This window comes from Vombatus ursinus, unplaced genomic scaffold (assembly GCF_900497805.2).
Source record: "Vombatus ursinus unplaced genomic scaffold, bare-nosed wombat genome assembly UNPS02014821.1, whole genome shotgun sequence".
NCBI lineage: Eukaryota > Metazoa > Chordata > Mammalia > Diprotodontia > Vombatidae > Vombatus > Vombatus ursinus.
In genome coordinates this window covers 15,905,755-15,977,544 of record NW_020954599.1, presented here as the reverse complement: position 1 = coordinate 15,977,544, position 71,790 = coordinate 15,905,755, and the positions used below count along the sequence as shown (strand labels likewise).

General features: G+C 39.8%; 3 protein-coding genes and 1 long non-coding RNA gene across 8 annotated transcripts in view; 1 reads left to right on the top strand and 3 right to left on the bottom strand.

The window, feature by feature from the left end:
* RRH (retinal pigment epithelium-derived rhodopsin homolog) overlaps nt 1-416 on the bottom strand; it is an 18,001-nt gene extending 17,585 nt beyond the window's left edge. Inside the window, exon 1 of the mRNA XM_027837351.1 lies at nt 1-416. This exon is cut by the window's left edge and continues 25 nt beyond it. Within this exon, the coding sequence (XP_027693152.1) occupies nt 1-72 (72 nt within the window). The 5' untranslated portion in view covers nt 73-416.
* Nucleotides 417-6,344: 5,928 nt separating this feature from the next.
* LOC114024414 lies at nt 6,345-7,536 on the bottom strand. The gene is made up of 2 exons (XR_003566898.1): nt 7,307-7,536; nt 6,345-6,927 (listed from the first exon to the last, which is right to left on the bottom strand). It is a non-coding gene; the product is annotated as an uncharacterized LOC114024414 (long non-coding RNA).
* A 4,063-nt stretch (nt 7,537-11,599) lies between these two features.
* GAR1 (GAR1 ribonucleoprotein) lies at nt 11,600-15,704 on the bottom strand. Its single transcript, XM_027837408.1, has 5 exons — nt 15,588-15,704; nt 15,232-15,506; nt 13,401-13,555; nt 12,792-12,851; nt 11,600-11,818 (listed from the first exon to the last, which is right to left on the bottom strand). Exons 2-5 carry the CDS (start codon nt 15,491-15,493, stop codon nt 11,600-11,602), a joined length of 696 nt encoding a protein of 231 aa, XP_027693209.1. The 5' UTR covers nt 15,494-15,506; nt 15,588-15,704.
* A 741-nt stretch (nt 15,705-16,445) lies between these two features.
* Nucleotides 16,446-65,267, top strand: CFI (complement factor I). 5 transcript variants are annotated; one of them, XM_027837405.1, is made up of 17 exons: nt 16,446-16,462; nt 25,463-25,596; nt 25,726-25,755; nt 28,287-28,557; nt 34,078-34,225; nt 41,470-41,648; nt 43,061-43,174; nt 44,517-44,627; nt 47,105-47,128; nt 48,445-48,468; nt 49,011-49,040; nt 51,230-51,265; nt 54,563-54,672; nt 55,821-55,924; nt 57,524-57,801; nt 60,422-60,526; nt 65,042-65,267. In XM_027837405.1, the coding sequence occupies exons 2-17, from the start codon at nt 25,540-25,542 to the stop codon at nt 65,257-65,259; spliced, it is 1,839 nt and encodes a 612-aa protein (XP_027693206.1). In that variant the 5' UTR covers nt 16,446-16,462; nt 25,463-25,539; the 3' UTR covers nt 65,260-65,267. The 5 variants fall into 5 exon arrangements, with proteins under 5 accessions (XP_027693206.1, XP_027693203.1, XP_027693207.1 ...); XM_027837402.1 differs by lacking the exon at nt 16,446-16,462 and adding an exon at nt 24,842-24,912; XM_027837404.1 differs by lacking the exon at nt 16,446-16,462 and adding an exon at nt 24,945-25,012.
* The last annotated feature ends 6,523 nt before the right edge of the window (nt 65,268-71,790 follow it).

Sequence of the window (71,790 nt, the reverse complement as noted above, 5' to 3'; positions counted from 1 at the left end):
GATATTGTGCTCTGCTGGTGAAAAGACTGAGTGACCTTCCTTCTCAGGTTCCAATGAATCATTCTGAAACATTTTGTAGAATAGATGCTGGGGAACAGCTTCCCAGACAAGTCTTCAGAAGCCATGAAATGTTTTCAGGGAAAGATTTTCAGGACAAATCAGCTCCACTGAGAGACTGAAAAGAGAAGCCCTTTCACTGGAGGGCATCCCCCACTGGACTTAATTGGACTCAACTGCAAATGGGTTACGTTCCCAGAACAAGAGATAAGCTTGTTAGCAGAACAAAGAGCAACCAACACTAAGAATTTTGGCCAAGAGGCTTGGGCATCAATCAGCCTTAAGTCTAAAGAGATTATTAAGTATTGGGGCCAGGCCCTACCCCAAAAGGCTGAGAAAATCCTTCTAGATCTTGTGAATTTGGGTTGTCAGTTGAAAATGTTCTCTAATTGTACTGAACCTAGAAAACAGTTCTGGGATATGTGTGTGTGTGTGTGTGTGTGTGTGCGTGTGTGCGTGTGTGTGTGTGTGTGTATAAGACTGCACGGAGAAAACAGTTCTGTCAGTAGGTACATGTGGGGGTGGGAGATAGGTAGGTGGAATGCAGGATAGGGAGGCAAGATTTGAATTCAGAAGATGGCTTCCTAACTCTAGGTCCAGCACTCTATCCACTGTGCCACCTAGCTGCCCCAGATCAAGAAGCTGAATAGATCTAGCCTCAGACACTTATGAGCTGTGTGACCCTGGGCAAGTCACTTAGCCCCATTTGCCTCAGTTTCCTCATCTGTGAAATGAGCTGGAAAAGGAAATGGCAAACAAGAAAACTCCAAATGAGGTCACGTACATGACTGAACATTAACAAAAACTAAGGTTTACAAAGTGCTTTACATGTGTTAACTCATCAATAATAGCACTTATGAATCTCACGAATAAAACTTTAGATCACAATTTTCTAGATTTGGGCTTTTTATATTTTTCCATACTTGTGTTACTTAAACTGCACCTATTTGTCTTTGCTTGTAATAGTTTCAGCAGCACCAATAGACATCCTCTTCAACCTTGTTACATATAATTTATCCATCATGAAGAGATATTTTTTCACCTCTTTAAAAGTAACACAATTTAAATACTGAAGATATTTAAATTATTACTTATAACATTTTTCAAATTATAGTAATGGAAACAGAAGGGAAGGAGAATCACTATGGAAGAAAAAGGAAAGCAAGATTAGGAAAAATTCTCTCAAAATTAGGAAAAATTGAGGTACACAAGTATAAGTCAATATAAAGCAAGAAGGGGTGGGGGAAATCACTTCACACTTGAATCTCACCCTCATCTGAGCTGGTCAAAGGAGGGAAGCATACTCACATACATGCAGAGATGGTCACAGAAATAAATATTATTCAACAGGGAAATAGGAGGGAAAGGGGAGAAGGAAAAAGGGGGTATTAGAGGATCGATTAATATCCATTTGGTATTTCCTATGTGAACGGACAGGCCAAACTCTTTTGAGTGATTACATATCACTTTCAGGAGGCTCTGCAAAGTCTTGGACCTTGCTGAAATTAATACATCCTCCACCAACAGGAGTATCTGGAGGACTTCACCATCCAGAGAATACTACTTTGACGTGTACTCTGCAGTACATCACCTCCATCATACCACTGCTGATATTATCTCCCTGGTTTTATACTTCACTTGATGTTAACTATCAGAGAGGGTGACTCAACAGTCCTTCCATACACAAAGTAGAATAGAAAAAAAAATGAACTTGAAACTGAACTTACGCATAAAGTTCACATTAAATTCAACATGCAACTAACTCTCCTTATTCTTTTTTCATTGTTAACTCCATTGCTAGTTCTTCCCCCCAAATGAAAGAAAAAGACTTTGTCAGATAGGCCTACTCGAGTAAAACAAATCCTCACATTAACCACGGCTGAAAACCTACCATTCTGAACTGAATCTTGAGTTCACGGCTTCTGTGTCACAAAGTGGGTACTAGGTTTCATCACCTGTCCTCAGGAATCATGGTTGGTCACCGGACTGACCACAGCTCAAAGTGTCAATGTTTTTTTCATTAGGATATTGTTAATGACTGATACACAGATAAGAAAAAAGCTTGTTGAAGAGCTTGTAAGGTGTTGCATTGGATTTTTTTTTTCATAATCAAAAAACAATAAACACAACTGAAACTCCTCTAGAAACGAAGTAATATTCTAGCAGGGTTTCCCGACAGGGTAACCAGACAATGTGAAGTACGCCTGTGTGATAGCACAGCAATGGAAATGGCCTTTCGATAGGAATAGACAACACAGCAGCTTCCTTCAAAGGAACGTTCTGCCCACGTGGATAGATATTTGAAGACAGATTTCTCCCAGGAGGTTACAGGCTGCTCCATAGGACCATCCCAATTTTCCGGAGCTCCTCAGACCTTACGGACCAAACCTAACGTCTTTCCACCAGGGTTGCTCAAAGAAAACTTTTATCATGTAAGAACTGCCAGATCCTAATACTGTGGCCCCAAGGTGTCCATTAGTACCAATCAAGCTCAAACTCAGCCCTAGGTGGACTGCACTCCATGCTGTCCTAAAAAGTGCTGTTCCCAAAGACCCAGGAAGATTAGAGGTCAGAGAGCCACAGTTTCAGAAAAATCAGCATAGCAACTAGCTTTAGTCATCGTGAAGTGACTTCTAAAACTGGGAGTTAATCAATCACTAAAACTGCTTGAATCAAATTCTCAGTTACTGCCTCTGTTGAAATAACAGTAAAACACTGTTCACCTCTTGTCATTTCATTAATTCCATACAGCACTATCCACACATGGTCATTTAATAATTATTCTTTAATAATAAGTATAGCTTACATAAAAGAATTCCTGGATTTGGTTATTGATCTGATAGAGTACAGGATATATAGATTACATTTCTATGCCTTAAAAAACGGGGCAATTACATACAACTTAATGAAGCCATACACAATGTAAAACAGGAGTGACAAATGGTTAAGAATTCTGTTTCTTCCAAAATTTCTCTACAAATCTTTTACTTCTGACCAAGACCACACATTCTTAGTGAAAATAACTAACATTTTAAGAACAGTAATAATGGCAATCAAAGTTTATACTGCAGGAATGTCACACAACCACTAGAGGGCCATATGCATCCATTTATATATCACCATCTCAATTTTGTAAATTAGAATCAGATTTTAGCACTGAGAACCTCAGAGATCACCTCATCCAGCCTTCTCGTTTTACAGATCAAATCAGAGACCATGATCACTGACATTTACATAATACTTCAAGGTTTACAAAGCTCCTTACATACACTACAACTAAGACACAGGTACTACAGGTATTATTTCTATTTTACTGATGAGGAAACTCAAAGAAGCAAAGGCACTTGGCCACCATTAGACAGCTACTAAGTTCTAGAGGCAGAATTCTGAATGAGCATCTCCTGACTCAGACTATTGGTATTCTTTCCACCTCACCATACTGCCCCTTATCTAATCTAGCCCCTGCATTTTTACAAAAGAGGACACTCAGATTTTCCAAACCAAAGATGTTAAGTGATTCACTACCTATTAGAATATTAGTTCTATTAGGGCCAGGACTAGATTTTCTGTAAATTCTTTCCCACACAAATTCTTATGTGGAGTAGAATTAAACTTTTGTAACTGAATTGACACAGCCAGGCCCAGAATTGAAGTTTCCCAATTGCCAAATCTATGCACCTTCCACAACCAGCAGACTCCTGATGTGACCGAATCATTTCGAAAAGAATAAAGATGTAAGGGGCAGCCAGGTGGCACAGTAGATAGAGCTCCAGTCCTGGAGTCAGAAGGACTTGAGTTCAAATCCGACCTCAGACACTTGACACTTAGTAGCTGTGTGACTTTGGGCAAGTCACTTAACCCTGACTGCATCATCAAAAAAAAAAAAAAGCAAAGAAAATATCTTAAACATAGTACACAATGTTTTGCTGAACTTTAATTTTTTACTTTCTCCAAAAAGATTTCCTCAAACTACTGTTATAGGAAATTGAGCATTTCTGTAAACTTAGGATACTTTTTAAAAAAACATTTAAAACCTTTACTAGAAAGCAAATTGGCTAATTTCCTGGAGAGAACACTTGCTTTATTATACGACTTTCATCAAATAGGGAAATCAAGTCCTGAATAAGAATTTTGGATAAGAAGCACATATAAGTCAAAACAGAACTCACCCAAGCTCAGGTGTCTTAAAAACTAGCTATGCTACCATGAACAAGACACTTCACCTCTATTTCCTCACTAGCAAAATGGGAGTAACACTATTTATACTCTGGGGTTGTGGGGAAAGCACTTTGTAAACCATAAAGTGCTTTATAAATGTTAGCTATTAAATTTCTCTTCAACCAAAACTTTTGTCAGAAAAAAATATTGCAGCTCACATCAGATTGCATTTAATCAAATTTTAAAATGTAGGCTGTAAGTTTGTCAGAAAAGCTCAAACTTGCCAGTAAATTTATTTAGACTTAAAAGAATGTAATCTTGCACACATTAAAAAAAAAAGAGGAAAAAGCCCCTCCAACTATGTACTCTGTTGTCCCTAGAGGTATATAGATTGAATATGGAGAGCACACGAGCGCACATAACACATAGTGTTTTTGCAGGTTTCTGCCACCAGTAATATAGAAAAGCTATATTGTGAATAAAGCCTAGCTGGGCCATTAAAAATGTCTATTATAGACATAAAAATACTTAACATACAAGCTTCATGATTTAAAAAAAAAAATCAGGAATCCCACTTTACACACTATTCGTAGCCAGGATACCCACTTGTTTTATCCAAAAGCAACTTAATGGAATACTACCACCAGCGATGTGGTAATTCCCTGAAGGTCTACTCTACATAGACAGAAGGGGAGCCATGGGAACAGTTTAAGTAAGAGAAGATAAAGTTACTCTTCAACTTAAAAGGTTAAAAAAAGTGAACCTCAAAAATATCCTTATCCTGAACTCAAAAACTACATCTCTACAAGTTATGACTTATTTCCGTAAGGAATTCCCAAATAGCTTTTCACACCAACAAATAAGGCAAATATTAAAATAAGACTTGGAATAACAACGTTCAAAGCTAGACAATGATGCTGAGATTTATATTCATATTGAGGACTGAATCCCTGAGTGCTTTTAACTACACCATTCTAATAGGTTACCTCAGATCAGAATATGGATTTAAAAATTCATGCAACAGAAATCAAAGCTGTAAAAATACAACTATAGAAAAAATATACTATTGTTTGCCCTTGGGGCATTGACATCACCCACTAGGGTGCAGTCTGATATTTCTATCATAAGCCAAGAGAAAAAACTTGACCTTAATCCTTGCTGAAATTTGTATTCTAATAGCAAAGTGATAATTAAATCCAGCAGCACCTTTCCTACTCAAACACAAGCTCCAGTTTGCCAAAACCCCAAAGAGTAAAATCACACTTACTTATCCTGACAGCTTGATTAGCCGAGAAAAGACCAAAAATAATTTTTTTCTTCAGAGTACTAATCAATATGGAATTATAACTGAAATTCTTATTTCATTCATAATTCATTCAACAATGAAGTATTAATCAAGAATAGGTTATAAGGGATTACATACTTTGCCCAAGGTATGAAGGGCAAAAGAAAATATTAATAACATCTTTCAAAACTATCATGAGAAAAAAAATTAGCGTAGTGGGACAATGTGAAACTGATAATCTTTCTCGCCAATCTGTGAGCAGTTGGAATAGTTTTATTAGAAGCACTCATGAGAAACCAATGGGGACCACTGATTTAAATGAGCATTATGTGCATATAAATATTCTAAAAATTACACCATGAGAAAGAACACTTTCCTGAAATCAGTATTCCATGCAAGTATTTCTGTATTTTAAATTTGCTTAACACAGTAACATAATTGTCATAAATGATGGATCAGTCTCTGAGCCTATTAATTCAATTTTCTATAGACCGTCAAGCTTACCTTCAACTACTAACAGTGGTCTGGGCAACTCATGGACATTTTAAACCTTTAAATTCTCAACTAGAATTAAATCAGCAGAGTACCCAATAAAAACTCTGAGTATTTCAGTCTTTAAGTTGAAAGCATTACAGCCGCATATTATGGTGTCTAATTTCTAGCCAATACTCAACTGAAGTAACTAACCCAAATTTCTACACTTATTTCTCAAATTTTCTGACTACAGTATCAGTTGGCAAACTTCTTTTTGCCTATCCAATTTATCAAGTTACCTACTGACCAAAGTAGTTAAGGAATCACAATTGTTTTATATAAAGAAGAGAATATAATCATTTAAAAAGGGTTGATGTTCCTATATACAATAGGTATTTATTTGGAAAGAGTTCATTTATCATAGCTCATAAGCACTATAGTACCATATCACTAGCATAGTTCAAACTGGTAAGTTGAGAACTAATTTTAAGCAAATATATTTATGTCTGGGCTACTAAAGCTTTTTAAAATTCATTCAGTGGGCATTTGACCTTCAAAAATGAAGTCAAGCCATAATAACAACAGCTATCAATTTTAAAACTAAGAAAAAAAGATAAATTTTCATATTTAAAAACTCCAAATTACAACAAAAGTATTATTGAACATTTATTAAGCACCCACAGAGTGCTGAGCATTGTACAAAATATATAAAAGATTCAGTCCATGCTCTTTTGGAGCAAAACTGTCTCATCCTTTGCATCCGTTTTGCATGGTGTAGTGACACTGTTGACACACTGTCATAAAGTGACCAGTTCCTTAGAATTGTACTTGCTTTAAAAAAAAACAATCTTCAGATCCACAGCAGAAATAATTCCTTAATTCTTTAGAACGACTCAAAAAGCCAACTGGTGAATGAAGTTTACTTGCCAAAAGTTCCACTTAACGTCCTCTACCTGGAGTAAGAAAAATACAAAGTTAAGAATTTTAGAATTTTTAGTAAATTAATTACAAAATCAAGGTCAAAATCTGCATTAGCACTTATTAATATGTAATTAGTCCATTGATACACAAAGTCGGCTATTATTTTCTAAGGTATCTGTACTCATAAAGATAATCTCTGAATATTACCCACAAACAGCATACTTACAAGCAACAGCTACTCTCTGGATTTATACGATTAAATTTGTCTACTACAGATACTAAGGTACAGATATCCGCACAGATACAGAACCTTTTTAAAACTATATTTAAAACATCCATTTCCAATAAAAATCAAGAAGAATACGGATGTATAATTCAGAACATGCTGTGAAAATTTCTTTTAACTCTCACCTCTGAAGCCTCCGCCTCCTCGTCCTCCTCTGAAGCCTCCACCTCCTCTTCCACCTCTAAAACCACCTGGGGAAAAACACACACAAAAAAAAAACACCTCACAAAATTAGCCTCTTCTGTCATAACCATAAACTCTATTACATTATGAGGGAAATAACTAGTAGGCAGAAGAATGCTACAATCCATTCGCTGGTTATCAAGCAGTATCTTAAAACAAAGTCTTGAACTACAAGTAAAAATTTGTTTTGGTTTCGTTTCTTTTTTAGCGAAGAATTTCATCTGAGGTAAGATATGCACAACAACCAGATATAAATAAAATAATAAAATTATTATGCTGAAGTTTGTGTTTTAAATTATAAAGCCTGGGGACAGCATCAGTGACAAGATCAAAGTAGCCTAGAAAAAATTTTAAATTATTTGCGAAGGTTAATCCTTAAACTACAGTGTAGACTTCAGCACATCATGAACATATTTCCAGAATCATAAGGAGACTATTCTGGCTGAAAGAGAGAATATATATCTAAGAGATCAATGGAACATAGAGTTGTTAAATAGGGTAGGATAAATGAACAAAGGGCCTCGAATGCCAGTCTGGGAAATTTAAACTATCTGGATGGCAATGAGTGGTAATTTGGAGGGAAAGACAACAGAGGGAGGATGAAAACTATGCTTAAAGTTAATCAGAAAGTTGTTTGCAGGGTAGAGTTCAATGGTAACTGGGAGAGAGACAAGAGAGACAGGGATATTAATTAGGAGGCTATTGAAGTATTTCATCTAAGGATGAGGTGATACATTGAATTAGGGTAGTGGTGGTAATGAGATGATAGACACAAAACTTATCTGATTACTGTATTTGAGGGACAAAGAGAGGGGAGAAAAAAGCAAAGACGACGCTCAGTTTCCAATGGAGACTAGTGGTGGCCCTGACAGAAATTGAGAAAGGATACCAACGTGGAGACTGTAAGGGGAGAGGTAAGTTCACTTCCAGGTGTGACACAGGTAACAACAGGACATTCCAGTAGAAGAGAAGATCAACTGATTTTTAGGAGATATGAAACTGAAGACTGGGTAAGAGGTGAGGAACGAAGATTGCAATGTCTTCAGCACAGATAAGAATGAATTAACTTTCCCGTTACAGTGCAAAATATGGCGAGGGACAAATTTTATACATTTAAAAGAGTGGAAAAAAGGACAGAGGAAAAGCATCCGAGATACTTCGAGGGAAGAAGTAGGGGCCGAGCAGCAGCTTAGATGTTAAGTGTGTCAAAAACAGGGCTGGGGAAAAAAAAGCCCCTGTATTTAGCAAGGTGTCAGGCAAAACAGAATGGCGGACTGTCCACACCAGAAAGGGTGAATGCTGCAAAGTATACCTGTATTTAGAGCTCAAAATATGACTGGGGGAGGGGGGAGTTGGGGCCCACACGACACTTGTGATTTTATTGGTGTGGGCAGCTCCCTCATATGGGAACTCTGTGGAGGGATGAAAGTGGTGAAGACGAATGTCAACCAAGTCAGGGAGGAGAGATGAAAAAAGGAGACAGGGTGACGGGATGAAGAATTCATGTACTTTCTAAGGAAAAAACAGTCAGCCAGGGTCTTGCCTCCCCACTACCTCTTGTCAATGTGCTCCATAAGGAAATTTCAGACCTTAACTTAGAACTCAAAAAAAAAAAAAAAAAAAAAAAACCCCAAACCAAAAAAACCCATTTTTCTCTGCTCCCTCCCTACTTTGGCTATTATCACCCCTACTAGTCATCCACAATGTTTTGTTCACAGACCCTATCTGGCAACCACACCATTTTCATTTCTTTCCCCCCTCCCCAGGCTTGACCATCTTGATTACCCTTCTCTCTAGACATCACCTGCTCTGTCAGTTCTCCAGATCATTCATTCAACCATATTTGTTGAAAACCTAAATAAGTGGAGGCAGCTACGTGGCAAAGGGGATAGAGTTCTGGCCTTGGCGTCAGGAGGACCCGAGTTCAAATGGGGCCTCAGACACATGATACTTACTAACTGTGTGATCTTCAGCAAGTCACTTAACCCTGATTGCCTCACCCAAAAAAAAAACAAAAAACAAACAACAAAAACAAAAAAACCACCTGAATAAGTGTAAGGCCTTACACCAAGTAATGGGGGGCCCCCCCACATAAACAGACTACAACTAAAATCTTAACAGTATATACAACTTTTTTAAAAAAACCTAACTTTCATTAAAACTGTTAAATTGCATCAAGAGTCCTAGATTCTACAGGGGCAGGGTGGAACAATGGGGGGGAGGGGACCTAGATATGCTGAAATTAGAAGACAGAAATTCAAATCCTAATTTTACCATTTACTACCATTGTGTGACCTTAGGTAAGTCATTTAAATCCCACAGCCACCCCCACCAGTGACCAAGGTCTTTTCTAGCTACTGACTTATAAGCTCATGTTCTCAAAGAACCATGTTGATCTTGTTTCAATGAACTAATTGAAGATACAGCAAGGCTTTGATAAAAGGTAATCTAAATTAAAATGAGACCCATTAAAAGAGAATCTCATCTGTATTAAGAAATCATATAATAGTAATCCACCCAGTATTTCTTAAATTTAAAATCTGAAAAGCAAAATGAGTGCTACAGAAATAAACTTCACTTCGAAATGTTATTATAGTTTGACAGCAGCAAAAGGAAGGTCAGTCTCCAGGTGGCTACCCCTTCCTTAACACTGCTCTTATCTCCTCACTACATCATTCTGCTCTTTATCACTCCCCACTCCCACTTGGCTGCCTTGCCACAGATCCCTCCTGACAGGGAGTGAAACTGGCCCATGTACACATATAAAGGGGGGGGGGGGGGGGGGGGGGGGAAGGTATAGAAAGAGAGAGAGAAACATATGTACAGAGTTGTATACATAAAACCACGGAGCAGCACCAGGAAGTGAGTCTTCTATATCTCAACTTGACAGGTCTCAGATGCTGCTCTCCTGATAACTACTATAACAGGGGTAATCAATGGCTAGAGTCCAGAATCATTAGCTTCCTACCCCAGGCCCTCAGGTAAACAACTCTACCACTCCCACCACTGGGCTGAAGGGCAGAGGCGTTAACTCACAGCTAAAAGAATTTTATTTGTTAAAGAAAATTTGCTGTTTTCCAAAAACATTGAGAATTTAAGGTAGATTTCAGGTACTACTGAAAATTTCAGGTACTCACTAGTGAAGTTTGACATGTGATTTTACTCTACACACTGAATTTAGAATCACAATGGTTAATCACCTATAACATTGCTTCTGTGGTAAGAGGCTGAGTTTCAAACAATTGCCTTACATTTTGAACAATTCACTCATAAATTGGGTGCAGAAAGGAATAGTTATTTGAACACTCCCTAAGACTTGTGAAAACAAACATGCATTTTAAAGAGCAAAAATCTCAAAGTTCTTTAAAACAAGAAAGAAAAGAGTTCTATAGGCCTCATGCATTTTTTCAAAGCACTGGCAAACTTTCAAAGTCTAGAAAGACATTTTATACAAAGCTGACTAGAACTATGGATCATACAACTTGTATAAAGCATTAAAAATCAGAAACAGTTACATATGTTTCACACATTCAAAAAATCTTTAATGTAATAATTATTCAAGAGCTAGCTACATTGAAAAAAGCGAAATTAATACTCTATGTGACCTTATAACAGTTTCAGGGAAAAAAACAGTGTAAATCAAAACAAAAATTTTTAGGAAAGCAGTAGTGGGCAAAAGGAAAATCTCGTTTACTATTCTCCCTTAAAAGACTAAAATGTCACATCATTACTCAACAAGTTACCAAATTCAGATGGACACTAATCCATTTGAAAATTAATTTATGTAGTTAATGGCAGTTTCAAATTCACAATTTATTAAGTAGTAATAACAAAATTTATTAAAATAAAAAGGTTTTTTTCACCAATTTAACAGATTATGACAAAAGTTTAAGTAGAAATGTTTCTGTCATTATAATTACTCTAGAATTACAGGGGTGGGGAACCTGCGGCCTCAAGGTCCCATGTAGCCCTGTAGGTCCTCCAGTTTGGCCCTTTGACTTAATCCAAAACTTCACAGAACAAATCCCCTTAATAAAAGGATCTGTTCTATAAAATTTGGACTCAGTCAAAAGACCATACCCAAGGACCTAAAAGGACAGAAGTGGCCTCAAAAGGCTGCAGAATTTTGCTCTACAATTTTGCTACATTTTTATTCAAGTAGAGAAGGTGAATACTACGAAAGGTCTTACACCTATTTGTCAATACCTAACTTTCCCTCCATTTCTCAAGGTTTCCTATCCCCCATCAATGACAAGCAGTCCCGCAGGTGCTGTTAGGACAAGTAACTTACCACCTCTGCCTCCTCCTCTTCCTCTGCCGCCTCCTCCTCTGCCACCACCACCTCCTCTACCCCCTCCTCCTCCTCTGCCACCACCTCTAGGAGGTGCTTTTTCACCTGGTGGCCGAGGTAAGAATCTTTGCAGGGGCAGCAGTTTATATGGGTCAATATAAAACTGAGGATACAAGGAAAAAGTATAGTATGAGAACACATACATCAATCATTGCCTAATAACAATTACTTTTGCATTCCCTTATTTGTATTTGCTAAGATATCTAAAAAACCCTTTCAAGATATCACCAGGATGAGAATGTCTGAAAAAAATAATTTTGAAAACTTTAGTTTCAATTTCTACCTTTAAGTGGAGCGAATTCTCCCCAACTCACAAGAGTGCCAGAACAGAGACAAATAGACTGAAACTCAAAACACAAGCATGCTAGCCATTCATAACTGTAACCAAATCAAAAATATTTAGAGTATACAAGACACTGTGTTAAGAGCTAATGGATAACTAGTTATGAAATCTGACCTTGATTATGGATAACAGAAGCTAAAAATTCCAATACAATAAACCTTACTAGGTTACAGTTTTCTTGCAAGAAACGTAAAAATCTTCACAACAAGAAATGTTTTTACTTTAAAGACAATAATAATAGGCTTTTAACTGTAAGTTATGGAAATAAATGTATTCAGAGACAAGCAGCTTCAGCATATGCTCTAAAAAAAAAAATCACCAGAATTCAAAATATTATGTTAACATTAATTTTAGAAGGATAGTATTTTGCTGTTTTACATTACTGAAAGGTAGTTTATTTTCTAAGCAAATCCTGGGCAAAAACATAAAAAATATTGTACTATACATAAAAGGAAAACTACTGACCAATTACTTAATTCCAAATAAACATAAAATTGCATTCAAATTTTGAAAAACTCTGTACCACATATACATCAGAAAAAAGTGCTTTAATGTATCTGAAATACTATGATTCCAAAAACTTTACTTTTAATAAAAAAAAATTATTTCACTAATGAATCTACCAAAGCAGTAATTTGAAAAGATAACTCTTTTCAAGAGAGAATGTAGGTGATTATAAGGAAAAATCTATGTCTGCTTAGCCAGATTTTGAGTTATCATCAATTAGACTTACCTTTTGTAATTTTTTAAAAGAAGAGGCCTTCATGTTTTCTGACAGTTTAACTGAAAAATACTGTTAAGTTTGATTAAGGAATAATAAGAGATTGGAGTACCTAGCCAAGCAAATATTATTCCCCCAGAACTACTGTGCTGTTCCAACAAATGAAAAATTAGGGTACATGGAAAAGGACAGTATATTAAGCAGGTGACAGAAGTCTCCAACTCTCCTAGATTATCCTCTATAGTAAAATTCTACTCCCAGCACCACCTAATAATTCCAAAATCCATAATACTATAACATTATCAGACTTTGTTTTTTAAAGTAAGAAATCTCCATTACCAGGACAACCATATTTCAACCCCCACCTATCTTACAAGTATAGCCCACTTACTGTAAGTTCTTACCAGTAAATTCTAACAATAAATAATAACTCTTACTTTGTTTAAAAAAAAAACAAAACTCTCTTCTCCTCCCTTGAATACTCCCACTTCGGTCCTGGCCTGAAGTTGTTAGATTTTATATTAAACTAGAATGAATTTGAAACATAGTTAATATTGCCAAGTGCTTCTAAGGATGGAAAAATGATGTATCACTGGGTTTAGGGGGAGAAAAAAAGGATACAAAATCTCTAAGCTGTCCAAATATCTCATCTACTTTACCAATCTGTTCTTTGTTTTCTAAATAAACTGGAGCATTGAAATAAGGCACTTTATTTTCATGTGTTATGCATTTGCAAACAATGTCATCTTCACAGGGATGCAAGAACTCTCCTAACACTGAAATAAAAAAAGAAAATGTTAGAATATGAAACATTAGTTCAACCGAATCATCCCTTAAAAATATTCATTTGGCTTTCTGACTTTGTATTACTAAGTCTCCTCATACTCCTATTTCTATGACCATATCTTTTCATTTCTATTTCCTGCCACCTCGACTCCCCCAATTTAATGTGTCCTCCAAAGCCCCCATCTTTCCTATGCTCTCTGTTCTGTCATGTCTTTCTTCCATATTAATAGTCATCACCCTCATATGTTAACATTTAATAAAGAAGCATCTAATAAGTGCCAACTCATCAAAATGTCCATTTGGATAGCACTTCAAACTCATAAAGTTCAAAACTGAACTCATTCAGTCCCCCAAACTGGATATTCTCATTACCCTCCACCTGGAGGCTCAATTTATCTAACTTAACCTTTCTCTTCCATTAATGGAATGTAATCCATCCACTTCTCAGCCAGGTCTTACCAATTTCACATACAACTAACTGTCCCTTCATCTCCATTCCCATTTCTATCATAGTGTTCCAGGTCCTTATCTTTAGCTTGACTACAGCAACATTCTTTAGGTCACTTTTAAAATTCCAACCAATGATCCCTTTAATTCCACCAATCTTTCAAAAGCACAATTTTTATTATCATTCCATAGTGCAGGTAATTCACATTGAACTCAATTCTTCCCACATGAAGCCTAGATTCCAAAACCAACCCTCAAGGATCTCTAAAATTCAGCCTCACCTTACCCATCCCACGAAACTTTCCCACTATTTCCCAGTCTCTCCCCACTTCATTCAGCTAGCAATCATTTTCCTAAAGCTAAGTCTATGTCACCATCATCCTCTTCTCAATTAATAAATCTAGTGGCTTCCTCTCATCTCCAGAATCAAGCATAAAATTCACTTTTTGGCGTTTAATGCCCTTCATAACTTGGACCCTTTCTAGTTTTCAAGTCTTCCCGGATCTTTTTCCTCCCCACACATACCGTGCTCTGGGACGCAGTGACATTAGTCTCTTCGCTGTTCCTTACCTAAGACGCTCCATGTCACACCTGGGCATTTGCACTGGCTGGCTGTCCCTCATTCTCAGCATGCTTACCCTCCTCACCTCAACCTGCTGGCTCCCTCCCTTCAAGTCTCGCTAAAGAAAGAAATCTTTCCCGGTCCCCCTTAATCTCAGAGCCTTCCGTCTTAAGATTCTCCTTATTTGTGAGTTGTCTGAACATAGTGGTTTGCGTGTAGTCTCTCCCATCCGACTGCGGGCAGCAAACTCGCCTTTATATCTCTTACCGTGCAGCTGTGCCTAGCACATACTAGGTGCTTAATAATGTTCGATGACGTGATCACATCCAATCGAGGCAAAATTACTCTTCCCTAGAAACGCTTCTTTCTCCCCCCCCACCCCAAATTAAAAACCTAGCGCCTCACTTCTTCCCCAAAGCGGATTTCGGCTCTGATTTAGGTTCCTGTTCTCCTGGCTCAAGCTCAAAGCCGCAACGGGGTGCAATGGTCCCGCACTTTCTGCTACTCTTTGCTGCAGTTCGAGTCGGTCCCAGCTCCCCCCACTCAGAGTTCGGGGACACGAGGGGGTGCCCTAAGCCTCTCCCGGAGTTGCCACCCCCAAGACATCCCGGCACGTGGGCCAGAGGAGGCCCGCGCACTCCCGTGGGCGTGACCTACCGACCACGTTCTCGGGGGGTCCCTCGTTGTAGCCGCCCTTCTGGAAGCCTCCGCGGCCACCCCCTCCTCGTCCGTAGCCTCCCCGGCCAAAGCCGCCTCGGTCCCCGCCTCGCCCTCCTCGGCCGCCGCGGTCCCCGCCTCGCCCTCCTCCTCCTCCGCCGCCTCGGTAGTTGCCGCCGCCGCCCCGACTGAAGCCCCCGCGGGTGTAGCCGCCTCCGCCCGCCCCGCGGCCTCCTCCGCGGCCTCCGCCTCTAAAGGACATGCTCTCCTCCTACCTGGGGAGGGGGGAAGGGTCAGCACCGCGGAGTCCCTGCGAAGTTGGGGAGCCCGGCCCCCACCCCGCGCCTCGCTCTCACCTCCGCTCCGTCCCCCACATGCGTCCGGAATCCCCGGCTCCTCGAGCGCCCTCACGCTTCACCCACCGGCGCCTCGTGCTCCCCACTCTGGAGGCGCGCACTCACTCCTCCGCGCCTGCGCGGGGACTCCAGCCGCACGCTCGCTCGTCCCCCACCCCACCACCCGGAGCTCGCTCGCGCCCCGCCCTCCGCCCTCTGCCCTCCTCGTCTGCGCCTCAGCAACGATTTCCCTTCCTCGGAGCCCTCCCTCAACCGCCGCCGCCACCGAGACAGAAAAACGCGGAGTGGGGAGAATGGACCAGAGTTTGACCAACTTAGTCACTGAGAAAGAGCCAAGAGGCTCGGAAAAGGGGAAAGCCGCCGGCAGGAGGCAGCCATGATTGCCTTTTCAGCGCGGACTACGTAACAGAGGGAGCCCGCCGACGTCCGCCGGGCGCGACCTTTTTGCGACGCGGAAGTCGGGGATGATAACGGCAGGCGCCGGAAGTGAGGCGCTGGGGGCGGAGCTGGCCCGGCGAGTGCTACGTCACCAGTCCGGCTCTCTGCCGCCCTCGCCGCTTCTCAGACTTGGGAACCAGTCATGGCTTCCTCCGCCCGCCGCGCCTTCGCCGGGCGGCCCCCTGCCCCTCGCCGAAGAGCGTTCGCTGGGCCGGGGTCCGGGAGGCTTGGGCCCGGGGCTCGTCCGAGGGGCCTGTGGTGCCCGCTGCCGTAAAGTGCCGACACGGCGCCCGGTAGGGAGTTGATGTAGGTTAGCTGTTACTGTTACTGAAATAGGGAAGAGGGGTCAGTGCACGAGTGAGGAAGGGATTGCCCCCAGAATCAACCTCCTCCCCCCCAGGACCCTTCCCGTGGTGACGTCCTTGGAGTCGAGCGAGGTAAACTTTAACGGAGACACATGTAGTGTGAATTTCACGTACAGTCCATCAGCTTGCCCGAGTGCTTGTCACGAAGACGTCTGGCTGTGAATTAATTACGGGCCTGTGCGGTTCATGAAAAACCCAAGGTTTTAGGTTTCTGTCGGGTGGGGTGGGAGCTGGAACTCTGCCCACCCGGGGACACCAAAAGCTGCAGTGGCGTCATGGTGTGCCCTGGCACAGAGTTCAGGGTCAGACCCCCTCTGGTCCAAGCACAGGCTTTAGTGACGCCCCTCGGAGTGGGGCTGGGGGCCAAGAGGAGAAAGCAGGATAAAGATGCAATTACACCACACATTATGGATATTAAAAGGGCAGCAGGAGTTAAGAGATCAGGTAATAGGGAGGGGTCCCTTCTGTGGTTCGATGGTCCCACATCCTGGTCCTGCTGCTTTCTAATTGGCCAGCTGTTGTCCTTTCTGGTCAAGATGGATGGTTAGGTATTGTGGTCCTGTCTTGGGCTAAATGGATGTTGTGATTGTGGTTGAGTGTGAGAACATACTGTTCAAATAGGTGAATTGGATCTGGGGGCAGTGGCTATATTGAGTCGGGGGGCCTGAGATGTGGTTGAAGTCAGATCTCGGGGTTAAATCAGGGCATGCCTGCTGTAATAAGGAAGTTAGAATATTGGGGCTGGGAGCAACTTTGTTAGGATGCCATCATTTGTCTCTTACATTTTATCCTACTGTGTTATGAGAATCTCATAGCTGAAAGGGTTGTGGTTGACTTGGGGCATTTAAGGCCCCAAGAAAATTGGAGGAAATCACTGAAACATTCTATTCTTGGAAACTCCTTCAATTCCATTCCAAAATGCAGTTCTTAAAGTTTTGTTCAACCAACAAGCATTTATTAAGTAATGAGAAAGGAATTTATAATTTTCGTATCAATATGATATGTAAAATCAATATACTAATAATTTAGTTTTCTCAAGAGCTGCCTCTCTGAGTCAGAGCTCACAATGCAGCTTGAACTGATTGATCAAAACTGACAATGCTCATAATCACTGGACCTTAATGTGAAGCAAATCAAAGACTGAAGAATCTGTTCTGTTACAGAACTCTAGTTCTATACTTTAAGGGAGGTAGTCACAATGCCCAACCCAAAGACTTGACTCCAGAATTGTATTGTGGGACTTAAACAGGTTTCTCTCGTGGTAAACCGGCTAAATGATTGGTTGTAATCCACCTTCTCTCCCTTTTATAAGTATATGATCTGTGCTTTTCAGCTAAGAGAACATTCCTCACTCTGAAATTGATTAAACTACTTGATTATTGGCACTCCCATCTCTAGGCCTGCTTTGTGTGGCTCTGAGCATTCTCAGGCTAGAGACTGGCTCAGTAAAAATCCTCTTAACAAGTAAGCACCTATTATTTGGTACAAAGGGACACAAAGACAAAATGAAACCATCCCTGTTGTCAAGAAACTTCCATTCTAAATGGGGAGATAACACACAAATAGAAGAATATGCAGAATAAGTTTTTTTTTAAAAAATTAATAGAAGGTAGCTAGGGAGGGAGGATGCCACAGTTGGCATCAGGAAAGGCTTCCTATAGGTGATACAGAAGCTACCTCTTGAAGGAAGTGAGGAATTCTAAAGCAGGGGTAAGAAGGAAGTGTATTCCAGATGTGGTAGATGATGAGTGCAAAGGCAGGAAACATCCAGTTTGGCTGGACCACGAAGTGTGGGAAGGGCAGTAATGTGTAATGAGTCAATATATAAAAGTCAATCAGAGGACTTTCTGTTCTGTCCCATGTCTCCCTTTATGCTCAAAAACCCCTCATTTGATCCTTCTAACCCCTCCCAGCAGTCCTATGTCATTTCTCCTCCCCTTTGTGACTAAACTGGGAGAGTGTCTAGTGATCAGCAGCAGCGGTTTATTGCTTCTCTTAACTCTGCAGTCTGGCTTCTGACCTCAACTGAAACTGCTCTCCCTAACTTTACCAGTAATCTTTTAATTACTACATCTAATGGTCTTTTCTCAATTCTCATTCCTTTTTGACCTTTCTGCAGCATTGCCTCATTGACCTCACTAGGTTTTCCTGACACTGCCCTCCTCTGGCTTCTGTCTAACCTATCCCCAGTCTTCTTGCTGGAATTTTCTACAGGTCACATTCCCTAACCTTAGATGTTGCCCAGGGGTTGGGCCTTCTCCTTCCATCCTATTTTGATTGATGTTCTCATCTGTTCCTGTTCACACAGATTCAGTTATCCCTAGGCTGATGATTTTCAGATCTCTTTTTCTAGCTCTAATCTCTCTTCTGACCTTCAGTCTCAAATCTCTAGCTGCCTGTTGGACATCTTGAACAGGATATCCCATAGACATCTTAAAACTCACCATGTACACAAATGAACTAATCACCAAAGAAAGAACTATGGAGTTTGAATGCAGATCGAAGCATATTATTTGCTTTTTTTTCTTCTATTTTGTTTCCTCTTTCTTGTGGTGTCTTCTATTGGTTCTAATTCTTCCTTACAACATGACTAATGTGAAAATGTTTAATAGGAATGTATATGTATAGCCTGTATCAGATTGCACACTGTCTTGGGGAAGGAGGGGGAGAAAAATTTTTAAAAATATAAGCTTATGGAAGAGATTGTTGATAAATCAAAATAAATTAATAAAAAAATTTTTTTTAAGTGAACTAATTATTTTTACTCCTAAATCCTCATGTCTTCCTCACTTTCCTATTACTATAGGCAGCACCATCCCAGTAACCCAAACTCCCACTCTGTCATCCTTGATTTCTTAATGCTACACACACATGCACACGCGCGCAGCACACACGCGCACACGCGCACACACACTGTGTTAAACACTGGAAATACAAAGAAAGGGAAAAAAAATTCTGCTCTGATAGAGCTCACAGTATAATGTGGGAGACAACATTCAAACTACTACATACAGTTTATACACAGGAAGGATAAATTGTACATAGCGGAAGGAAGGTGTTAGTATTAAAAGAGATAAGGAAAGTGCTTCATAAGTGGATGTAGACTGAAAAAAATATATGCTGGTATTTTTTAGGATTATGTGATTTAGTGAATTGACGGGGGCAGTCCAATGTGTGTTATTTCAGGAAACCCTATTATTTTAAGTAGTGTGGGAGAAGAGAAAACCTGGCACTGGCTAAATTGTCCAGCTTCTCATTTTACAAGGAAAAAAAAATGAGAACCAGGAAGCTAAGTGGCTTGTCCATGGTTAATTGAGTATAGCAAAGACTAGGAACCTGGACCTCCAGCTCTAATTTAAGACTTCCAGAACTAAAGGATCTCAGCTTTGGAAAAGCTGTAACAGGTCATTTTTTTACAACCTGTAGCTTTTACAATGTCTCTGGCAAGTGGACATCCAACCTCCATTGGAACACCTACAGGAACCACCTTACAAGTTGATAGTCGCCACTCTACATTCTCCTGTCCCTACCAAGTCCTCTTCAACAATCTTGGGTCTCAAGTACTATTTGGAGTCTCTTGTGACTACCGCCTTCCAGCTAGTCCTCATGCCTCCCTCCCTGTCCCCTTCCTACCTCTACACTTCTCTTAAGGGCGTCAAACTGGTGGTTCAGTTCAGCAAAAGGTCATTGTCTCTGGTGAGAGCTGGCATGCCCCAAGAGCAACAGATTGGAAGTGGGGAGGAGGGAGAGAGAAGTATTGGTAAAATTCCTCCATTAGTAGCCACCACAAAGGGAAGAACATTTGATTATCCAGTTTTGTCCCTTTCAGGCTCCAGACCCTCCAGGTTAAACCCTTGGCCACTGCCCTGAAATCAGTGTATAGATGAAAATCTTACATGCCTAATCCATCAGGATGCTGTCACATCAGCCATGGGCCATGCTCTAGCACACATGTGCTTGGGTCTTTCGGCAGTCCTGCACCAACCGACAGGAGGACTGGTGAAGATGTTCAGCTTCTTCCAAAGTAGCTATGTGTTCTTAGAATTGATTTCCCACTTTTTCTCCCTCCTGTCCTTGACTTTCCTGTTGTTGATACACTGTAAGCCACCAGGTGCCATTTGTCTTTACCATCTACACCAGGCTTAGCATTGAAGATAGAAAAATGAAAGACTATCTCTGACCTCAAGGGTCTTATAATCTAGTCTATTATAGAAAAGCACGATAACTACCATAATGTAAAGTATAAGTGCACGAGAAGGCAAAAAAGAATGCTGTGAGAACTTCAAGACCTTGAGAAAAGAGGGATTTGTTTATGTGGGGTCCAAACTTATCCTCTCTGCATGAGGTAGAGCTCTGAGCCATTAGCCCTTTATTAAATGGTCCATGTCACCCTCTAATGAAGTAGACCTCACATCTCCCTCATGACCTGAGATGCCCCCTCTCCTTAAATTCTTAGTTTTATAGTGCTTGCTATCCAGGTGATACAGAAGAGGTGAGGTAAAACACGTAGTCTCATTGATTGATAGACCTATATTTTGACCTTCCAGGAGGACCTTCAGTTAGTGCTTGCTATAGATTAGCTGATAGAGGATATCCAAATATGGGCAGAGCTGATGGTCTTTCATGAGCCCCATGTTGGGCAATAGATTGGAGAAGAGATTCAAAGGCAGCTCTTGCAATGTGAAGATTGGTCAAGTACTCCTAGGACCTGTTGGCCAAGTGTCATGGGGCCATTTTCCTAGCAAAGGGATAACAAGGGTGGAGGTACAATCAAAAATAGCTGGGGGCACTTTCCATGCTGTTGAGTCATCTTCCACCATATTGGACTTGGTCATTTACTCATCAGGATTAAGCAAGTGGATTCACTAGATTTACTAATTGTCTATCAGTAGACAAATTCAACAGTGATAATCACGGCCGTTATGGGATCAAACTCAACTGAATGATACTAACCAGGGGTCTAAATTAATCATTTTCTACACGTACAACTAAAAGGTATCAGAGAAGGCTTCAGAGGCATATCGCCTAAGTTGGGCATGGATGGAAAACCAGGATTTTAACAGGCAGAGATGTTTGGGGAAGACCAGTAGGATGCCATCATGAAGAACAGCGTACACGAGGTGAGAAAAGGCAAGACAAGCTAGATTATGTAGAGTAGTTTCTTTTGGCTAGAATCGCTAGACCGTAAACTACATGAGGGGAAATAAAGGCAGATTTTCTCATTGACATAGCACTTGTAGATTTGCAAGTGTTTTCCCCACAACAGCCTTGGGAGGCACGCATGTATTAAGATGAACATTTTACAGATGAGCAAACTCAGGTTAAATGACTCGATAAGTGTCTGTGGTAGGACTTGAGAGTGAAAATCTTGTGATTCCAAGAGGTACATTCTTAAAAATAAGAGTAAGGTACATCTGGAAAAATAGGTTGATGCCAAATTGTGAAAGACCGTGAATGCCAGGCATTATATTTGGTAAAGAGTGAGGAGCCAGTAAAGATTCTTCAGAAAGGCCAGCTAGCATACATTTGACCAACACCACAGCAGCTGATAATTTGTGCTAATCCCTGACCTTGTCTTCAAAATATGTCCTGCTCTGAGTTTTCCTGTCTTCTCAATAAAGGGATTAGGCTTGGTGCTGAGAGAAATGATTATTTTCCTACCATATTAATTACCAATTATTAAATTAGGATTGAGGTTTTCCCTTTTTATTTCCTTCTTCAAGGACCAGCCCTTGTAAGTCATTCAGTCAGTCTCTGAAGGTGATTGGTGATAGATGTGAGCCCAGATCCTCCAGGTATATGCTCCTTGATCTTGGGCAGGACCCCACCTAGAAGATCTTACACACAGAGTCTAATTAGGTGAATTCTTGCCCTTAGGACATAAGCCTCTGTTCTTGGAACCTTTCATTAGAACTTAGGGTGACCCAGTTTATGAAGGAAAAAACCAGAGTGGTCTGGGTAGACATGAATTAATTTGTCCAGATTGCTGGAGGCAGCTGAGTCTCACGATCAAGTTACATTCTTAATGCGGGGAGCAGGGGCAGCTAGGTGGCGCAGTGGATAGAGTACTGGCCCTGGATTCAGGAGGACCTGAGTTCAAAATCTAGCCTCACAAACGTAACACTTATTAACTGTGTGACCCTGGGCAAGTCACTTAGCCCCATTGCCTAGCCCCCCAAAAAAGAATTAATGGGAGAAGTGGACTTCTAGCCCACCTTATTAATATACCTACCCCCTCATTAATTAATTGTTCATCAATTGGAGTTGATTTTCACCTGTCAGGGTACCTCCTTTTCTAAAGATATTTAAGCATTCACAGATCTCCATGCTTTTGTCTTTGGTTACCAAGACCATTGACGATCAATTTATTGATTATTTGTTAGCCTGATTAATTACCCAGAAGCTCAGGCTTTTTATTCGTCACAGTGCTTCATTCCACCACTGCCCCACCCAAGATTTCCTATGGAAGTTGCCACATAAAGTTGCTGATAACAGAGATAGAAACGGATCCAATGTTTAGGGTTTCCCCCTAAAGGTTGGGGGAGGTTAAATTAAAGAGACCCAATGTATAAGCACGAATCAGGTATGGAACGGGGTTTATTCCCACACAAGAAAGGGTGAAGAATCATGGCATGATTATAGCACAGAATCCGATTGGACCATCGGGTAGCAGGCAACTATTCTAATTCCTTTCACCACCACTGAACACAAAGATTGATCAGATCCTAAGCAGGATCTTTCCACTGGCTTCTGTTTCTCTTCACTGACATCCCTTTCCTCACTCGCCACCAGTCTGCTCCCACTGCTGCTGCTGCACCTCGAGAGTGCTTTGGTAGGCACTGTTGCTTCTCCAACACACTTCCAGGATTTTTTGATGCTCACAAGGTTGATCTCAAAGGAAAGAATCCCAAAAAGGAGGCAGAGGCAGCCAGGGGTGCTGGTACAAGCCTGGCTGAGTTTGAATCCACATGGGAACCAACAGCCCCCAATTCCATTTTGACAGGATAGAGAAGGCCCTCCTGCACCCCGGGGCTGAATTCATATCTTGTTGCATAAAGTGTGAGAGCTAGGAATCCTGCTAGTTGGTAACTACTCTTCTTCTGTCTTGTGTGTCATCAGCTTTTTCCCTCAGCAGCCAGTCAGGGGAATTCAACCCAGCCATGAGTCATACATAGCCCAAATCAGGAAAGTTTCTACTCTGTTACCTGAGGACAGGAAGAGAATAGCTGCATCTGCCCTGGGAGGATGGGCCTGATTCCATGCCCTTGACTGGAATGCCCCTGATAAAGAAACCACTAGAGGTCACTAGAGGTATAACATGGTCAAAGCTGTGCATCAGAAGCTCATTCTGGTAGTGGTGTGAAGGATGGATTGGAGAGGGCAGAATCAATAGAAAGCTAATTTTTAGCTTCAGCTTTGAGCAAGAGAAGGTGAAAGCCTGAGTGAGGGTGGTAACTTTGTAAATGGACGGAAAGGTACCAATGGAAGAGGTACTTCAGGGGAAGAATGTACTAAGACTTGTCAACTGATCAGAGGTGGGGAAAGAAGATGGGAGGAAGAGGGGAACGTCCAAATGCCTTTGCTTTTGAAGTTACATAGACAATATTCACTCCTCTGATAGAAAGGAGAGCAAAGAGTACTCAAGAAGCAGAAGATTGATACAAGAGATATTTGAGTTTAAATTACAATGAATACCAGTACCACACCAAGCTGGGATAGTAGAAAATAACCATTTTTTAATTTTCCAGCGATTAATATTGTATCCACACTTCTCTTCTAGTACATGCATTAAAAGTTAGATATAGCTAGGTAGATATATGGATAGATACATGAAATAGAGAAATAAAGCTAGGCAGATAGAGGTGGAAATTAGATAAAAATAGAAATAAAAAATAAATAAAAATAGATTGATAGATGATAGAGGGAGATAGAGATGGATAGATTATAGAGCAAGATGATCAAGAACCAGAGATGAATGATAGGATAGCTAAAGATAGTTGATAGAGATAAAGGGGAATGGATAGATAAGAGACAGGTGATAAATGATCAAGATAGAGATGTAGTAAGATATAGATGTAAATGAGAGATAGATGATCTAGACTAATATGTATCTATATGTATATAATAAAAGTGTACAAAGTTTCATATACTATTATAAATTTAATTTTCAAACTAAAGCAGTGATAGGTTTTCAGAAACTTCCAAATTAATTACCTGAACTGCAGCCTCATTCATCTCCATCCTCACGTGAATTCTTGTCCCTTCTGACTCTAGTATACCAGAATGTTTAAGTTGGAAGGGACTCCCTTCATGAAACATGAAACCTGACATGCTTTGCTTAAATACCTAAGGTGACGTGAAAGTCACTATCTCACAGGATATCCCCTTCCATTTTTGGACAATTCTAATTATCAGGAAGTTCATTTCATTGGTTAGAAGACCTCTCTTCCTGTAACTTCCACCCAGGTTGTTGTGAGGATCAAATGAGATAATGTCTGGAAAGCACTTGTAACTATCAAGAGGTACATTGATGTAAGATATGAAGCAGAGCAGAGATAACCTTGGTTCTCAAAAGCTATGCCAGAGGAGTTCAAATTCTGGCAAGTCTTGCCAAGACTTAAAGTATGCAACCAATGAGAAGGTTTTTACTGGCATCTTATTTTGTATATTCTTTAATTTAATAAGTCTACTTTTCTTCACTTGCTTTTTCTCTGGGTCCTTATGCTCATTAAAACTACTACTAATTTCATATTATCAGGCAAACCATGGAAAGATAAGCATGAAAGCAGGAAATATATCCAGTTGGCTGCATGAAAAAAAAAACCTGGCTTAAACTTAATTTCAACTCTGTCTTCATTATTTGCTGAAATCTTGTACTCTAAGAGGATAGAAAAAAATAAGCTGCTTTTGTTAGGAAATGCAGTTCCTGTTGGTTACCAACCTTACTGTTTACTGGGAAGCCTTTTTTTGGTTTCATTTACGGTAAAGCTTATCAGATGGCAACCAAAGTATTTGAGAGTTCAAAAGTACACACCTCTTACATGTTTTTCTCTTTTTTAAATATTTTTACAGAGGTTAAAGATTAAAAACTCAGAGAAGATTCAAGGTGGAAAAGAATCCTGGACAGAAAGACCATTCTACTCAACAACATGAAACTAGTTCATTGTCTTCTCTTACTTTTGTGTGTTGGCTTATGTTTTTGTAAGGTAAGTACTTTATTCTTTCTGAAAATGTTTTCTTTTAAAATAGATATATAAGCCAAATATTTTGAATACTAGCAATAGGTCTTTGGATTTTAGAATGCTCAACTAACAATACTTTGGTTTAAATATCAGGTGTTTCAAAAGCCTGGAAGCAGATTCTTAGTAAGTATTTTTAAAAATAACCTTGTAAACTGTATTGGCCTATATAAATATAATTAATCATTATTATTCATTCCAATCATCAAATTTTACTGTGCTTTAGGGATATAAGGATCATCAAAATATTTTAAAAGATTCAAATATAAATTACAATTACCATTTTTATAGCTTGTATGTCAAAATTAAGACAAATTACATTGATGAAAACTTATAGACCATAAATATCAATTATTATTAATTTTCATTAATTTTATAATTTATTTAATTCTCAAAGATTAATTATCTATTATGTTTTAGGCATGGCCCTTGCATGTGCAGCTTCCGAATTGATATGCCTGAAGCAGTAGTAGATAGCTGCTCTTGCCACCAGAAAGAACTCGGTTCAGTTCCCACCTTTGATACACAGTGGTTAGGGGCAGCTAGGTGGTGCAGTGGATAGAGCACTGGCCCTGAAATCAGGAGGACCTGAGTTCAAATCCGGCCTCAGACCAAACACTTGACACTTACTAATTGTGTGACCCTGGGCAAGTCACTTAACCCCAATTGCCTAAAAATAAAAGAAAAAAAAAGATTCACAGTGGTTGAGTGACCTTGGAGGAATAAATTAACCTTTCACTATTCCAGGCAACTCTAGGATTATAAATTGCAGAGAAGGTGGTAACCTGCATTGATAGAGTGAGTTTTTTTTCACCTGGACTTCCCTATACCAGTGAAATTACAGTTTCCCTCCTCATCCTTAATCAAAATTCTGACCATGTCACTGCCTCCAGGATAAAACACATATTCCTTCTTTCGGCAGTTGTAAAGCCATTCAAAATCTGATTTCTAGCCTGTTTTGCCAAACTGGTTATATAGCTAGTGCCAGAATTACTCACACAAATAAGGATTTAGTATAGTTTATTATATTTTATTTCAACTTCAGTAGCCATCAGATTTTATAAGAAGGGGCCTATAAAATGACAGTGATGAAAGGCTAATGAACAAGAGCAGGGAACAGTTCATTTGGCTAGGAAGGAGCCATCAATCACAATGCTGGCTAGAGAGGCCAAATCAGCTTCTCCTGAACTCACTCCTCTTCTCAAGGAAGAAGAAATTGTCTTAATTGAGAAACTAATGTTGAGTCAATCCCTCTTTAAAGCAAGTGGGTAGAAATGCCTAGTTCCCAATTGGTGTCCCATAATCTTACCAGCCTGCTAATGACTTAGCTACCAGCTTCTCTCTCCCAAAATTAAACACCGTTTCAAAAAATTCAAATCCAAACAGGTCACCAATTTGTGAAGTCTAGGATGGCATCAACTTGCGTCTCCCATCTCCATAGAGGTATTCTCAAGACAGGTGCTACATATACATCTCTTGCATTTCCTTATGTGTGTCCATGTTATATTCCTTAGTAGAATGTAAACTCTTTGAGGGCTGGAGCCATTCCACTTTTGTCTTTGTATCCTCAGCATCAGCACAATGCCTGGTACATAGTAGGTGCTTAATAATGGTGCAGCATGATCTTACTCCCTTGCGTTTCCCTCCTCCCAGGGTCCTGTCACCATGGCACCCTCCACCAACCACTCAAAAGGTCTGAGTCTCTTGGCAATGAGCCGCCCCCTCTCCTGGTGCAAGTCCATCCAAGATCAAACTGTCTCCTCGATCACTTCCATGACCCCCATCCCCTAAAATTTTTTCTCTAGAATTCCTAGTTATAGCTCTGGAAAGGCACACTATATGGAGAAGTCAGTGTGAAGGCAAGTGGTCAGTAGGGAAACCTAAAGACAACTAAGTCAGTTTAACTGGAAGAGCTGCAATGACTTGTGTAATGAGGACAGGACACAGAAAGAAGAGGTAATGTGTTAATAAGATTAAACAATAGAAAAACATTTTTATTGAATTATTCTTTTTTCTTGTAGGGACATCTTCAAATTTAAGAACTCTAGCAATTTGTTTCTCCCTTAATGTCAGGTTCAAAGATTTCAAGCCAAAGGGACCTAGTTTGTGTTCTAGGAAACAGCATTCATTTCCAGGGAAATCAAGTGTTTGCCAGAAAGGACCCAAATTTTTTTTCCCCTATTTTGGTAGATAGTGAGAGGGGTGTCTAGAGCTGTGATAAGGGACTCCCCATGAAGCAAACTCTTCACGGTTGCAGGTTAGCTGTAATTTTATCGTCTTAGAGAATTGCCTCGGGCCACTGAGAAGCCAAATGACTTTTCCCTGATCACATAACCAGTATGTGTCTGAGGCAGGACCTTCAATCCAGGTTTTCATGGAAGAAGGCCAGCTCTCTTTTCACTTCACTACAGGATCATTGAAAGCATTGTACAAATTAGCCAAGACATTTATGTTAAAAAATACTTACAATGATTTAAATTGATTGCTTTCCATTTTTTTAAGTATCAAATATTGCCTTACTGGTATTGCATAGCAGCAAAGGCCTCCAGATTCCAATGAAAAGAATTTTATGTTGGTTTTAGAATCACAGATCACATCTATACTATACTATACTTCTTCTTTCTGACATTAACTTAATACTTATCTGTGTTTTATAGAGTTTATCACTAGTTCAAGAGGATCTTCTGGACAAAAAATGCTTAAAAGAAAAATACACACGTCAGTCTTGTGAAAAAGTCTTCTGCCACCCATGGGAAAAATGTATTGAAGGAAAGTGTCATTGCAAACTTCCTTACCAATGTCCAAAGGCTGTTAGGCCTGTGTGTTCGAATACTGGAAAAACCTATAATAATTACTGTCAACTAAAGAGTCATGAATGCCTTTATCCGAAAACAAAGTTTTTCCTTAATGGAACTTGCCATAGTCAAGGTAGGAAAGCTCCAGTATTCAAAAGAAAAATGGTCTGCTGGCACTCCTTCTCTCTCTCCTCTGGGATAAGGGAATGGGTACCTAGGCATGCTAATGATTAAGGACAATCAACAGACCTAGGGTAAGAAACGTAAGTGGAGGGAAAGGGGAATGCTCATAAAGACTAATAAAATGTGCTGAAGTCAAAGCTGTGAATTCAGGGAGGACCAGCAGGCTAAACAGAAAGTTGGTGATCATAGTCCAAGGTAGCAAATCCAAAGCCAGGATTAGAAAATGTTTGCACAGAGTAAAAGTAGCAAAGTACCAAAAGAAGAAATACCGAGCTTCCACGAGTGGCATTTTGGTCACATGGAACCTCCACTGTCTCGGGTGTTGTCTCAATCCCCTTTGCTGAGGGATGCCCAGGACATTGTGGGCCCAAATACCAACCCTTTCCCTAGAATATCTACCTAGAACCCAAGAACATGGCTTTTGGGATACCCAGTAGAAAGTTTCCATCAGTTCCAGGATATGCAAATTGCACTGTGGACCATAGCCCTTCAGCCTCTAATTTATTTATATCATGAACTTTTATATCTTGTGTCTATTTGGAGCTTATCATAGTGTATGGCTGTGGCATCCAAAATTGTCCAGTCTGCGAGAAAAACCACTGAGGCAGAGCTCCAAGCCAATAACACTTTATTAAAGGGTCCATGGCCCCCTCTCATGAAGTTGACCTCGGATCTTTCTCATGATCTGAGATGCCCCCTGACTCCAGGGACTTAGTTTTTAGTGCTTGATAATGAGACACAGAAGGGCCAAATAAAATACAGAGTCTTATTGGTTGTGATAGAACTTGATTTTGACCTTCCAATAGGGCCAGAAATGATGCATCAACATGGGTAGTAGCAGGACGGGCAAGTCAAGGGTCATCTCTGCTAAGTGGTCATAAGTTGGGCCCCTCCTCATGTCAGGCAAGAGAGGGTGGTCTGGAGGTACAAAAATAAGTTGGGGGAATTTCCATATCACATCAAGACATCCCACCCACACTGGGCTGGTCATGCACTCATCACTCAAGAGAGTGGAAGTCCCCTAGTCAGCATTCTCGTGGTTAGGCAAGTGACCTTATAGCTTGTAATTTAAAGTTTGGGGCCTATTATAAAAAAGAATCTATCTTGTCTAATTATCCCTAAATATAATGTATGTGAAATATGTATTAATATATATAATTCCCCTATTAATATTCGGTATCTAGCCTGACTAAATGCATATTACTGTTACTAGCTAAGTATAACACTAATAATCATTTACCCCTATGGAGTCACACTAAACTTATTATTACTGATTGGAGCAAAATAGGGGTCTAATTAAAATTATCTTTGTCATGTTTGTTTAAGTTTTTTCCAGCCTAATTTCCAGCTCTCCTAGCAGACTTTGTCAGAGTCAGCCATTATTCCAGTAGTTGGAATTCTTGGCCTTAATGGGCACTGTGGTGCTGTGTTCATTTGCTTCTGGATATTATAAACCAAATGTGTACCACTGATCAACTTTTCTACTTTTAAGCCCATATGAAAAAATTTTGATACATTCTGTTTTGTAGTATGCTGTCATTTTGAGGGTGTTTAAATTTCATTATTGAAATGATCTGTTGTTTCTATGATTCGTTCTTTACCATACCAATTCTTTAGGATTAAATTCTTTAGTCTTTATTTAAGTTTGAATCCTTTCTTCAGAGACCCTTTTGTTGATTATAATTTTTATTGCATTTTGGTCAGAAAAGGCTATTTTTAATATTTTTGCTTTTTTGCGTTTGTTTGTGTCTTTTATGCCTTAGTGCTTGGTCTAGAATTAGTTTTCTCTTGGGAATATCAGTTCACTTCAATTCAGCAATTTTTAAGCACCTAGTGTTCTTTAAGTGCTGAAGATACAAAGACAGAAACAGTCTCCGCTCTAAAGGATCACAGAATCAGAAATCTAAAGAGGAAAAGACCTCGGGGCCATCTAATCCAAGCCCCTCATTTTACAGATGAGGAAGCAAAAGCCTAGGGATGTCAGGGGACTTGTCCCAAGTCACAGAGGTAGAAGCTTACATTTTTAAAAAGATTTTATTATGAACTAGAAAATCATAAACAAACATGAAGATTTCCTTAAAAGGAGAAGGGTGAAGGATTTGTACATGAAAACATGGGGCCTCCACATACATCTTTTTCATCTGACATACATTAAATTTATCAAGGTAGTACCAACATTGTTCTGCTTGTCTAGGTGCCCACTTTGAACCCCTCTCTGATCTCCTCTGTAATTTTAAAAAAATGTTTCATTAACTTTTATTTCCTCTTCCTATTTTTTCCATTAATATGACTATACCTCTACTCTCCTCCCTCCGGTTACTGCCCCCTATAAAAGCAATGCCTTGTAACAAAAATATAGTCAAGCAAAATAAATGTGTCATAATCATCATGTCTGAAAACATGTCTCATTTGTCACCCACAGTCCATTACCTCTTCAATAAGAAATGGGAGGCATGCTTTATCATCAGTCTTCCAAAGCTGTGATTGTTCATTACATTGGTCAGAGTTCTTGTTTTCCTTAACAATGTTGCAGCCATTAGAAAAGTGATCTTAGTCTGCTCACTTTATTTTGCATCAGTTCATACAAATCTTCCCAGGTCTCTCTCAATCTTTTTATCATTCCTTAGAGTACAATAATATTCCATTGCATTTGTATATGCCATAATTCATTCAGTCATTCCCTAAATGATGGGAACAGCTTATATTTTACTAGGTAATTTAGATACTATTTGAGAATCTAACCCTTGACTTTTCAAAATTATGTCACTTGGACTCTATATGTTTTATCTGCCCCAGCTGTTTTTCTCATCTTTATTCTCTTAAGAACCAGGCGTCAATTACAGTCTAAGTGTGGTGACTTTGCTGTCATCAATAGTGCAAATAGTTGTAATAGAGAAACTGGTGTCTCTGTTCCATTTTTCATCTGTTTGTTGCCCCCTTTCCAGTTTCTCCTATAAATGCCCTTGGTATTTGATAATCTAGGTTAGTTAAATCTCATGCCAAGCTTTCTGCAGACTCATTTTCCCTTCCATTACTCTGCTGTGTTTTTTTAAGTGTATGTTAAATTTAACATGATAGTACCAACACTTCCTTGCTTCTCTATGTTACCTTCTGAACTTCTGTGTGTTTTTAAATGTTTCAGTAATGTGCTTTTCTTTTTTTCTTATTGTTTCTTACATCACTATCACTATTTACCCTCTCCACCACCACATACAATCTTGCAACAAATATGTGTAGTCAAGCAGTATAAATTTACACATAAAAAATATATGTCTCATTCTTTCCTTTACTTCTCTGCCATGAAGTAGGAGGCATGATTCATTATCATTCTTCTGAAATCATGATCAGTCATTGTATTGATCAGAATCCTTAAATCTTGTAATGTTGTTTTCTTTTATGTCATTGTATATGTGTGTATGTATATATATATATATATATGTTGTATTCCTGCTTTTTTCTTCACTCTATATGAGCTTATACAAGTCTTCCTGTTCTTCTGAATTCTTCATAATTGTCTTAATAATATTCTATGGCATGCAATTATTTTCCATTACAATCATATTACATTATTTTTTTCAGTCATTTCACGATCAGTGGTTTCATTTTGTTTGTTTTTTTTTAACTAGCATTAAAATTGCTTCCATGGATATTTTGGTCTATGTTTGACATTTCTTTCTGTAGTTGACCTCCTTTAGGTATATGCGCAATGGTTGGGTTTCTGGATCAAGGAGTATGAAAGATTTAGGAACTTTAATTGTATTATTCTAAGTTATTTTGCAGAATGGTTAAACTCTTTCACAATACCCCCGACAGTGTATTGGTTTACCTGTGTGCTATCAGCTTCGCCTCTTTGAGGTGAAAGGTAATACCTCAAGGTTATTTTAATTTGTTATTAGTGATTTGGAGCGTTTTTATATGTATGTTGACAGGTTACATTCCTTCTGTAAAAAAAAACTATTTGTTTACATCTTTTAATCACTTTTCCTTTGGGGAATGCTTCTTATTATAAATTTGTGTTGATTCTCTATGCATCTTAGATGTGAGATTTTTTTCAGAGATACTTGATACAATGATTTCCCCTCCCAACTATTAGCTTGTCTTCTTACTCCAGAAGCATTGATTTTGTTCATGCAAACTTTCTTATTTTATATGAATGAAATTGTCAGTTTTGTATTTGTTATTTCCTCTATTCCATGTCTGATTATGAGTTCTCTTGGTAAACATAATAGTGAAAGGTATCCCCTTCTATTCTCCTCTAATTTTTTGTGTGGTGTATACCAATGCAGTATATAGTATATGGAAAATAGATATAAACTTATTTTCTGCCAAACTGTTTTTCAGTATTCCCAGTAGTTCTTGTAAAATAGAATGTCATTCTCATAGTAGTTGGTCTTCCAGTGCTTATCAAATAGTGATCCATTGTGGCTATTTGCTTCTAGTTTTGTCCCAATTATCTGCTTTTCAATTTTTAAAAACAATACTAAGCATTTCTCATGGTTACTATTTGATCGTATTATAGTCTGAAATCCTATAATGCTATACTTCCTTTTTTATTTTTTAAATTTTTGATGTTTTTTTTCTTCAAATGAATTTTGTTGTATTTTGTCAAGTTCTATGAGTTACTCTTTGGTAATTGATTGATATAACACTGAATCAGTAGATTGATTTAGGTAATATTTTCATTTTCATTTTTATTTTATTGGTATAAGCCAACCATGAACATTGAATAGTTCCCTAGCTATTTAAGTCTTGCTTTATTTCTACAAAGAATCTTCTGAAGTTGCATTTATATAATGTGTATATATATCTTGGTAGATTAAGTCCCAAGTATTTCATATGAAATGGCTAAGGTACAAATCCTTGGGGCTTACTTTATGTGCTCAGCCCAGTTCCAACCCACGTAGAACCTTGGTGGGTCTGCCACTATGCATATATAATATGGACACACACACACCCTTAAAACATTTATGGGTATCACCTGACAGTTTTCTGTTGGCTGACTGTGTGATGATGAAAAATATTTTTGGTGACTACAGAGTTGAAACTGAGGGCATGCAAAGAGGGCTAGCTCTAGTCTCTTCCCCCGCACGCTTTCAAGTGAGGAGGAAGAATTGCAAAAAACTGTGGTCTTCTGAGTGGAGGAGAAGCCAGAAGCCATGTGCCCATAAATGTGTAGTGCTTCTGGCCTGTTGGGTTTCTTCTTTCCTGATCTTAGGTATAGAAGTATTTTGAAATGGGAGCCCCCAGGCAATCAGGAGAACATCCGAGGTACCACCGACAACTCTGGTCCTAGAATCAGTGGCAGTAGAAGCCAAGTGTGATGAGACCATGCGGCGGTCTGGGGGAATGTCAGCCTAACTGAGCAAGGGGGCGTTCCTCATCAGCTCTCCCACCCCAGCACGAAAACCTGGTGGGGACTCATGGGAGGTGAATACTTTAGCATTGCTAATTGACTTGGTTTCTGTTTTAGGCCGATTTGATCTCTCTTTGAAATACGGAGAAACAGAGTCAGAGGGACTTGTTGAAGTAAAACTTGGGGACACCACAACATTCATATGTAAAAAAAATTGGAGCATAACTGAAGCAAATGTGGCCTGTCTATATCGTGGATTTAAAGAGTAAGTGCTTTTAAAAAGTTACAGAGTTGTTATTTTTTGCCAGTTGAGTTCGTGGCTCCACCTGTGTGCTTACTGATTTTTCTAATTGTGGTCACAAACCTTACGTAACATTTTATCATTAATTACATAGCAGTTGCATTGACCTTTTAGGTTTTGCTTGCTTAAGCAAAAGAATGTGTTTTCTCCAACCTTTCTTTCTTCCTCTAAACCTGGGAACACATCCAGAGAGCTCATCCACGTGATTTACAGCCTTATTGATACTCCTTCCAACTACTTGCACATTCTTCTCATTCACATTCTCCCAGGCTAGTCAGACCACAGCCCCCACCTCAATCACCACATCAGACCCAGATGGAGGTAGCCTGGGAACAGCAGCAAGCCCCAGACCACTCACCCTATTTCCAGCCCAGCTCCGACAGCCATAATTCAGGGGAGGAACTCCCACCCCTCAGCTGCCACTGGCTAGATAGACAAGCTCACCCAGCTGATGCAGCAAGGCAGCCTTAGGGACAGTAAGAGGCACAGGTGCCAAGCAAGCAAGCACTGCCTCCACCCGCTACAACTCCTCCTGCCCTCGGACTCCTGTGGAGATCGGCCAGAACCTTGAGCCCGAAGCCTCAGATATAGCAGCTCCACCCCAGACCACTGGCCCCACTTCCATCCTGCCTTCCCTCCGACTTCCATCCCAGCCATCGTCCATCAGACTCGTCAATGTGAAGATATGACCTAGCAAATTCTTTCAGGTGCAAAGCCCCCTCGGTAGCCATACCCCCTGAAGACCTAGAAAGGAAAGTTCTTGCCACCAGAGTCCTTGGCACAGGTAACAGGAGTTCTTGTGGCCTCACTCGATAAGGGCCACGTCTGTTATAGTCACTGACACCCTCCCCCATCCCCTCCTCCAAACATTCTCTGGTGTCCTGACGAGGTTGGAGGGTCTTTATCCTCTGCCATTGACTGGAGCGCTATTTTGTCCTCCCAACTTTAGCGCCCCAGTGACTAGCATCTCCTTCCATTTAACCACTTTACATTAGATTAACTTCTACAAAGGATATTTGCTTGAAAGATATAATAAGGGGGGGGCAGCTAGGTGGCGAAGTGGATAGAGCTCAGGCCCTGGAGTTAGGAGGACCTGAGTTCAAATCTGGTCTCAAATACTTGACACTTACTAGATGTGTGACCCTAGGCAAGTCACTTAACCCCATTGCCTAGTTTTAAAAAAAAGAAAAGAAGGAAAGAAAGATATAATAGGAACAAAAATGTAAGTATTTCCCCCGGCATCTTGGGGATATGATTCCCCCTGCCCCCATACTTTCTCTGTCTCTGGAAGGTAAGGGGGAATAGGCTCCCAGCTTAACCTAGTTCTATATAGCATTAGTCCCACCAAATTCAAGTGCAGAACTCCACTGGGCTAGCCTTCTGGACCTTTGCTGCTTAGGGCTTCCTTGCTAGGTTAGCTGCAATGCCTGATCTAGTGACTTGGACCCCCAGCTCCTGGATCTTCCTGGTTTGAGCTCCTGAGTTGGAGACTCCATTCGCTGCACCTCAAACAGAAAAGGACACATGTAAAAAGAAAAAAAACCCACATCCTGTTTGTTGGGGTCACATGGCTCCCACATGGGCAAGGAGGTGGCCCTCAGGCCTTTCCCACTTACCACATGGTAGCGGCTGTTGTGAATGAAGGAGACTTTCACCCTCAGATGTAAATGCAGGGAAAGCCCTCTGGACCACGGAGGTAGGCCAGTGCACAATGTCAACATGTATGCCAGTAATCCTGCCTTCCAAAAGCAGCTCCGTCAGCATTTTTCATGGAAGTATTGCTATTGACGTGGTTTAGCCAAGTCCCAAACTCCCACCATAAACTTCAGAAATGAATATGGTTTTATCCACTGGAGGAGCTCCATACATTGCCATCTGACACAGAGCTGAAACCTCCCTTGTGTTATCACCTCCTCTAGGAATGTGAGCTTCTTGAGAGCAAAGGCTATCTTACTTTTCTATGTATAGAGCATTCTATATAGTAATCACCAAATAAACGCTTTTTCATTTATTATCATTTCAGGGGGATGATATAAGGTATAGGATGCTACTCTGCATGCTTTTTTCTGTTAAGAAAATATGCTAGAGGTAGAATCAGAGGACCCAGGTTTCAATCTTGTCTCTGTCACTTTGTGTGTTAGACAAGTCGGGCAGCTAGGTGGTACAGTGGATAGAGCCCTGGGCTTGTAATCAGGAAGACTCATCTTCATGAATTCAAACCCAGCCTCAGAACTTTATAGTCACTTAACCCTATTCGCCTCAGTTTCCTCATCTGCAAAACGAGCTGGAGGAAGAAATGGCAAATCACTCCAGTATATTTGCCAAGAAAACCCCAGATGGCGCCATGAAGAGTTGGGTGTGACTGAAACAATTGACCAACAACAATTAGACATGTCATTTAAAGTCTCCAGGCCTCTCAATTTCTTCATCTATAAAATGAGAAAATCACATTAGATGACCCTGAAACCCCTTCTACTTCTAAATCTGTGAAACCGTGGAACTGGACAAATCAAACTTACGTATAAAATTATCAGACAAATGCTGAAGCAGCAGAGATCCAGGACCGCCAGTCTAACCAAACCTTCTTTGTTTCCACTTGCTCTTCACTTTCTTTTCCTTGTCTTTCTTTCTTTTGCCCTCCCTTGCCAGATCTTTCTCATTTCTTTTCAACTCTGGCCGCAGATGAAGCTTCTGCCCTGCCATTCAATTCAACCAACCCATCAGACATTTGCTGTGTATCTTTACTCGGTGTCAGTGGGCCACTGAGTGAGATCCTGGGGAAGATAGAAAGTTAGAGAAGATACTGTGTTTGTGCTTATAGACTTTGTAGTTTATTACTGGGCTATAAGACATGTCTAAGACTCAGTGGGAGCGTAGTATGAGTCTGCTTTCTACCTGTGTGACCTTAGCTTCTGCAGGCCTCAGTTTCCTCATTTGTAAAATAAGGGGTAGGACTAGTTGACCTTTACTGTCCCTTTCAGCTCTGAAGCTATGTTCCTGTGACTTCAATTCACTGAGGTCAGTTAGATGCTCTTTCACTATAGAATTATTTATCTTTGGTTTCAACTTCCTAGTAATCATTTCTTTCTATTCTTCCCAGGCCCAGATCATTATATGGGCCCTAGAAGAAAAAACAGAAGCAAAACAGGAGTATTTCCATCTCTCCCTACCATTTGTGGTCACCCCATCTGCCCTGAGCAATGGACTTATATCTTCTTTGATTTTCTCTAGCCTCAGTGTAACTAAATAACCCCTTTTTCTTGTCCTTAGCATTGCCAGCCTCGGTTAATTTTGAGCTTTAATGATCCTGAAACTGTTCTTACAGGATAGTGGTTACTCATCTGTATTCTTTTTCAGTTATCTTCTATAGTCTATAAATGTGTTTAAAAATCTGAGTTGCACTAGGAATTCCTTGTATAGATACATTGATTTTATTAGGCAATTCCTCATTTTCCTCCTGAAAATCATTTTTGCTTGAATGTTCAAAATTTAAATCTCAAAAACTTCCCATCACCAACAGATGCCCAGGTGGTTGGAGTCACCCACCATTACGATTAATGTTCTCCTCTTCCACAGTGATGCTGTTTCCCTGACTCCTCGTCTAACTTTTCCTCCTGTCCAGGGAATCTGTAGTGCACTCTGATAGTGATATTACTTTTGTCTCTCCCTCAGTTGATATCTGCCAGAATGCTTTCCATGATGTTACTCCGCTTGGTTCCTGGATTTCCTCACATGACTGTGTGTGTGTGTCTTCATAATAGGCAGTGCTACTCCACCACGCCTTATGTCTATTATGTTCCTTCTAAATGAGGCATGTTCTCTAAGCTCTTGTTGTGGTCATATAAGTCCTATCTTACCATGTCTCAGTGTTATCTTTGTGGTCAGATTTCCTTCCCTGTCTCTCTAATTTATCCTATTTAAGAAAATGATAATAGTAGCTAATGTTTATATAGCACTTTAAGATTTGCAAAGCTCTTTACAAATATGCTATTTTATCCTCACAACAATCAAGAGGTAAGTGCTATTATCCCCATTTCACAGATGAAAAAACTGAGGAAGGCAGAGGTTAAGTGACTTGCCCAGGATCACACAGCTAAGTGTCTGAGGCCAGGTTTGAACTCAAGTCTTCTTGACTCCAGGTCCTCTATGCACCGTACCACCTAACTGCCTCCTCCTATAGGAAGAGTTTCATAGTTGTTATCTAATAGTCTAAATGCTTTAAGTCTAATTTGGTTTTTTTCTTTTACTCATTTGAATCACATTCTTCTATTTTCCAACCTTTTTATCCAGGTTAGGATTCCCCTTCACATCTCTTTTCTGCTTTGTTTTCTCTTTCATTTGGATGGTCCATTTGTAGGGGGAGGGGGGTGATTAGGAGACCCCGATCAATTGATTTTCCTTCCAGCCCAGCTGCTGAAATTATAGAATGCAAAGGGGAAGGAAAAAGAAACAACATCTAAGATCTTCAGTAAGTATAAAGAAGTATATATATTTTGTTACTCCTTTATGAAGTATGGAGTATGTCAAGTCAAACTTGATAGAATTCTTGGGCTCCTAGCCATGGTTTGGCAAAAGCCTCAGCCACACCTCTGGTAGTCCTTAAAAAGCAAGATACACTATCTAGTTGAAGCTGGTGACAGCTCTGAGGAATGTGGGCTCTGGAAGTTGAGAAAAGAATCTCAGCTTCAGAATAAGAACTCAGACCCCGAGTAGACTTTCTATCTTTTCCTTCCTCCTCCAGTTAGTAATGACAACTTGCAATAGAGATTCTTGCCTAGTGGGAGGCCCTGTACTCAGCAAGGAGCAAGGCCTTGGCAGGTAAGGCAAGAGAAGGAAGAGGGCTCTGGTAGTCAAGAAGAAAGTCTGGTTGAAGAATTGAGCTGAGCTCTGCCAGGCAGAGCATCATGCCCATCAGAGACATCGCACCCAGGGAAAGCAGTATGAGAGCACCACATGACAAGAAAGAACATTAGGGTTTTATAGGCCCAGAGCTTTGATTCGCCAGGGCCCCAGTTTCCCTATATGTGCACAGGTCTACTAGTTTACTCTATTTGTGTTCTCCCTTATAGGGAGCTATGGGAGAGTGCACCCCAAGCTTAGAGGGGATGTTCTGTAGCTACTGTTCTTACAATGCCATTTCAGTAAATGCCTTTGCCTTGAGCTGTTTGTGACTTCTGACTCACAGTGAAAGGTAAACACACCTGTGGAGGCCTGTGAACTATAATTTGAAGAGTGCAGACCTATAGAATACCATACCTAAGAGTAGTCAACCCCCTGGGGAACCAACCCACAAGTTTCAGCTGAGGGGTTAATGCAGAAGGTGTTTTTTCAAGAAGGTTGCTCCAGCCTTTTCACTTTTTCTTCAATAATGGGTGCTTCAAAATAGTCCTTACCTCCATACTTAAGTCAGATGCCAGATTTCCTGATTTACTTTGTCAAAACTATCTTGGCTTTATCTTGACTAAACTTCATGGTTAACTGCTATAGCAAATTGCCCATTTAGAATGCCTTTTTTCCATGCTGAGTCTGAGGGTTCCTCAAGGAGGTTACATTTCTTTAAGGTGGGCTTTTTGTGTTTGATCAAAATCATAGCTGCCTTTATTCAAATGCTAGCACATCTCTACCACACCCCAAAGCAGACAGAAAAAATAAAAAGGAATAGGATCCCCAAGCAGAAAGCCAATTAGATCTTGAATCTACTTGCCACTGATGGACAGATAGTTCCATGTCCTTGCATTTTGGTTACTTGATAATTGAGATATTAGCCATTAAGCCCTTAAAATATAATCCCTCTCAGGGGTATTTAAACTTAAAAATACTATGATGGAAAACTAAAAATCCCTCAGAATTCCCAAGAAGTGAAGCTATAGCAGTTTAAATGAAGTGTTAGTGGTAATATGTGGTTGACGTTTTAGAACAGAGATCTACCCATTTTGCCACTTAAGGGCCAGCTGCAGATAGTAGAATCTTCCTATTAATTCTATGAGGGAAAAAGAAAGCCACTTAATGGAGCAGAGGTTCTTAACCTTTTTTGTGTGTTATGGACCCCTTTGACAGTTTGATAAAGCCAACAGAACCTTCCTTAGAACAGTGTCTATTGCTTATGTTGGAGGAAATGCTGAATTTCAATTAGAGGTTAGTGAAAATAAAAATGGAATTTTTTTCCCATCCAAGTTCATGGGTCTCCTGAAGTCTTTCTGTGGATCCCAGTTTAAGAACGGTTTCATGATCCCCAGTTTAAGAAGCCCTGATTAACAAAAATCCTTCACTCCTAACTCTGACCAAGACAATAACCTACCATAGTTACAGAGATTCCATGATGAAACACATGATAGACCCAGAGTGCAGATTGAAGTCTTTTTTGGGGGGGGACATGGCTAATTCAGGAATTTGTTTTGCTTCACTATACATATTTATTACAGGTTTGTTTTGTTTTGATTTGGGGGTTTGTTTGGTGTTTTTGCTTTCTCAATGGATGGAGATGGAAAAAGAGAAATCAGAAGTGAAAATTAAAGAAAATTGAATTTATTTTTAAAAAGTAGTTCACTCAGGGAAACTAGGTGGCACAGTGAATAGAGCACCAGCTCTGAAGTCAGGAGTCATTTGAACCTGAGTTCAAATGTGGCCTCAGACCACACACTTGACATTTACTAGCTGTGTGACCCTGGGCAAGTCACTTAACCCCAATTGCCTCAAAAAAAAAAAGTTGACTCTTAAATTTTAACTCAACCTAAATTACCATAGAATAGGTAATAATCATACTTTTCACATCTTACAATTTTCAAAGTACTTAAATATATATGTTTTTAATTTGTACATATATGTAAATTTTCATTTGATCCTCTTAACACCTTTGTGAAGAGGGCAAAGCAAGTATTCATATCTTTATTTTACAAATGAGCATATTAAGTCCTAGAGAAATTAAGTGATTTGCCCAAAATGTAGAACTCAAATGCCAGTATTTCAAACTATAGCTCTTTCCCCTATATTATGTAGCTTTTTCTGGAAACTGACAAAAGCGATTCTTGTCCTTAATCTTGTGTAATGAAAATCAGTGTCATTTAATCATCAAGACAGTTTTTAAAAAGAGTTTAATTAATTGGATTAATCTAATTAAATAATACACAGTTAAGAAGCTACCCTTGCCCATTTACTTATGCTTTTTTTACTTATTATATTTACTAATTTACTTGTTTGAATCCCCTCAGAGGAGCTGTCGATTATAGGAAAACATTTAATGTCCCTGATGATGATGATGTCGAGATCACTGACTGTTTGCAAGCAAGTTGTAAAGGATTGGAGACCACTTTGGCAGAATGTGTTTTAACAAAGAGGAAGGCTAATAGCAAGGATTTGGCTGGTGTGGTGTGTCATACACAGGAAGCAGGTTGGTGGAACATTTGCTTAATATTCTCCTTATCATACTTTACCCTTAGCCCTTGATTTAGGGGCAGCTAGGTGGTTTAGTGGACAGAGCTTTGGGCCTGGAGCCTCAGACACTTAGTAGGGGTGTGGCCCTGGGCAAATCACTTAACCTCTGTTCATCTCAGTTGCCTCATCTGTAAGATGGAGATAAAATGGGGCACCTACCTCTTAGTGTTATTTTGAGGGTTAAATGAGATAATTTTAAAGTATTCAGCACAGTACCTGGCACAAGGGCTATGTAAATATTAGTTATTATTTATTATAAATTAATCCATTACTAAATATGCAGCCCAAGCTCAGATGAAAGGCTCTGGGTACCCCTTCAACAATCACAGGTAAAGAAGTTGATGATGTTGTCAATTTCAGAGGTTAATCAATCAATCAAGTAGAATTTATACACTTACTACTGTGGGCCTAGGACTGTCCTGCTCCTGTGTATACAAAGACAATCAGTTACTACCCCCAAAGAGCTTACATAAATCAGTCAGCCAATCAGCCAACAATTAGTATTCACCTACTATGTGCCAGGCATTGTGCTAACTGCAGAGGATACTGCTCAGGAGCCAACTACTTCCTTTCATCCTATATCCAAGAGATTTAAAGTGTCTTATGGACAAGAAAACAGTAGCTCAGTAACTCTGCTGCTGCTGCAAATTAATGTGATAGATCTCTTGGCTACTCTTTGTGGTTAACTGATATAGCAGACTGTCCGTTGGCCATGTCTTCTCACTGTGCTGAGGCTCGGTGCCTGGGAACTCCTGAGGGAGACTCAATTTAGAGACAGAATCAAGGTTTTAGAGTAGCTTCAGCATTTTTGAGGCAAGTGGATGATCCGGCAGAAGTGATTGTATCCTCAGAGAGAAGATCAGTGTTGTCACATGAAAGGGAAAACAGAGACCTTTAATAAAGGAATGAATAAGAATTCATATATGCCATCATCTAGCAGTATGCCTGGTTCTAGAAGCCCTGCCTCAGAAAGTAGAAACCTTCTTTAACAACAGGACCCACAGAAGACATTTATTGTATTAATTGGAGGCAGTGTGGTATAAGATAAAAAAGGCTGTATTTGCATTCAGATATCCTAGGTTCAATTCCTGTCTCTGATTCTTACCAAAATTAAGCCACATCATCACTCTAGGCCTCAGTTTCCTCATCTGTAAAATAGGTGGATTGGGCTAGGTGAGCTTTGAGGTCCCTTCCTGCTCTGTATTTATAATCTGTAATCCTATGATTTTATACTATATTGAAATCCCAACACCTTTCACTTTGTCACTTGATGTATATCCCATTTTTATTCCCAAACGTAAAGGGAAAATCCAAGCACATTTAGGTGAATAAATTTTGAAGGAATTTTTCTTAATCTTTGTTTGGCAGACCTCCTCGATGAAAATTCATTTCAGTGTGTCAATGGGAAGTACATTCCACTGGAGAAAACTTGTGATGGCAGCAATGATTGTGGAGACCAGAGTGATGAGCTGTGTTGTAAAGGTACAAATAGATCTAACTTGAAAAACACATCCAACTAGATAGAAGTGATACAGGAGTACCACAGCCTGTGTGACGTAGATTCGGCTGCCCATGTGTAACGGGGATTTTCAGATCATCCTGCGACACCGTGGCGGGGTGTTCACGCCATCCTCCAATTTCAAGGGGGCTGTTGGGCTTGGACTTACAGTACATCTTTTACACATCAAATTCTGTAGCCTGTTTATGAGATTCTTTTTTTAGGGGGGAGAGTTAGTATAAAAGCCACTTTCCCTAGTCATTGAAGGGGAAATAGTTCCACCCCACAGTTGGAGGCTAACAGTTTAGATAATCTCAGTCAGTTTAGCTTTTCTCCCATCAAATGCTTTATTATACAAAATATAGTCATGGCTAGCAAACAAATTTATTTGCAAAGAAAGCAGTAAATCCGGTAAATCATACAGATTAGTTTGGGAATCTGTTCTGTAAAACTTGGACTCAGTCAAAAGGCCACACCCAAGGACCTAGAAGGCTACAGGTTCCCCATGCCTGGTTTAGGCATTAGAACACAGTAAATTAAAAGCTTCTGTGACCTAGCATTGAGATGAAATCTCAATTCAGCCTGGGTAAGAATGATCTCAAACTATCTCATGCTCACCCTTAGCAGTCTCTGGAAGATTAAGGGCTGAGAATCAAGGGCCATATTGAGGTACCAGCTCCTTCCCACATGCCCAGAGCTTTAGGGACCTACTTTCCAACTTTCTGAATCTCTCTTTATCTTGTCTTTCTTCTTCTCTTCTTTCTCTCAGAAATCTCTCCATCAGTCTAGAGTAACCTGTGTGTGTGTGTGTGTGTATACATATATACACATACATATATATATACACACACATAAATATATAATCACAGGGCTGTCCTTCAGGGTTGGCTAAACCCAAACATACCTAGAGATGGAGCTATACAGAGAAGACTGTGAAATGGGTATAACAGGACTTGTTCGGATGATGTGTACAAGAGCTTTTTGTAAGAACAAAATGTTAGATAAATGGAATTTTCTTTTTTTTTTAAATTCATGGAATCTTAGAGCAGGAAAGGACCTTAGCAGCTAGAGTCTAACCCTTGCACTTTACAGAATAAGAATCTGATATCCAGAGAGACTAAATAACTTTCTATGATAACACAGCTTGTTAGTGGCAAAGTCAATATTCATATTTAGGTTATTTGCCTCCCTGATAAAAAAAATATAAATTTACTGTAAGATTTCATTTTCTTCAATTTTAATAAATGACAACTCTCCATATACAGAATATATAACACACATATAATATATTATATATATCTATATATATATATTTTTTTTTTACAGGGTGCAGAAGTGGAGGTTTCTTTTGTAAATCAGGTATTTGCATTCCAAAAAAATATCAGTGTAATGGTGAACTGGACTGCCTTACAGGAGATGATGAAGTAAATTGTGAAGGTAATTTGAAACTTTATAATCACTTACTGTATTAGTCTGAATATAGGTCTCGGCTCTAAAATCAACTGTCTCTGAAAAGAACATACATTTACGTACAGTGGAAAAGAACGGTTATTCATAGCCACTCCATTACAGAAAAAAGAAAAGATGACCCACTGGAAAGAAACCTGTGGAGTAACTTTGAAGGGCTAACGAACATGAAAAGTTGGTTTTAGTTTCAAACTTTGGAAGTTTAACCAGTTGGTACACTGACATTGTAGCATCCCTGAATAATCTGCAAGTGAGGAAGGAGCCAGAGGTCAAGCTGCCAGCAAATATGGAAACAAAATTTTTAGTGAGAGGAGCTCTCTCTTCTGTATCACTCATCCCAGTAGTTCAGCATAGTAGGACAAAGAGAGACCAAATGGGAACTGCAGTGATATGACCATCTGTAAGTAAGCTGGGGGAGGTCAGGATGTGGGCCTTCAGTCAGCATCTTAGCAGTGGGCACCTGCCTCCTTAATCTTGCAGCACCAACAACAGAGGCACCTGGCACAAAATTCTGCTGGGTCTCAGTAAGGTCTCAGGAAAACTTTTCCCATTTTGAGGTCTTCCAGCTGTACTGCACTTCCTCAAGTGGGATTATAAACCACACTTGTGTTTTATCATGCAGCCCACATTTCAGACCTGGAACATTTGCTTAAAACTCTCCTCACTGGTAGGTAGAATGGTGACTCAAAGCTTCATGCCTTTGTGAGGGGCAGAATTGGCAGGGAGCTCGGGAGAGGACGTAATTTCTTTTTTCCTGCTTGGAGAGAGCAGCCACAGACTCTCTTCAAGGAGAGATCCATGGAGAGAGAGAGAGCAAACTTTCAAAGACTGACAGGTAGGAGACAGCTGGCTCCCCATCACATCCCTGATTTCCAGAGTTTGCTCTCTCTCTCTCCCCCTGGGTCTCCCCCTGAAGAGAGTCTGGAACTTTTTGTGTCGTCCCTCAAGGAAGGAATGAAGAATGTGACTCCTCTCCTAAACTCTGCTGGCCACCCTGCCCTCTTGAGGACAATCAGCTTTGAGTAGTCATTCTCTCCACCAGTAATGAAAGATATATGCACATACTCTAGATTTGAAACCTGGGTTCCACAGCCAAACCAGAGTGGGAAGAGGCTGGAAGGGGAGAGGTATAACCTGTATTTAGACCAATGTGAGACTCTGCTTGGTCTATCTAATGTAGGGATTTTCAAAATTCTTATTCGTATGTACTGCAGTACTCCCTTATTTCCCCCATTACACTGTGAATTTCTTGAGAGCAAGAACTGTTTTTTGTCTTTATATCCCACGTGGTTAACACAGTGCCTGGCACATGGTAAGCGCTTAATAAATGCTTGTTGATTTGTTAACTTGATCTCAGAAAGTGTAGTTCCAGCATCCAGGGGTCATACAAGTAAACATTGAAATGCCATGATCAGCCTTCTCTTTGCTTCCTTGTGCATGGACTAAAGGGAGAATTGGGGTAAAATTACTTTTGCAGACTTTGTCTTCATGTGCCTAAGATAGGTATACCTGGATGATTGTTACTGTTGTTTTGGTACTAATTAGAAGTTGGCACCTCCAGTATGATAGTATGCTTAGCAAAATTTCATTTCTCAAAATTAGCAGAGTTTAAATTGGAGCATGGTGGTGGGCAGAATTCAAGTATCTTTCCATGTCCCTTCAGGCCAGCCCTAAGGCCATTTCTGTCCTCAGGCCATGTGACTGAGGGATTCCTGGAGTTGGGGACAAAAAGAATTTTTTTTCATTTTTTCCCTGTCAGTAAAGCCAGCATTTCTGGCAGTTAAAACTATAATATTCGGGCTTGTCCACTCAAGTCCAGCAAAGATATTTTGTGTTTTATTAGCATTTAAATAATATCAAGTCAAAGTTGTAGGTATGTGCTTTATTAGTTTATCAGAAATAATTAGCAAATGTTATTAGCTACAGAATAAGGACTTATGTTATCACCATGTCAAATACATAAAGACATCTGCAGTCAGTTGTCACTCCCACAAATCCAGATGGAGATTTGCCCTTCTTGTGTACAGCCTGTGTCCCCTGCCTATAGGCAGAACTCTCATTATTAACACTGCAAGGGAGAGCAGAGGATGCTCAGAAGCTCATATTTTTAATAATAATGATAATAAGAGCTGCTCCTTAGCATCTCCGGTAAAGAAGGGATTGGGAAAGAGGATAGAAACTATGATTAAAATAAGTTATGGATTCTCTTTGGAATTTCCCTTATCTGTTACACAGACTTCATTTTTGTAGTGCAGGTTAAAAGTTGGCTATAAATTTGGTGTACAACAGATTTTGTTATATTGCCAACGCATAAGGTACTGGAATATATAAATCTTTATCTCGTACACATATATTATACTGATATGGGGTCTTTTTTTTAAACAGTTAAATTTTTTTTTTTTTAGATTTGTCTTTGCTAGGTTGAAATGTTTGTGCTTTATTTCTAGGCTTGGAACACTCTGAAGTTCAAGGTAAGTATTCTGACTTTGAGTCAAAAAGACTTGAATTTAAATCCAGCTTCAGATATTTACTAGCTCTGTGCCCCTGGGGCAAATCACTAAACTGTCATCTGTCTCAGTTTCCTCATCTGTAAAAGTGGAGTAATATTAGCACCTACTTCCCAGGGTTGTTGTGAGGACAAAATGGGATATTATTTATAAGCCCTATAGAAAGTTTGAAGAGCTATATTAGGTATGAGGAGGAGGAGGACAGCACCCCCTGAGACTGAGTCGAATCAGTGCCTGGGATCCATTCCTATCCTCATGATGGCAACATGGACCACTCCAATGACTTCAGGAGATCATGGAATCATAGACTTGGCGAGGCCACTGATTCCAACTTCCTTGGTCTACAGATGAGGAACCCGAGGCACAGAGAATTAAGAGGCTTGCCCAGGTTCCCACAGCTAGGAAGTGTCCATCCCATCGTGGGATTTTAACCCAGGTCTCCTCTGAGACCTCTTGATTAGAGAGATTGTCCCTTCTGACAAAATGTAAGCTTCCTATGGGCAGGGTCTGTTTGGTTTTTGTCTTTGTTGATTGGTAGCTTGTATGATACAGGAAAGAAAGGGTCTGTGCTGGTTCTTTTATTTGGTGGGCCTCTTAGTAAAGTCTGGACCCTAGAATGGATTTTCTCTAAATCCATATCTAAACCGGGTGTTCTACATGTTCCTCAAATCACAACTGAGTTGGCCAAGATTTCTGGTGATTCGGATCAACACTCCCTTTCTTTGAATAACTGCATGTGTAATTAGTATAATCAAGAACTTCTGAACTAGGTAGAGGCCAGAGGCTAGAGAGCTGGTCAATGAATAGATTAGGGAAAGGGTTGCTAATGCCCCGGGTGGACATGCTTTTCCCCTCATTGCTTTAGCCCTGTAGGGGACCTTGTTTTTGACTCCATTCATTGTTACTCTGGCCCTAATAAGTACTGTGGGTCTGTGTCAACTCTGTTCTCCGTCTGGCTCACTGCTCTGCCAGGCTCTTCTAGAGTTAGTCTAGAGTAATGCTAACAGCATTCCTAAAGGTACAGCTAATAGAATTTTCATTTGATATTGACCCAAATAATCCATTCTATAGTTTCTCTTGCCATTCTAAAAAATGTGTAAAAAAATTTTACAGTTATAAAATCAATATTATAATATTGCAATTTCTTCCCAAATCTGGCTTGCATAAAACCACATGATCCATAATTAGGGTCATTTTTCATTGCATGTAATATACATATATATATATATATATTGTATTCTCATCCTATATATTTCATCTTGCTTTTTTATTGTATCTAGTCTTGACACATTCTGAAGTTCAAGGTAAATATTCCATTTATTTCCTCATTCATTATATAGTACTAAAAACAACATTTTATGCAGTATTTGAAAGCGTATACTACACCGTATTTTAAATTGCATAGACATATATGTACGTGTGGATGTGTATATTTATCTAGAACTGTGGTTTCGTTGATGTTTCTCCCTCTGCCGGTGCAGATCAGCAGCACTTCTATACGTCTTGCTCTCTGAGACCATGAGAGCTTTCTTCCTGGCCTGTGTGCCCTGTTTAAATGCAGTCTGTGGTCATATGGATGACCATCATCTTAGAGAAAGTCATAGCACAGGCCTGTGCTCTAGACTTGATTTGTTCACGATGAGCTTTTGACTTTCTGAATTAAAGTCTTTCTGCTCCATGGCGTATCTGGTTTGGTATATGTATAAAACCCCTTTGTTTGCTGCATCTGAGCCTGATTTGACTCAACATACTAAGATATATAAGCTCTTAGCTACCAGCAGTACTATATAACATTCTTGTTAAGTTTTCTCTTCATGGTATTGATATTTCAATGTGTTATTTCCAGGCCCTGGAAGATCTGAAGATGAGGTCCAAGGTAAAGTATCATTACTTTAATATAGAGTAAAAATTCTAATGTCCATGAATATAGAGTTTTTAAAAAGAGACATGACCTGTTTGTAATTCCTTCCTATAACTTCATTTGTTTTTAGAGTAAGCAATAATTTAAAAAAAAAAAACTTTATGGGGCAACAACCAATGAATAGCGGCAAAGAGGCAAATTTGGGTTTGGTGTAAGGAAAAACTTGCTACAATTAGAGCCACCAAAAGTAACCTGGAGGTGTTGGGTTCTTCATCATTGGAGATCTCCAGACAAAGGCCACGTATACATCTATAGCTACTTATCTGGCATATTGTGTGGTGTAATGGAATAAACACTGGATTTCAAGTCAGAGTACCTGGGTTCAGATCCTGGCTTTGCTGCTTATTACCTATGTGACCTCAGGGTTGGATCATATCACCTCCAATGTCTCTATGATTCTAAGATCCTGAGTTACCTAGCCTCAATTTCCTCATCTGTAAAATGAGGGGGTTGGATTTGATTACCTCTAAGGTACCTTCTAGCTCTAAATCTACGATACTTTGACAAAGAGAGGGTTTTGGTTCAGGTCTGCTTTGGCCTGCATGACCTCTAAGGTCTCTTCCAGCTCCGAGTTTCTGTGTTTCTGATGACATGGCTTTGTGAACATTGGGTTTTAGTCCAGGAAAATACTATTGAGACTCCTGCAAGCTCTCAGTAGTGCCTCAGAAGCCTGGTGGCCAGGGGAAAAAATCCCTATCACAAATAATAAGGTACCTGCAACAATGTCCCCCAGAGAACATAGGTGAGTGAGGAAACAACACAGTATCATGGCTATGCTGTCATCCATCTCCACTTTTGTACTCTCCCTTGTGAGACATAACTGAACGGTGGGTATTAGATACTTGAGCCTCATTTTGGCAGTTACAATGATCTCAAATATTGCAGTGGACACAAAATTAACTCTTGTCATTTTATTGTTCAGTCAGTTCCAACTTTTCATGACCCCTTTTGGGGTTTTCTTGGCAGGAATACTGGAAGGACCATTTCCTTCTCCAGCTCTTTTCACAGATGAGGAAAATGAGGCAAACAGGGTTAAGTGAATTGCCCAGCATCACAATCTGAGGCCAGATTTGAACTCAGGTCTTCCTGACTCCAGGCCCAGTGCTCTATTCACTGTACCGCCTAGCTGTCCTATTTGTCACTTGTCATTTTAAAGGAATGTAAAAGGAAGAAGGTGGAGTTCCCATTTGTCTGCTACATCCCAGACGCCTGACCAATAAAATGAATGAAATGTATATACACTCTTAGGCAGAGAGGAAATGTACAATGGATAGAGAGCTAACCTGGAAACCAGGAAGACCTGAGTTCAAGTCCTCCCTATGAGCCACCTAGAGGAGGCGTTTTGTATGTAACACTGGAAATCAAGGATGGATTTGTGATAGGACTCAGCACTCCCTTGCAGCTTGGCAAATCACTTAATCTCAGTATTCCAGACAACTCTCTAACACTATAAATTGTGAAGAAGGTGCCCATCAGCACTGATTGAGGAAATTACCAGGAGGAACTACTCTGGAACATTAGAGTAGGGAATTAATTCCTAGTGAGGAAATTCCTCAATCAATGCTCTAATAAAATCAGGCTTCTGGTCCAAAAAAAGCAAAAAAAAAAAATCCCTTGGTGAGATGAGATGATATGTTTATATGATTCACATATCAAATATTAGGTATGGTGGCACCTTTCAAATGCATGAAGATCAACTTGGAATGGTAGCTTAGAAAAGGGCATTATCTCCCAACAAGGAACTCTGAGTTCCTTCTATTACCTGTTCCATCTGTCTACTCTAATGTGAAAACCAGGGCACAAGACTTGGTGCCTGAGTGCCTTGGACAAATCATTTAATCTTCCTGGGTCTCAGTTTCCTCATCTGTGAAATGAGTGGGTTGAATTAGGTGACCTCTAAAGTGATGATCCTCTTATCCAGAGTCATAATTTCTAGGTAATCAGCTGCACAGATTTTGCCTTCTGTAGATAAGGAATGGAAGTGAAAGACTTTTTCAGCTTTGTTTTTAAGAGAATCCAAGTTTGTAGGAAATTCATCATGAAGCTACAAAATGTGTAGGGTATTAAACTTTAAATGATCTCATTTTCATTGTAAATATGACTAAAATGTGCAAATCAGTTTGAATCTTTTTTTTTTTTGGTAGAACAAGCTGAAATATTGACCGCTAATATGGATGAAGGTAAGTTATTTAAAACTTTCTGCTTGTTGATTATCAGTCAAGCTGTGTAAATTAATGTATCTGTCATGGGCATGCACTTGTTGATAACAATGAATAACTGTATTGATTTATATTGCTTTGAAACTTTGATGCATCTGTCATCTTGTTGGTATGAGTTCTCCCTCCACTGAGGCAGAATACAACATATGCCCACCTCATTGTATGCAATTCTTGCCTTTGTCCTCCCATGAATGTGCTAGAGAGGTTCCATTTTCTCAAATATAAAATTAGGTGAAGTAACACAGAATAGTGGAAAAAGTGTTGGAGGGAGGTCCTGGATTCTAACAACAATAATAATAATGCTTTATGACATTTACATAATGCTTTAAGGCAGGGGTGGGAAACCTGCAACCTTGAGGCCACACGTGGCCCTCTCAGTCTTCCGGTGTGGCCCTCTGACTGAATCCAAACTTCACAGAATAAATCCCCTTAATAAAAGGATTTGTTCTGTAAAACTTGGACTAAGTCAAAAGGCCGCTCCTGAGGACCCAGAAACTCACATGTGGCCTCAAGGCTGCAGGTTTCCCACCCCTACTTTAAAGTTTGATTTGATCCTCACTGCAGCCCTGGGAGGTAATGGTATTATCACCCCAATTTTACAGATGAGGAGATGGAAGCAGAGGTTAAGTGACTTACCCAGCAGTCACACAGCTCACATGTGTCTGAGGCAGGATTTGAACTCACATCTCTCACGTCTTCCTACCTCCATGTCCAACTTTCCTCACTGTGCCACCTAGTTACCAATCCGATAAACTTGATCAAGTCAGTTCTCCTCTCTAGGCCTCACTTTCCTAATCTATAAAATGAGGGCTTTGGACTAGGTGGTCTCCAAGATCCCTCCTACCTCTAAACTTACGCCTCTATGATCTACCCTGTAGGCTTTCTTTTAACATTTTGTGCATATCAATGTTGTATTTATGCTGTCCATGAGCTATCCCACATTTTTTGATTCAGGACCTACCTATCTCCTTTTCCTTTTGTACATTTCATTCATTAGATGCTGCAGCATCTATAGACACACCCTGCACCTCCCCATTTGGTTTAGGTCACTTAAAATTTTGATTCTTCCAAGACTGTGATATTTGATTTGTTGTTTTTGTTCAGTTGTTTTAGTCTTATCCAACTCCTCATGACCCCATTTAGAATTTTCTTGGCAAAGATACTGGAGTGGTTTGCAGTTTCCTTCTCCAGCTCATTTTACAGATGAAGAGCTGAAGCAAACAGGGTGAAGTGACTTGTCCAGGGTCGCACAGCTAGTAAGTGTCTGAGGCCAGATTCGAACTTTGGTCTTCCTGACTCCAGGCCCGACACTGGACCACCTAGCTGTCCCCTTGATCTATTTAAAGAAAGACAAAAATATCTTTGTACTTAACTGCTATTTCCTAAACTTCCAGAAAAAAAACAAAACTAAAAACAGCCAAAGGTGATAATGACTGCTAGTAGTTTAATCCAAACAAGGGCTGCTTATTATTAAGTGAGCTTTTGTGTAGAAGCAATATGGGGTAGCAGAGAGCACCAGTTTTGAAGCCATGAAGACCTGGGTTTGTGTCCTGCCAGGCGGCCCTGCTCAATCACAACCTCTAAGCCACTCTCTAAGACTATTAGTTGTAGAGAAAGTGCTGACCTGGGAGAGAATATTTCCTTACCTGGGGAGTTCTTTATACTGATGCTGTGACAAGCCCAATCCCTATCCCCTTTTATTTAGCTGATTGAAAAATGAAAACAGTTGTTTTTAGCCAAAGTTTCACTTTGTTCTAGGTTTTGCCAAGTCACACATAAATTTTTGTTCAAACATAGTGAGCTATAATCCAAATGTATTTGGAAAGGTGAAGATGTTCATTCTCTTTGGAAGTCTGCTTTTTTCTGTAATATATGTATATGCCATTATGTTTCAAAATTGGGGAAAACTGGTATTATTTCTAACAAGAGTCCTGAGCTGAAACAACTGGAGTTCCTTTTTATGTGGCAACAATATAATATAATGGAAAAAACACTTGGTCTGGTAGTCAGGAAGCCTGACTTCTAATTTCAGTACTTTTGTTAGAAGTGGTATGCTCTTGGTCAAGTCCTTTTCCTTAACAGAGCCTCAGTTTCTTCATTTGTAAACAAAGAAATCACATTAAATGATACCTAAGGTCCCAAATTCTATTTTCCATAATTGCTGAATAAATGGTAGGACGTACCATGTACCTTTCTGAATTCTGGCAGTTAGGTGGCATGGTGGGTAGAATGAAAGGCATGGAATTAGGAAGATTTGAATTCAACTCCAGCCTCAGACACTTAATAGCTGTGTTAGCCTGGACAAGTAATTTAACCTCTATTTGTCTCAGTTTCCTCATCTGTAAAATGAGGATAATAATAGCACCTACTTCCCAGGGTTGTTGCGAGGATCAAATGAAATAGTAATTGTAATCACTTAGCATAGTGCCAAGCACATAGTAGGCACTATGTAAATGTTATCTATTATCATCATTATTGGCTTATTGTCCCAGAACAGTGTTTGTTTCCATCTGAATACTCTAACTAGGCTCATATCTTTACAAAATAATGCCTCTTTCAGTCTGCCATCTTTACAATTCAAAACTGAATTGCTTCTGAGAAAGACATGGGCATCAAATCCAGCTATATGGAACAGTTTATCTTAAAACAAGAGGCATTTAGCCGTAGAGCTGCCTATTATCCTTAGGCTAATAAAGTAACATCTTTAATAATTTAAAACATGAACATACTAGTAGTATTGTACAATGTACATATAGTCAACTCTCTACAAGAATCTATAAGAGGATTATATCTATATATCTATATATAGATAGATAGACTTTTTCTGTAATCAATACTTTTCGACCTCCCACCAGTTAGTGCAGACCTACACAAACTGTGCCCTGCAGGCTGCTTCCTGACCTCGCAGCACACCAAAGGATTTCCTCCACGTACAAAGGATGTTTTCCTCCAATTTTTCATCTGCCACCAGTCAATGGCATGCTGCAAGTGGCCTATTGACCGAAAGTTGTGCAGGCCTGAGTTAGTGTGTAATTAGAAAATTAAATGTGAAATCTCGACCAAGAAAAACTAAATCGAGAAAGTAACCTCTGTAATATTACGTAATATCCTGAAAATCCAAATATAATTTGTGAATGTGATGGCATTGCATTACCTGTGATTTTGATCCCTTCCCATAGTGAGGATAAACAAGTAATGACTACATAGGCATTTCTATATTCAATTTTAATAATGCTGTGACCTTTTTTTCTCTGAAAGACAGAAAATTATTCAAGTCTCTTTTACCCAAAATAAGCTGTGGTGTTAGAAACAACACGCACACTCACGTTCGAAGGAAACGAATTGTAGGAGGACAGATTGCAACTGAGGTAATTCGATTCAATTCAATAAACATTAAGCGCTTAACAGTGAAGAAAGCCCTAAGCCTAGTGCATGGGAGCTATTCAAAAACAAAAAAGGGGGCAGCTAGGTAGCTCAGTGGATAGAGTACCGGCCCTGAAGTCAGGAGGACCTGAGTTCAACTCTGGCCTCAGACTAAATACTTAACACTTACTAGTTGTGTGACCCTGGGCAAGTCACTTAACCCCAATTGCCTAAAAAATTTTAAAAAAAAATGCTAGCAACTATCATTACTATTAAGTAAAAAAAAAAAGTAATTTCAAGATGGGGAGAGTGTTAACAACTGGAGAATTAGAGAAAGTCTTATGTAGAAGGTAGCTTCTAAGCTGGATTTTGATGGAAGGAAGAGGTGAGCAAAGAGAGCCCTGAAGACACAGGACCACTGGCACAAAGCCATGGAGTCAGGAGATGAAATGTCATGTACAAGTTACCAGGCAGGTTAAGTGAAACAAAGAATGTGCATGATGAGAAGTAATAGAAAATAAGATGGGAAAGGTAGGTATGAGCTGGAATTGTGTGAGGGCTTTATGTGCCAAATGGAGGACTTTATATATTATCCCAAATGCACTGAGATAGCCATTGAACAGCTTAGTCAGAGGATGACATGGTGAGTTCTATATTTTAGGAATATCACTTTAGCAGCTATATTGAATGCGTATTGGAGAAGAAAAAGACCGGAGGCAGGGAGGATGTTTAGGGGACTATTAAAATAGCCCAGCCGAGAAATAATAAGGGATCGTAGATGCTGCCTAAATTGAAAGAACCAGAGAAATTTGAGAGATTGTAGAGGAGAATTATATATGTAATTATTACATTTGCACATAATTTCATATATATTACATATGTAATTATTATTATTTTACCAAGGGAATTGCCAGCTGATGTTGGCTGTTGAAGGAGGAGTTAAGGGTAACTTCTTAAAACCCTGAGGACATATTTGAATAAATTTACCATGTAGATTTCTCTGGAACAGCCTAGATTGGGAAAGAAATCTGAGAAGAGTGCGTACTAATAGACCTGAGGGTCTCATAAAAAAGATGCCCCTGGAAATTGGAGGGCTTGCACCACTAATTGCCCAATGTCCCTGCAGCTATAACTCTCCAGATGTCTTTTATAGGGGGAATTCCCATGGCAGGTGACAATTAAAGAAGGTACTAAAATCCACTGTGGAGGAATTTATATTGGTGGCTGTTGGGTACTGACCGCTGCACATTGTGTCAGGTAAAAATGTTTTTCATACCATTCTTTTCATGGAGCAATGAAATTAGGTTAAAAAAGTAATGGTAGAAGAGGCATGTATGTGCAATTGAAAAAAAAAATCATTGTGAAACCAAGAATTCATTACCTCATGATTAGTAGCTATATTTAGGGTCCCAGACAAACTCTGGAGCAGGGGTTCTTAATCTGGGGTCCATGAACTTTAAAAGAATATATATATTTTTATTATTGTATTTCAGTAAAATCTGTTTCTTTTCTAAGCCTATGCATTTTATGTATTTAAAAACATTATTCTGAGGAAGGACCCATAGGTTTCACCAGACTCACAAATGACCCTCATCTCCAGACTCTTATATCTTTTCATTGCTTGTAATCATAAATGTTTAACAACCATATCTAAAAAAAGTATGTCCAACACACTTTTAAAATTTAATTTTAAGTTTAATTTAATTTTTAACATTTTCTCCATCACTTTCTTAAATCTAGAACAACCAACAAAATAATAAATCAAGTCCTGATTTGTAGCATTTGCTTATTTCTGAAGCATAAAATGGCCATCATGAAAATTTAACAATCTGCTCTCCCGAGCTAGTTCAAGTGGACTTCAGCACACCCCTGCCTATAATGATTCTGCCTCCTGGCTTCCATGGCTTCTTTGAAGACTCAGCACAATCCCACCTTCTATTCCTTTCCCAGTTTCCCTCAATACTAGTAGTGCCTTCCATCAGAGACAACCTTCAATCTACCCTGTATATATCTTCTGTGTACCTAGTTGTTTACTTGTTGTGTCCCCAGTTAGACTATGAGCTCCTCAAGGGCAGGAACTGTCTTTTGCCTTTCTTTGTATCCCCAGCACCTGGCACACAGTTGGCACCTAATAAATGTTTGTTGACTTGATCAAACTGCCAAAGATGTCCGTGACAGAGAAAAAAGGTTAAAAACTCATAGGGAATCTACAGACTACCCACCTGGCAAGATCAAAGCGAAGACTTTAGGAACTTAACTTCCATGTAGCTCCATTTCTCTCATTTATAAGATTGTTGGCACTTTGTAAGCCTTAAAGTGCTCTCTCTCTCCTTCTTCTGTCTCTCTCCCTCTCTCCCTCCCTCCCTCTCTCTCTCTCCCTCTTTCTCTCTCTCCCTCTCCCTCTTTCTTTCTCTTTCCCTCTCTCATTCTGTATTGCTCTCTCTCCTTCGCATTCTCTCTCCCTCTCTCTCTCTCTCATATATGTATACATGTGTATGTATATATATATATATATATATACATGTATATATGTGTAGGCTATTACTATTATTATCATTATGAGGCTATAAAGAGACAATATGCACTACATAATTTGTGCTCTTATACCAGTCGATGAAAGTAAGTCATCTCTCCCTCTAACCTCTTATTCCCTCTCTCCCCAACTTGAGAAAGCCAGGAAAGCCAGTCTTTTAAAGCTGTATTCCACACAATGACAGCCATGGTCTCGGAGCTAATGAAGAGATAGGACATTTGGGAAACATGGAAAAAAATCCTTTTTAAAAAAGGCAAAGGTAAGGGAACCCAGTACTACATGTTTTGTATATTCCAGTAAATATTTTCCATTTTATCTTGTAGAAAAAGTGCAGCACATCGGTACCAAATATGGACAGGATTACTAGACTGGATAAAAGTTAACGAGGGAGTTGGAGTCCAGAGGGTAAATCGAGTGATAATCCATGAAAACTACAATGGCAGCACCTACCAAAACGACATTGCTTTGATAGAAATGCAAAAATACCAAACCAAGGCCACGTGTGAGCTGGTGAATACTCTCCCTGCCTGTGTCCCCTGGTCCAGTTATCTCTTCAGCCCTGGTGATAAGTGCTTTGTTTCTGGCTTTGGACGAAATGAAGGTATTTCTTATGTTGGAGGTATTGGAGAAACATGGGGAAAAGTTTTAAAAATGCTCAAATATATATATGAATTGCATATTATTAAATACCTATTATATTCTCGGCACTAAGTATATAAAGAATAAAACAATCCCTATGTACAGGAAGCTTACATTCTGATGAGGGAGACAAGTCTACATATGAATAAATGCATCCTTATCATAAAGTAGATAAATGCAAATGTATACAAGGAAGTTTGGAAAGAAGGGCACTAGTGGTTTGTGGTCCAGGAAAGGCATCATGCAGAAGAAAGAGGCATTCTATGAAGCAAAGAGTCTGTTGCTTTTATCCAAGTTCAGACACAGACACACACACACACACACACACACACACACACACACAGATGTAAAAGTACAGAGAGGAGACAAGAAAAAATGCATTCCTTAACGCTTTTTAAATATTTCCAGCGTCCCTGGTCCTCTCTCCAGGCTTGCTGTCCCAGAGCAGTGCTGGCCACATCTCCTCTTCAGGGTTCTAGAGGTACCCTGAGGGTTTGAGGCTCTGTCCTCATTCGGTTCTCCTCACTGTCAGCCACCAGTGACTAACAAATCTGTTTTCCTTTAACTAGGGTATATAGATTAGCTCTTACCCAAAGATGTTTATTTTGAAAATAATAAGGGAATGAAGGGAGAGGGGAATGGAATAAGCGTTTCTATAGCACCTACACTGTGCCAAGCACTATGCCAAGCACTTTTTTTTTTAAGGCAATTGGGGTTAAATGACTTGCCCAGGGTCACACAGCTAGTAAATGTCAAGTGTTTGGTCTGAGGCCACATTTGAACTCAGGTCCTCCTGATTTCAGGGCCGGTGCTATATCTACTGCCCCACCTAGCTGCCCCCTGAGATGTGAAGAAATGACCCCTTTAATCACGATTGCTTTATATTCCTCCTGCTTTAGCATCTATTGACAGACCCACCTTCTTTTTGAGTCTTTTGTTTTGTTTTGTTTTATTTTGGTGAGGCAGTCAGGGTTAAGTGACTTGCCCAGGGTCACACAGCTAGTAAGTGTGAAGTGTCCGAGGCCGGATTTGAACTCAGGTCCTCCTGACTCCAAGGCCAGAGCTCTTTCCACTGAGCCACCTAGCTGTCCCTCAAGCACTTTTAAAAAACAAATATTATTTCATTTTATTTTCACAACAACCTCAGGATATTATTTTCTCCATTTGGAGATATTAATAAGATGCTATTAAATGCTATCATTATCCCCATTTTACAGTTGAAGAAACTGAGGCAGACAAAGGTTACTTCACTTGCCCAAGGGCACACAACTAGTAAATGTCTGAGGCCGGATTTGAACTCAGGTCTTCCTAACCTAGGCCCAGAGCTCTACCCACTGCACCACCAACAAGAAGGCTCTGAAGATACAATTCACAAAAAGGAAGACTGTCCCTGTCCTCAAGGAGCTTAAAATCTAAAAAAGCAGGCAACACACCAAAAAAAGAGGCAAGAAAAGCAGGGAAGGGGAGTAGAGAGGGAGGAATGAGATATCGGGGGCCATCTTGTTTGAGGTTGAAACCAGGCAGAGCAGCAGATGCACGGGGGAGCCAGGGTAGGCTCCAGCTTCTTGCCTAAAGGAAGGCTTTGGGAGGACTTTGATGCTGTGCCCTGGAGAGGAAGGAAGGAAGGTGGTGTCAAGCATTCCCCCGCCCCCGGCCATTTCAAAGGTAAGAGCAGGCTCAGAGATAACAGCTTCTGTGTAGCATTGGTCCCACCCAGTTCACATCCAAATTCAGCATCACTGCCAGATGATTATATCTCAGCTGCCAATAAGTCGGGTCCCAAGGTTTCTCTTCAGTCCTCCATTGAGGCGTCTCTGCCAAGAAAACCCCATTGGGGTCATGAAGAAGAGTCAGACACCACCCTAATACCATGGTGTGATGGCTTGATGCTGTGAAAGCCAGGGCCCACAGGACTTCCTTAAATGTCATGCCTTGTGTTGGAGTGAAAATAGAGAAAACCTGTTGGAGTGCATGGCTAAAATTGGCTAACAGGATATCATGAGACTAAGAGATCATCTCAGTCCAACCCCCTCATTTTGCAGATGATAAATTATTTTAAAAATAAATGTGACAGGAGCTAGGTGGTGCAGTGGATAGAGCACCGGCCTTGGAGTCAGGAGGACTTGGGTTCAAATCCGTTCTCAGACCAGACTCTTGACACTTATTAGCTGTGTGACCCTGGGCAAGTCATTTAGCCCCAATTGCCTCACCAAAAATAAAGAAATCAAGAAATAATAAATGTGACAGCAGAAAGGGAGCTGGCCTCAGCTGAAGACCTGGGTTAAAGGCCTGCCTCTGGCCCATACTGGGCAGGTGTGTATGATCGTGAGCAAGCTGTTTTAACTTCTTATTGCTTGAGGCAACTCAGTCAGACATTAAGTTTCAGAGGAGGTGCCAAGCTGCTTCAGCGGAGGGAGTTTGCTCACCCAGGAGTTCCCTATCCCAATGAAATCCAAGGCCCAGCCCCAGACCCTGTACTTCATAGCCACCTATTTATAATCTTTTGTGTTCTGTTAAGTTGGGAGAGTTTGTATTTCTTTACATTTGTCAACTGTCCACAAAACACTCTTTTTTTTTTTTAGAGAAAAAAAATATTTTTAAGCTCAAATGGGGTGAAGTCCAGCTGATAGACGACTGTTCTAAATATTACTCAAATCGCTTTTTTGAAAAGCAAATGATATGTGCAGGTAAGCATTGAATGGCTTCTTGGTTGTATTTCTCTGTATATGTATCTACTTACCTTGAGTAAGTACACCATCCAATCCAGTCTAATAAACATTTATTAAGCACCTACTGTGCACCGGGCTCTGAAGGTACAATTCACAAAAAGGAAGACAGTCCCTGTCCTCAAGGAGCTTAAAATCTAAAAAAGCAGGCAACACACCAAAAAAAGAGGCAAGAAAAGCAGGGAAGGGGAGTAGAGAGGGAGGGATGAGACATCGGGGGGCCATCTTGTTTGAGGTTGAAACCAGGCAGAGCAGCAGATGCATGGGGGAGCCAGGTTAGGCTCCAGCTTCTTGCCTAAAGGAAGGCTTTGGGAGGACTTTGATGCTGTGCCCTGGAGAGGAAGGAAGGAAGGTAGTGTCAATCAAGACTAGAGTGTGCTCAGAAAACGTTAAAGATAAAATAGATTTAATCAAAAGAGAAAAAAAAAGGCGGGGCAGCTAGGTGGCACAGTGGATAGAGCTCCGGCCTTGGAGTCAGGTGGACCTGAGTTCAAATCCGGCCTCAGACACTTGACACCATGTATTACCGTGGGCTTAACCCCAGTTACCTCACGAAAAAGCAAAAAAAAAAAAAAAAAGAGAGAGAGAGAGAGAAAGGGAAAGTATGCTATATGTCAGCCATAATATTAATATTGTTTAAAATACTAGACAGTATAAGGTTGGAATGTTGCTGTGGTATAGGAAATGAATTGGTGGACTTAGAAAAATATGGAGACTTGGACCTATGAAGGAAGACATAATCCACCCTCAGAGAAACAGAATAAACAAGTATAGTACAGACTTATATAGATGCATATGAATGTATATGTCTATATATGAGTATGATTATAGATATCTAAGTATATGTATGTGTATATGTATGTATATATATATAGTTTATGTGTGTATGTATATGTATATGTATATATATATACATATATATGTATATCTATCTATCTATCTATATATATCCACACTTAATTGTAGCCTTCTTGGTGGGATGGGGAGGAAAGGGCAAAAAAAGAACAAAGTAAAAAGTGCACAGCAGAGAACAAAAGAAATCTTACAAGGAAGCAAAGAAAAGATGGACAGCTCTGAACACAATATGTAATATTTATTATATAGGCTTTCTTGAAATGAAAATTTATTGCTGTATATTTTGAATCTTCTCATGTTCTGCTATACATGTGGCAATGCTTTTTTTCTTTTCTTAATTTGTATTTAAGTTTATAATAATGTTTCTTTTTCTTTCCTTATATATTTAAGTTTTAGTATTTAAGTTTAAAATAAATTAATAAAATAAAATAAAAAATACTAGAGCGTCGTGGTGAGATTAGAGGTGATAAGCTTATCCTGGGACAGGTATCTTGTTCCAAGGAGTTGAAACCAGTCTGGGAACCAGATTCAGAATGGATTACAATATTACCACATGCTGTCCCTACTGCTTTTTAAAAAAAAAAATAATGATCTAAAGCTTGACCCTTAGTTTGCTAGTTCAGTGTATTTTAAAGCATTCTGAAGTCCTCAATCAAAATATTTGCAAATATGCTTTTCACACAAATAAAGTCAGATCTAAATAATTGGAAAAATATAAGTTGCTCATGGGTAGGCTGAACTAATATAATAAAAATGACAATTCTACCTAAATTACTTTACTTATTCAGTGCCATACCAATCAAACTACCAAAAAATTATTTTATAGAGCTAGAAAAAACAATGACAAAATTCATCTGGAAGAACAAAAAGTCCAGAATATCAAGGGAACTAATGAAAAGAAATGCAAGGGAAGGGGGCCTAGCTATTTCAGATCTTAAATTGTATTATAAAGCAGCAATCAGCAAAACTATTTGCTACTGTCTAAGAAATAGAGTGGCAAAACAGTGGAATAGGTTAGGTATGCAAGACACAATAGTCAGTGATTATTCTAATCTACTATTTGATAAATCCAAAGACTCCAGCTTCTGGGATAAGAAATCACTGTTTAACAAAAACTGCTGGGAAAACTGGGAAAATGTATAGCAGAAACTGAGCATAGACCAATACTTACACTCTATACCAAGATAAAGTCAAAATGGGTACATGATTTCCATATAAAGACTGATACTATAAGCAAACTAGAAGAACAAGGAATAATTTACCTTTCAGATCTGTGGAGAAGGGAAGAATTTATGACCAAACAAGAGATAGAGAACATTATGAAATGCAAAATGGATAATTTTGATTACATTAAATTGAAAAGTTTTTGCACAAACAAAGCCAATGCATCCAAGATTAGGAGGGAAGCAGAAAACTGGGAAAGAATTTTTACAACTAGTGTCTCTGAGAAAGGCCTCATTTCTAAAATATATAGAGAACTGAGTCAAATTTATAAGAATACAAGCCATTCCCCAATTGATAAATGGTCAAAGGATATGAACAGGCAGTTTTCAGAGGAAGCAACTAAAGCCATCTATGGTCATATGAAAAAATGTTCCAAATCATTATTGATTAGAGAAATGCAAATCAAATTAACTCTGAGGTACCACATCACACCTGTCAGATTGGCTAACATGACAAAACAGAAAAATGATAAATGTGGGGGAAGATGTGGGAAAATTGGAACACTCATGCATTGTTGGTGGAGTTGTGAAATGATCCAACCATTTTGGAGAGCAATTTGGAACTATGCCCAAAGGGCTATAAAATTGTGCATACCCTTTGACCTAGTAATACCACTTCTAGATCTGCATCCCATAGAGATCATAAAAAAGGGAAAAGGACCCACATGTATAAAAATATTTATAGCAACCCTTTTTGTGGTGGTAAAGCATTGGAAATTGAGGGGATGCCCATTAGTTGGGGAATGGCTGAACAAGTTGTGGTATATGAATGTAATGGAATACTATTGTCCTATAAGAAATGATGAGCAGGCAGACTTCAAAAAAAACCTGGAAAGACTTGTATGTTGATGCAGAGTGAAATGAGCAGAACCAGGAAAACATTGTACACAGTAACAGCCACATTGTAGGATGACTGACTTTGATAGACTTGGCTCTTAACAGTAATGCAAGGATCTAAGACAACTCCAAAAGACCCGCAATGGAAATTGCTATCCACACCCAGAGAAAGAAATATGGAGTCTGAGTGCAGATGGAAGCATACTATTTGCTCTCCTTTTCCTTTGTTGTTTTGTTTTATTGCTTCATTTTCATGGTTCCTCCCATTAGTTCTAATTGTTCTTTACATCATGACTAAAGGGAAAATATGCTTAATACTAATGTATAAGTAGAGCCTATATCAGATTTGTTGCTGTCTTGGGTGGGGTGGAGAAGAGTGGACAGAGGAGAAAATTTAAAACTCAAAATCTTATGGAAGTGAATGTTGAAAACTAAACATAAATTAATTTTCAAGGGAAAAAAAAACAAAAAAAATGCAAATATGGACAACAAATTCTCAGTGTTCTATGGTAAACCAGGGGTACTACCATCTTAGTTTTTAGACTACATATTAGTAAAAGTTTTGGTTCTGTTTTATTTAAACATTTATTAAGCATATATGAAAAGCAGGTAGGTGGCATAGTGGATAGAGTCCCAGGCTCAGAGTCAGGAAGACCTGAGTTCAAATCCTGACTTTTACTAGTTGTGTGACCCTAGGTAAGCCACTTAATCTCTGTCAGCCTCAGTTTCCTCATTTGTAAAATGGGATTATATTATAATAGTACCTACATCAAAGAGTTATTGTGAGGATCAAATGAGATAATATATGTAAAGTGCTTTACAAACCTTAAAGCACTACATAAATGCTACCTCCTTTTATTAGTATCCATAAGTCACTCTACTAGGTGCTAGTGAGCCATGAGGATGAGGAAAAAGAGGATATTGGCTACTTTTTAGATCTCGGAGCAAAAGAGAAAAAAGGAGGTATTTCCTTACTCAGAGAATCCCTTTATCCAGAATGTAGTGCTGGAGCACTTCAAGATTGTTGACGCAGTACCAAACTAATATCTAAAGCAAGTAGAGTCAGCAGGTATGTAGTGTTTGCCAAAGTGGAGAAGTGAGTAGGAAGTTAGGAAAGCCCAGCTTTTGGAGGGAGAAACACCACGCTGGTGGAGAGAGTGCTGGACTTTGTGGCAGAAAACTAAGTTGCACTAGTAGCTACAAAGCTTCCTAGATGCACAACCAACATTTATTAACTTTGTGACCATGAGCAAGTCACTTCATCTTTCTGAGCCTTGGTCTTTTCATCTGTGAAATGGAGATGATAATACTCACACCTCATCCTACTTGTACAGAAAACTCTTAGTAATCCTTAAAATGCTTCAAATTCAGAAAAATGAACTAGGATATTATGGTCCCAGATGGACCATGAAAGCAAAAGGCCAGCACCTTCCATCAGGACTGGGCAAGGCAAGAAGGTGTAAATCCCAGTGGATTGTGATGAGTGGGAGCATGAGGTCCTAATTTTCAAATGAGAATAAAAGAGGTACATTCATTTTTTCTTTTTCTTTTTTCTGCCCAGGGACAGATGATGGCTCTATAGATGCCTGTAAAGGAGATTCTGGAGGGCCCTTGGTCTGTATGGATTTCAACAACGTGTCTTATGTTTGGGGCATTGTGAGCTGGGGTGACAGTTGTGGAAAACCCGAGTTCCCTGGTGTTTACACCAAAGTGTCCCACTATTTTGAGTGGATTAGTTATCATGTGGGAAGGTCTTTTATTTCTCAATACAATGTATGATGAGGTGGCTTCCTTGTGTTTTCTATTATAGTCAAAATTCCCACTTTAACCTAAATAAGACAGTATATAATTACTAACTTTTAAACATTAAAAAAACTTTTAAAAACCACAAAAAAATTTCAAAACTATGTTTTATAGTTATTTTTTCTGTTCTTTATGAGATTTGTGCCTGAGTAAATGCTGTACTTAAATTCACTGAAACGTTCTCAAAATAAACACTTTTGACAAGCAAGCATGCCAGCCATGGTAAAGCCTTACCCCTGGGTTCAAAAAATCAGTTTCATAAATACAGGGTTGGAGGAAGCCAATTGGCTAGAGAATCAGTTGTGGGGAAAAGATCTAGGGGTCTTAGTGGACTGCAAACTCAATATCAGCATTGTCATTTAGCAGCCAAAAAAACCTAATTCAATCTTGGGCTGTTTTAAGAGAGTCATAGCTTACAGGAATAAGGACTGTACTTATATACTCTGTACTCTGTCCTGACCAGAGGCAAGCGTATCTCTGAAGGACTGAGATCAGTTCTGAGTGCCACGTTATCCTTAAGAAACTCACAGGACAGAGAAGCCAAGATAGTGAAGGGCCTTGAATCCATGCCATGTGAAGAGTGGTTGAAAGAACTCAGATGTTTTACCTGGGGAATAGAAGACTTAAGAAGGACCTAATATAGTGAGGGAGTATGGTACAGATGATGAGCCGGGGAGGGGAGTGAGGAATGCAAGCCACCGAATTCTGGACTCACCCGGGAGTCACGTGGGTTCAACATGCTGTGTTTGGGTGCTGTGCATACAGCTTTTGACTTCAGCTCCCGTCCCAGCTCGCTTAGGAACCTTCCAGTTCATCTAAATTCACATATGGAGAGCTAAAGGATGTTAACGGGCCTGCAAATTGACTCAAGAGACCACAAACCTCTGCGGGTTCTATTGAACCTCTAAGACCTAAACATATACTAGTTGACTTAAGCTTTTCTTTTAGGCTCAGGCTGGAAGAAACTGTCTTACCTAGCCCTTACCCCTACCTTAATGAGGTGCTGGTAAATGTTTAACAAATCTGAATGATTAACATTTTATCCATCACTTTCTTAAATCTCAATAATCAACAAAACAACAAATCAAGCCCTGATTTGTAGCATTTGCCTATTTCCAAGGCATAAGATGCTCACACTGCAAATTTAACAATCAGATCTGGTGAGGCTGAGACTCCAGAATACCTTCTTCTGAAACAGGGCAGGCATGAGCCACTCCAGCCACCTCCCATGCCCCATCTTGTTTTTCCCCCTTTCATACTCGCCATAGTCACTCTGAAGCATGGGTGAGGTATCCTGGCATACCTTGGTGGATCATTCTTATTGATCCTTACCCTGAGGGGGTGGGGAAGGGCCAATGGAAATACTTCCTTGGGTCCTGCTGGTACACCAGGGGACATATTCTAAGCATGCTTTTGATAACAGGCAAGGCAATATCAGAATAGATGAATTATGCTGTTAGTCTGCCTGCCTAGCCATGAGGGAGTCAGTGAATCCCTTTCCAAGGTGATACAGGAGTTAAGAAACATAGGAAGTGGGATTTTAATTGAGACTTAAAGGAAGCCAGGGAAGCCAATAGGTGGAGATGAGAAGGGAGGTTCCCGAGGCCAAATGCCCAGCACTGAGATACTAAGTGTTTTGTTCATGGAATAGCCAGAAGGCTATTGTCACTGGATCAAAGAGTATGTGTCATGGAGTAAGGTGTAAGAAGACTGGAAAGGTAGGAGGGGGTTAGGTTATATGAAGGGCTTTGAATGACAGAGCATTTTATATTTGATCCCAGAGGCAATAGGTAGCCACTGGAGATCATTGAGTATGAAGGTAACATAGCTGGACCTGAGCTTTAGGAAAATCATTTTAGTGGCTCAAGGGAGGATGCGCTGGAGTGAGGAGAGACGAGGCAAGCTATCGCAGTAATCCAAGTGTGAGGTAATGAGAGTCTGCACCAGGGTGGTGGTGTCTGAGGAGAGAAGGAGGCCTATTGGAGAGATGATGCAGAGGTGAAATTGACACTCTGGCAAGAGCTTGGATATGGTGGGGGAGTGAGAGAGAGTGAGCAGTCAAGGATAACCCCTAGATTGGAACCTGAGGGATGGGAAGATGGCGTTGTCCTCTACAGTAACGGGGAAGATGGGAGGTGGCGGAGTGGGGAAGGTTTAGGGGGAAAGATGATCAGTTCTATTTTGCACGTATTTAGTTTAATATGTTTATTGGACATCCATGTCTGAAAGACAATTGGATATGTGAGACTGGAGGTCAGTAGAGATTTTGGGACAGGTTAATGTAGAGAGAGATGGTAATTAAATCAATAGGAGTTGACGCGATCACCAAGTGAAGTAGCATAGAGAGAGAAGAAAGATGGTCGGGTCAAGGACAGAACCCTGAGGGACGCCTACGGTTAGAGGGCGTGATCTGGAAGAGGATCCAGCAAAGGATGCTGAGAAAAAGCAGTCAGGTAGGAAGAGAACCTCAAGGGAGTGCTGTCCCAAAAACAGAGGAAGAAAATGTTAACGAAGAGAAGGTTGAACTAAATGACTTCGAAGTCTCTTTCAGCTCTGTCTTTCTTAGTCTGAGCAGTCTTCTTGAGAGAGAGGGTGGAAAGTTAAATATGGATGAAGTATATTTTCTGTCATATTGTGATGCCATCTACTCTGAGGAGTGGAGCTATCCTTTATTTATTCTTTTTGTCCCTGAGAGTTCTGTTTTGTTTTGTTTTGTTTAATCCCTTTACATTCTTTCCAAGCTTCAGCCACTCTTACAGTCTTCCTAAATGATGTGCCCTTACTTCCCCGTCCTTTTAAAATTGGTCCTGAACAAAGCAGGTGGCCCCAGACTGGGGAATAGCTAAACAAGCTGGTAGATGAATGTAATGGAATGTTTCTGGACTTCAAGAAATAATGAAAATGAGGAATTCAGACAATCATGGAAAAGACTGTATAAACCTCTGCAGAGAGATCTTAGCCTGTCAGGCTTGTTTTAGCAGACTCTGGAATACATGTAAGTTCACCAGAGAGACGACAAGGACCTTGTATTGTCCTGGATCCTATGGCCCTGGTTCTTTTTATATCCTTGGACTCAGGATACAGGCATGGGATTGAGCTTCTGGGGAAATGGGTTAGTCTGTTAGGGCTTCAGTTGGGTAGCACATCTTTACATCTCCATATGCTGAGCAAGGAGAAATAATACCAATCACCACAAAGAAACTGTTCGTTGGAAGTATAAAATTATTTTATCTCTTTGGCCTTATAGTCATTTAGGCCAATTCCCTTTCAAGCCCAGTACACAGGATTAATGATGATGGGAGAGCATCAGTATCCATGAACTTCTTTAAAAGAAGTGATGAACATCATATTAGGTTCTTAGGAGGATCATATGAAAAAGACCACATGAAAGCAGATAATAATCATCTGTGTGCTGAATTTCTCACATGCTTCTGATGTCATGGTCCTTCATAATGAACCGTATTGTATCCTTATCACTAAAGTTTTCAATGCAAAACATCTCCAGTGCTTTTTTTCCTTTATCAGAAATTTGTAATAAATAGTGCCATAAAAACCCCACACATAAATTCTATGTATGGTTTTAATAAAAAATGGTTAAATTTGGAAAAAAATTTATATAGAAAGAAGTAGATAAATAAAGCTTTTAATAGACATTTGCTAAAGAGCTTATATTGTAATGGGAGAACACAGTGAAAGGGGTGGTACATCCCAGGAGCAGAGTCCAAGGTGCTGGGGTAGAGGAGATGAGTATGATGCTCGGAGAAGTAAACAAAACCAAGAGAAAACAATGATCCTAATCAAGTAAACAAAAGAACACTAAAATGATGCCCAGTGCTGAGGGACTATATTGACTGGTGTTCGTCCTGGAGAAAAGATATGAAATCACCTCCCATGTTATAACAGAGATGGAAAGTGGTGGATATAGAATATTTCATATAGTGCCTACCTTAGCCACTGTGTGAGTTAGTCTTATTTAACTGTTTTGGTTTGTTAAGATGCATCCAATGATGACTGACATTGAAAGCAAAAGGAATTAATAAGTACTTTAAAAAAAATTGGTTTCCAGTGTAGTGCACCCTGTTCAACCTCATCAGTTACTTCAGTTTCCCCCTTTCCCTTTCATCTACATAATTTGATATTGTGTCATGAAAACTTAATTCTTGAAAGCTTTCCTTACCTCTGGAACCACATTCCCTTGAACCAGAACACATAATAGGGTGTGATTTATTGATTGAGCATAAAAAGGGCAGCTAGGTGGTCAGGGAATAGAGCCCTGGGCTTGGAATCAGGAAGACTCATCTTCCTGAGTTCAAATCTGGCCTCAGACACTTATTAGCTGTGTGATCCTGGGCAAGTCACTTAACCCTGTCTGCCTCACTTCCTTATCTATAAAATGAGCTGGAGAAAGAAATGGAAAACCACTCTAGTATCTTTGCCAAGAAAACCCCAAATGGGTCACAGAGAGTTGGACGTGACTGAAACTGCACAACAAGAACAATCTATCTTGTCTCTACAAGAGGCAAAATTGCCTGGTGGATAAAGCATTGGGCTCAGAGTCAGGAACACCTGGGTCTGAACCTACACTACCTATGACCCCAAGCAAATCATTTAACCTTTCTGGGCTTCAGTTTCCTCTTATGTAAGATGAGAGGTTGAACTCAATGACCTGAAAGGTCCCTTTCAACCCTAAATTTATGATCCTATGAATGTAGGCTGCACATAGAATGTCTATGAGCACAGTAACCTTTCTGATGTTCTTCTCATTGATCAAGAATTTTTAAATGACATGGTCACTTTCTCCCAAGGTTCCTATCATTTCTAATTTTTTAAAACACAATCATAAAACATTAATGGAAGATAATTTATTATTAATAATATAATAATTCAATACATAACAACAACATAATGACATAAAACATACCATAACAATATAATATAACATAAAATACAACATAACATCATAACAGCAGTCTATCCATACACTCGGTTCATTTTCACCCGCCAACGTACCCAGTGTCCACTGCGGAGAGTGGACATAAATAATCTTCCCTAGCAGGGAGGCACCCAAGTGGAGAAAGTCAAGTACCTGGGGTAACTCACAACTCTGTTCTGTAGGTCTTGAAGTCCCCAGCCTCCTCAAGAAACAGTCTGAAGCACGTGTCAGCTACTGAGTGAGACTACTCTTCCTCTGGGCTTGTCCATTCTCTTGCTTCTCTTTTAAGAAAAAAGCATCCTGAAACATAGAATCTGCAGACCTTCCCAGGTCTGTTCCCTTTCCTGGGCACCGAGGCAATGTTACAATCTTTCAGTGAAAAGAAATTCCCTTATTAAGCTTGGAGTCTGAAAAGCTATTAAGGTTTATCATCTGGCCTATTAGGGTTTCCCTCACTCCTGAGCCATGGAGGGCAGTGGTCATTTCTATTTCACCAAACAGTTTCTCTGGGATACTCCATAGGATTGCATCTCCTAAATAAAGGATTGATAAGGAAATGTGATTCTTCTGGGGCTTTTCTGGAAGTGCCCATACCTTACTCCACCCCTTTTGTCAGGTGAGTCATCCCCAGAGAAGGCCCTAGAGGTGCCACAGCTGCTCCCGTTCCAAGACTTGCCCACCAGCCTACTCAGTCCGAGAGAAAATGATCCACCAGAACTCCCAATTAGAGCAGAATCAGATTACAGTGTATATTGGGAAAAGTTTAACAAAAGAAATAAAAATACAATTCAACATATAAAATATTGATTTGTGGTTTTCTAAGTCAATATGCAGCCAACAGGGATCCATTTCTATTTGAGTTTTATACCACTACAAGGCTGTAGCCTTGGACCATGAGCTCTGAGCTCAAGGAAGCATCAGATTTAACAGGAACTAGAAGAGAGAATTCATCATTATTTCTTCTTGCATCCAAGAAGATGAAGATAGAAACTAAACAAAAAGAGGAAAAAAGCACAAAGTAGATGAAAATGAAATTCAGAAGATACAAATTCTGGTTTCTCCTTTTTCCTGAAGAACAGATTTGCCAAGGCAGCCATTTGATGGCTGATTAAGTGGCTATGACCGGCCCGTCAGGATCACAGAATGTCATCAATGACGTTTCAGGCACTTCTGAGGTATTTGTTGGAGATGTAGCAGAAGATGCCTTGAACTTGTATGAGAAGTGAGATGCTACAACTACAACCCAAATACATGCCAAGGCTGTCAAGCCACTAAAGTCAGGGGCACAGATTCCTAACTCAAAGCACAAAAAAACAAAAAACAAAACCATCTTCCACTAGGGCCAGAGAGCTAGTCCACTGAAAATAGGAAGAAAGACTTCCTTATTTCCTACCAAGAGTCTTTGTGCACTGCTATTTGGACATTCCAGTACGCTAAAGATCCAGTGATCTGCTATCTACCAAAAAACAACCAACAATATCTTCATGGTATGTCTCCCAGTCTCTAAAGCAGTGCCGTGAGTTTTCAGATTTGCCTCATATCAGTGTGGACCAATGAGTTCAGGTGATGGTTGA

Bases quoted from the DNA above. Each gene is read 5' to 3' on its own strand.
- CFI (XM_027837405.1), top strand. From the start codon at position 25,540: ATGAAACTAGTTCATTGTCTTCTCTTACTTTTGTGTGTTGGCTTATGT. The intron at 28,558-34,077 runs GTAGGAAAGCTC...TTTCTGTTTTAG, and splicing joins TGGAACTTGCCATAGTCAAG to GCCGATTTGATCTCTCTTTG. The intron at 43,175-44,516 runs GTACAAATAGAT...TTTTTTTTACAG, and splicing joins TGATGAGCTGTGTTGTAAAG to GGTGCAGAAGTGGAGGTTTC.
- GAR1 (XM_027837408.1), bottom strand. From the start codon at position 15,493: ATGTCCTTTAGAGGCGGAGGCCGCGGAGGAGGCCGCGGGGCGGGCGGA. The intron at 12,852-13,400 runs GTATCCTTTTTT...CAAACTTAACAG, and splicing joins TTGGACAGCTTAGAGATTTT to TATTTTTCAGTTAAACTGTC. The intron at 11,819-12,791 runs GTAAGTCTAATT...TTGTATCCTCAG, and splicing joins CTTTTAAAAAATTACAAAAG to TTTTATATTGACCCATATAA.